This window comes from Oncorhynchus masou, chromosome 13, assembly GCF_036934945.1.
Source record: "Oncorhynchus masou masou isolate Uvic2021 chromosome 13, UVic_Omas_1.1, whole genome shotgun sequence".
Lineage (NCBI taxonomy): Eukaryota > Metazoa > Chordata > Actinopteri > Salmoniformes > Salmonidae > Oncorhynchus > Oncorhynchus masou.
In genome coordinates this window covers 51,503,118-51,564,065 of record NC_088224.1, presented here as the reverse complement: position 1 = coordinate 51,564,065, position 60,948 = coordinate 51,503,118, and the positions used below count along the sequence as shown (strand labels likewise).

At 42.9% G+C, this 60,948-nt stretch overlaps 2 protein-coding genes and 1 long non-coding RNA gene across 3 annotated transcripts; all 3 read right to left on the bottom strand.

Moving 5' to 3' along the window:
• Positions 1-3,942: 3,942 nt before the first annotated feature.
• On the bottom strand, positions 3,943-9,245 carry LOC135551481 (neurogranin-like). Its single transcript, XM_064982696.1, has 3 exons — positions 9,075-9,245; positions 7,384-7,591; positions 3,943-5,802 (listed from the first exon to the last, which is right to left on the bottom strand). The coding sequence occupies exons 1-3, from the start codon at positions 9,087-9,089 to the stop codon at positions 5,747-5,749; spliced, it is 279 nt and encodes a 92-aa protein (XP_064838768.1). The 5' UTR covers positions 9,090-9,245; the 3' UTR covers positions 3,943-5,746.
• A 12,199-nt stretch (positions 9,246-21,444) lies between these two features.
• Positions 21,445-22,428, bottom strand: LOC135551480 (uncharacterized). The gene is made up of 3 exons (XR_010457316.1): positions 22,354-22,428; positions 22,011-22,176; positions 21,445-21,917 (listed from the first exon to the last, which is right to left on the bottom strand). It is a non-coding gene; the product is annotated as an uncharacterized LOC135551480 (long non-coding RNA).
• A 107-nt stretch (positions 22,429-22,535) lies between these two features.
• LOC135551479 (uncharacterized) lies at positions 22,536-25,217 on the bottom strand. Its single transcript, XM_064982695.1, has 10 exons — positions 25,074-25,217; positions 24,630-24,953; positions 24,411-24,446; positions 24,129-24,179; positions 23,861-23,968; positions 23,694-23,718; positions 23,539-23,582; positions 23,381-23,431; positions 23,170-23,282; positions 22,536-22,853 (listed from the first exon to the last, which is right to left on the bottom strand). Exons 1-10 carry the CDS (start codon positions 25,120-25,122, stop codon positions 22,713-22,715), a joined length of 942 nt encoding a protein of 313 aa, XP_064838767.1. The 5' UTR covers positions 25,123-25,217; the 3' UTR covers positions 22,536-22,712.
• Positions 25,218-60,948: the final 35,731 nt, after the last annotated feature.

The window sequence follows — 60,948 nt, the reverse complement described above, 5'->3', positions numbered from 1 at the left end:
ATTCGCATAGAGCGACGGTTTGATCTTCGTCGCCGAGCTCGTGGAAAGGAGCTCACGTTCTCCGTTGCTCCCCTCTCCACATCACTGCCACCTGCCGCATCACTGCCACCCTCCCCGCCGGCTCGGATGCTGAGCCTATGCAGCTGGGGGTATTCGCATCTCGGCCAAGGAGAGGGAACGGAGAATCACCAATCGCCTCTGTCTCTACTGCGGCTCCGCTGGTCATTTTGTCACCTCATGTCCAGTAAAGGGCCAGAGCTCATCAGTAAGAGGAGGGCTACTGGTGAGCGCAACTACTCAGGCCTCTCCTTCTGGATCACGCACTACCTTTCCGGTCCATCTCCGCTGGCCCGGTTCATCTGCTTCCTGCAGTGCCTTGATAGACTCTGGGGCGGAGGGCTGTTTTATGGACGAGACCTGGGCTCGGGAACATGACATTCCTCTCAGACAGTTAGGGAGCCCAGGGCCTTGTTCGCTTTAGATGGTAGTTCTCTCCCCAAGATTCAGCGTGAGACGCTGCCTTTAACCCTCACTGTCTCTGGTAATCATAGCGAAACCATTTCTTTTTTAATTTTTCGTTCACCTTTTACACCTGTTGTTTTGGGTCATCCCTGGCTAGTGCGCCATAACCCTTCTATTAATTGGTCTAGTAATACTATCCTATCCTGGAATGTTTCTTGTCATGTAACCTGTTTAATGTCTGCTATCCCTCCTGTTTCCTCTGTCTCTTCTTCACAGGAGGAGCCTGGCGATTTGACAGGGGTGCCGGAGGAGTATCACGATCTGCGCACGGTGTTCAGTCGTTCCAAGGCCACTTCTCTCCCTCCACACCGGTCGTATGACTGTAGTATTGATCTCCTTCCGGGAACTACTCCCCCCCGGGGTAGATTATACTCTCTGTCGGCTCCCGAACGTAAGGCTCTCGAGGATTATTTGTCGGTTTCGCTCGACGCCGGTACCATAGTCTCCTCCTCCTCCCCCGCCGGCGCGGGGTTCTTTTTTGTTCAGAAGAAGGACGGGTCCCTGCGCCCATGCGTGGATTATCGAGGGCTGAATGACATAACAGTTAAGAATCGTTATCCACTTCCTCTTATGTCTTCAGCCTTCGAGATCCTGCAGGGAGCCAGGTTTTTCACCAAATTGGACCTTCGTAACGCCTACCATCTCGTGCGCATCAGGGAGGGGGACGAGTGGAAGACGGCGTTTAACACTCCGTTAGGGCACTTTGAATACCGGGTTCTTCCTTTCGGCCTCGTTAACGCTCCAGCTGTCTTTCAGGCACTAGTTAACGACGTCCTGAGACATGCTGAACATTTTTGTTTTCGTTTACATGGATGATATCCTGATTTTTTCACCGTCTCTCTCGATTCATGTTCAGCACGTGCGACGCGTCCTCCAGCGCCTTTTGGAGAACTGTCTTTATGTGAAGGCTGAGAAGTGCACTTTTCATGCCGCCTCTGTCCCTTTCTCGGTTCCGTTATTTCCGCTGAGGGCATTAAGATGGATCCCGCTAAGGTCCAGGCTGTCATTGATTGGCCCGTTCCTAAGTCACGCGTCGAGCTGCAGCGCTTTCTGGGCTTCGCTAATTTCTACCGTCGTTTCATCCGTAATTTCGGTCAGGTGGCAGCTCCTCTCACAGCCCTTACTTCTGTTAAGACGTGCTTTAAGTGGTCCGTTTCCGCCCAGGGAGCTTTTGATCTTCTTAAGAATCGTTTTACATCCGCACCTATTCTTGTTACACCTGACATCTCTAGACAGTTTGTTGTTGAGGTTGACGCGTCAGAGGTGGGCGTGGGAGCCATTCTTTCTCAGCGCTCTCTCTCTGACGGCAAGGTCCATCCTTGCGCGTTTTTCTCTCATCGCTTATCGCCGTCAGAACGTAACTATGATGTTGGTAATCGCGAACTGCTCGCCATCCGCTTAGCCCTAGGCGAATGGCGACAGTGGTTGGAGGGGGCGACCGTTCCTTTTGTCGTTTGGACTGACCATAGGAACCTTGAGTACATCCGTTCAGCCAAACGACTTAATGCGCGTCAGGCTCGTTGGGCTCTGTTTTTCGCTCGTTTCGAGTTTGTTATTTCTTATCGTCCGGGCTCAAAAACACCAAACCTGATGCTTTATCTCGTCTCTTCAGTTCTTCTGAGGTCTCCACCGACCCCGATGGGATTCTCCCTGAGGGGCGTGTTGTCGGGTTGACTGTCTGGGGAATTGAGAGGCAGGTAAAGCAAGCACTCGCTCACACTCCGTCGCCGCGAGCTTGCCCTAGGAACCTTCTGTTCGTTCCTGTTCCTACTCGTCCGGCCGTTCTTCAGTGGGCCCACTCTGCCAAGTTAGCCGGCCACCCCGGCCTTCGGGGTACGCTCGCTTCCATTCGCCAGCGTTTCTGGTGGCCCACTCGGGAACGTGACGCGCGTCGATTTGTCGCCGCTTGTCCCCTCCGCTCAGGCTTTTGTCCAGCGTTGCGAGCGCACCTGGAAGGGGGTCAGGTCGGCACTTTGCCGTAATAGGGCGCAGACTGTGAGGGCCGCTAATAAGCGTAGGACCAAGAGTCCTAGATATTGTTGCGGTCAGAGAGTATGGCTCTCCACTCAGAACCTTCCCCTTAAGACAGCTTCTCGCAAGTTGGCCCCGCGGTTCATTGGTCCGTTCCGTATTTCCCAGGTCATTAATCCTGTCGCAGTGCGACTTCTTCTCCCGCGCTATCTTCGTCGCGTTCACCCGGTCTTCCATGTCTCCTGTGTTAAGCCCGTTCTTCGCGCCCCCGCTCGTCCCTCCCCCCCCATCCTTGTCGAGGGCGCACCCATCTACAGGGTTCGTAAGATTTTGGACATGCGCCCTCGGGGCCGTGGTCATCAGTACCTAGTGGATTGGGAGGGGTACGGTCCTGAGGAGAGGAGTTGGGTTCCCTCTCGGGACGTGCTGGACCGTTCGCTGATCGATGATTTCCTCCGTTGCCGCCAGGTTTCCTCCTCGAGTGCGCCAGGAGGCGCTCGGTGAGTGGGGGGGTACTGTCATGTCTTGTTATGTCTGTTCCTGTCCTTTCTCTTCATTCTCTCTCTCTGCTGGTCTTTTTAGGTTACCTTCTCTGTCTCTCATCCCTCAGCTGTTCTACATTTCCCCTAACTAGCTCATTCTCTCTTTCCCCACCTGTTCTCTCTTCCCCCTCTGATTAGGTCTCTATTTCTTTCTCTGTTCCTGCTACTTTCAGTGTCTGATTCTTGTTTGTGTTTTTTGATGCCAGAAGCAAGCTGTCGTCTCGTTTGCTTCCACCTTGTCCTGTCCTGTCGGAGTCTGCATGGCAGGTGCAACCTGCATTATACTACGTTCTTTTGTTCCATTGACTACGTTGGAAGAGGATTTATGCCATTCCTGTTTTTTATTAAAGAACTCTGTTTTCTGTTAAAACCGCGTTTGGGTCTTCACTCAAGTTCATAACATGTTCTGTCTTGAGATTGCATTCCCTACACTACTTTTGGAATCCATTTAACTCTTAAAGGGGAAGTTCAGATTACAATTTTTCCTGGCCCATAGACTACTTTCAGGGTGAGTAACCATCTAACACCAAGTTGTAAAATCCTGAACTTTCCTTTTAAAACTAGGGTTGATGCATTCTATGAAACACCATTCAATATCGGGTGATCATGTTTTGTCATAATTTGTTGTCAGCGTGATCATGTTTGTAATCGTGTTGATAGAGCTTGAAGACTCTGCTGCTATTATTGATTCATTCCAGAATCCGAGCTCAATAACCTTAGATACAGTCATTTGCGGGTCAAGTGTTAATGACTGTTTCTACATATAAATGACTCATCTTTTTCGAACACCCATCACCATATCCATGAGTGGGTAAGGGTCAGGGTCAAGACTTGTTTTTGTTATGAATTATATATTACTCATGAAATATATATGGTGCTCTGAACAGCTGAAATGATGTCCTACACAAACATTTGATATGGATTTATTGATTTAACTGTTATTCCTTTACAATTATTTAATTCAATCTGTTCATGAAGCATGATGATAATCAGGGGTTGGAAGCGGTTCAGGGAACAGAACTGAAAACCAGAAAATAACAACAAATTTGAGGAACAGGATCAGAACTGTGAACGAAAGTGATCTATACTGTTCTGGAACAGGACAGTTCATTTAAAAGCATGGTGACTGGTTAATAACATTATTTTACATTCCAGGCATTTTTTTCATATTCCAGTGTCTGCCAGCTGAAAATCTTCACCAGTGTGTCTGCATGTGTAGGCAACCTGCCCCTCTCCCTTCAAAGCTTAGTCTACTGTCACCTACTGACGTTACAAGCGTGATTCAGAAATTCAGATTTATAATTAGAGAAGAATGAATTCACTTTTTCGATGCTAGTTAGAGATACTATCACGTTTCACAGTGGATTTATTAACTAAAAAAAGGTATGATGTTTTTTAAAATTCTGGTGCCACTCTGCACACACAAGCTTGTTAGAAAGCAAACTAGCTAGCTCTGGTCCAACTTTAAGCCAACACTCGGAAGTTCAACGACATTCAAAGTTCCTCCATAGAAACCGCTCCTCTGTAGGAATAATGATGTGTCCCTAATTCAGATAATGCATGTCATAATAATGCCCAACGCTTCAAGTCAAGCCTCCCCCTCCAGCATTTCTCGCTCTCTCCCCAGCTGCAAAATGTCAGTTGCATCTCATGCCCCTACACGTGACCGTCCGTCGTGCATGTTAACAACTGTAGCCTAGTCTAACGGCTGCCTAGGCTGCGTAATCTAAAACCATAGCTTGCCCGCTCCATAGCAAGCTGCTCTATCTGCACTAATTGGTGAAGTAATTTAATGTTGAGTAAATGTAAATATATATATATATATTTCAGAGGATTATAAAAGAACAGAAATGAAAGATATATACTGATACTTTTTGGGGGTAAGAACCGGTTCTGAACTTCATTTTTTAGGTCGGAACAGTGGAATGGAAATTTTGGTTCTGTTCAGAACGAAACGATTGGAAAATAATTTTGGTTCCAACCCCTGATGATAATACCACCTGATTTAGGTCAATAGTTTAGCAGAGGATATGACTCAATTTCTCTAAAGATAAAGCTTAATGTGAGTACTACTATCTGCAAATAAACTATAGTACTGCATGCTTACTGTGTTGGAAGATCTGATTTGGAGAAAATGTTGATGCTGACTAATATGTGAAAGTAATTCCATTATTCAATATTGTGCACAACACTTAAAGACTACAAATCTAAATAACAATACATTAATTATCAACTTAAATAGTATGCCTTCCAATAACCCATAAGGGTACCTACCTCCCTTTTAGTGACATTGTGTACACCAGAAATAATGAAATAGTAATTATACAAGCACCTGAAACAACGCAGAAACAAGCATTCCAGCGGTTGACGTGCATTCATAATGCATAATTGTACACAAACTTTATATTCGACTCAAATCAGCTCTGTTTAGCATGAGAAAAAATTGTTATCAGCCTCGCATATCTTCTTCTAGACAAGCACACTACCAGAAGTTTCACAAGTACATGCAGTGAGAGATGCAAATTTGGGTCAAAGACGCAGGAGTGTTAAAGAGTTCACAAATCAGATGACATCCCAAAATCTGGATAATACACTGCTTTTTTTGTGTTACATAGAAAGTTGCTCCCCTGGAAAAAAAGGTACAGCCACAGCCATGCCTCTTCTTTTTTTTAATCTTCTTCTTCTTCTTCTCTTCATCGAGGTCAGAGGCTTCACTGTTCCGGCACAGATGTGTCATCTCTCTCCACTCCCTCTGATCCTCCTGATACTAAAACAGACCGAAGAAGAAGCAGAATTTAGCACTGCAGATGGAATGAAGAATTCATTTTGCCATTACTCAGCAAGGCTATAATGACATGCGCAAGATTGAGGTGTCTCACAAAAGGTTGTGATAAACACAATAGTACTAAAAACATACGGCAATGATTCAATTGGTACTACTGATCCTGGTGAAACACTTCCTATGAATACCCTCCTTATAATGCATTATGCATAGCTCACGTGTTATTAATGAGCTTATAATGCATTATAAAGACCGTATTCATCGGATGTGTTACCAATAACCCAAGTGAAAAGCAGAGGCTACTCCAAGAGGGAGAGATTTAGCTGGCCCATGCCTCTACGACAAGGAACATTAATTCCACTGTGTCTCAGAGGTATAAGGCACCTGGTGTTAAAAATAACACTGCTACATAAAGATGCTTGGCAACCAAGAACTGGGTTGGGGGTTGGTGACGCTCAGAGAAGGTTTGAATTGGAAGGTTGTTTGTTGGTCATTTCTCAGGGATGGGGCTGTCCCATTTCTTTATTAAACAAAGGACGAACCAGTGAAGTGTTGCTGTACGATACAAAGAATAAGTCAAATGCATTTTGCATTTGGGATGGGTAACACACTAATACAGTATACTCTGCCCCTGGAATAGGAACATATGAAATAAGCTGCAATGTACACTTTTTGATTCCTGGAAGTATTCTCAAGGCTTTAGTCACCCGCTAAAGAACGTACATTTCAGTAGCTGATATGTTTAAAAAGAAAATGTCCTGGAGCTCAACTATGAAAATACTGTGGCAAACCACTTTCAACATTTATTTGCGCAAACTGTACAGTTTTGCCTTAAATATATTTTCACCACAAAACGTGTATGATTAGATAGAAAGGCATGTCATTCACTTTATAATTGAACACTATCGCAGAACATCTAGATAAGATTTGCCATGGTTCTGTGCACCGACACCCTCTCACAAGTCTGAGTTGTGATCAACATTTCTTATTAGAATGCATCCATCTATTTGACAATATAACTAATGGACTATTCATTAATAATCACCTCATAAAGACGTTCGTTGTAGATTTCAATCATTCACTGCAGCCTTTATGGAGTGTAAAATTGAAATAACTCATTAATGAGCTTTATTAGACCCCTGTTAATTATGCATGGCTTTTAAATTGCTCTCAAGCTGTGTTAAATGGCGGTCCTTCATGTGTCCCTGAATTATGCATACAATGTATGCATTTGATGTTGAAAACAGATCAATAAATGCATTTAATATTGTTATGGACACAAAATGGTCGTCCTGTTACTTTGCTAATAGTGTGCAAATCTGGATGTACATGATGTAGGGGATGTCAGGGACACAAGCATCAGAACCATCAGAACCGTAACCAATGTCCAAAGTGAAAGTGTACAAGCTGAAAACTACACTGCAATCATTTGTGTATAACTGTTACTGATGACATAGGCCTACACCAGACTAGTCCTGATAGTCCTGAGGGGGACATCAAGGCTAATACCAGTCTAAACCGGTTTGGGTGTGTGTGTGTGTGTCAGGGGACACTAGTGTCACTGACCTGTGTCCCCCTGGTTTCCGTTGAGGGCCTCACCACTGCTGCTCACTTCCTCATCCTCCCCCTCAGGCTTGTCAGAAGGCTTAATCTTCTTCCTGGTCATGTGACCACGGAAGCCAGCCTGGATCTTGGCAGCTGCCTTGTTGGCCTCGGGGTCATCCAGAGGTATGTCCATGATGTCCTCCTCCTCCTGGGGTTGGCTGCATTCTTCCTATAGGAGGACAAGTATATCTGAGAAGTTAGGTGATTTAGAGGGGGCTTGGTTGGGGTAATGTAGCATGAGTAGGGGCCCCAGATTAACTTCTGCCTAGGAGCCCAAAATGACTAAATCCACCTGAGGACAACAGCAGAGGAGATCAGCCTGTTTATGGTTGTCAACGATAGTGAAATATCCTCCTCAATTGCATCTTTAGGGTCCTAAAGGGTCCAAGGGCTTAAGTCTAGGAGGCCCTTAAATCACACTGTCACTCTATGGACAGAAGCTCTATCTTCTCTGTTGTTTTTCCTCACACCTATTGCCTTAACTTCTGCCATTGCTAAACTGGAATGGGGTAACTGCTATGTAAACAATGTTCCCAAACTGCTTAACCTGACACTCGAACAGTATGCACAGAAAGGAAATACGTTTCTCTGCTTCAAAGTGATCCCCGAGTTCAAAAGTGGCCAGTCAGTCAGACTGTCCATCAAGAGTGAGAAGAACATAAAGGGAATTCAACATTAGATCTCTCAGACTCTCTCTCTCTCTCTCTGACACTCTCATAACACAAAGACAGCCCCATTGTATACCTTGTAGCTTATCATTGGCAGAATACACCAAGCTGGGTTGGTGAGTGGTGGGTGGGTGGTTGACATAGAACTGTCCTTATTCACAAGTGGTTACCGAACAGTGACATGGTTGTCAGCAATCATCCACACACGTCCGCTGCACCCCACCAGTTGCTCATCCCCTCTTTAAAAAAAATGTGGTGCATAGGCAAAACAAAGAAAGCCCACTGCACTGTAAAGAGATGCATTTGAGAGTGTCCTCAGTGAAACCCCTTAGCGTGGGAGTGTGACCACCCACTATTACAGATAGCATTCATTAGAATCAGGTCTAACGGCTGAGTAGGATGCCAACATTCGCATATCTTACAGCAGCCAGGAGTGTTTTTCGTTCCATCGTGAGGTTTCTCTAACTCTTCAAGGGGTTAATCTACAGTACACTCTAAATGTGTCGTCTCAATGAGCTCAAATGACAAAGAAACATACTCATACTTTTAACAACCTATATACTCATTCTGGCTATCAATATCATTCTACCATAGATATTCATAAAGTATTCATTTAAATCATTTCAAACAATCCATAAGCAAATCATATAGGACAAATTGGGCAGAAAGTTGTCTTGTGAAGAAAGCTGAGGCAGGTGCAGTGGACACCAGGTAGATCAGAGCTGGAGTTTTCAGGGCTGATGAAACAAGCAAGCCAAAAGACCATAACAAGGAAACAAATGATTTTCTGACGGTTCCTAAAATATAAATCCCGTTCAACACATATATAAAAGCCTTTTAATGAATCCATCACCCAATTAGAATGATATAAAAAAGATGTAATGCTCTTAAAAAGCTGTAACGAAGGAATAGTTTTGTATAATTACTTGTTAGATATGGGTTCGGTATGTTAAGCAATACAATTCATTTCAAGCATGTACTCACAATGTGGCAGTCCATGATGAGCAATCTGAGAGATGAAAGTCTTCGGATGAACTGACCTAAAATGCCTTTTGCCTGTACTTGACCGAGAAAGATGTATCTCGTGTCTCAATAGAGACGTCTCGTTCCCACTAACAGACACTCCCTAGTATTAGCTTGCATAGAGTGTGTGAGAGAGAGGGTGGGAGAGAGAAAGAGAGAGTGTGAAACAACCCCCTGCAAGCACACAAACCATGTGGTCTATCCTCCCAGTCTCATTAAGGTTGATAACCTGCTCTGCTCCCACAGACCTACTGTACCCCTCACCTCAAAACTTACCTGACCTCAAAGTACAGTATATGACAAAGTCATCAACGAAGGGTCTCGCACATTGCAACAATCTTTTTAAGTGATAAATGTAAGTTATGTCCACTTTAACACATGGTGTCTGGCCATTTGGCACATGCCACATACTGTACCATTTGGCACAGACCAAGTAAAGTGTAACCGGGAAAACCTAAGAGAAACCACGCACACAATGTACAGACATGTACAGTACATGTCGTACTGGTTTTGTTGCTCAGTTGTACACACTTAAAGGGAGAACTAAAAACCTTTCCATCATTCAGATCCCAGATGCCACCCCCGCCCTCGCTCATTGCCTCTGAGACAGGGAGGAGAGCGGCAAACACATCCATGTGTCCGTGTTCCTCTCTTACATGACTGCCTCCCCCTGTTTCAACCCATTATGTCAATACGGCAGGGTAGCCTAGTGGTTGGGCTAGCCTGGGGTAGCCTAGGGCGGCAGGGTAGCCTAGTGGTTAGAGCGTTGGACTAGTAACTGAAAGGTTGCAAGTTCAAATCCCTGAGCTGACAAGGTAAAATCTGTCGTTCTGCCCCTGAACAGGCAGTTAACCCACTGTTCCTAGGCTGTCATTGAAAATAAGAATTTGTTCTTAACTGACTTGCCTAGTAAAATTAAGGTATAAAACATTATCTCTCAAAAAATCCACCTGGTCATGCTTTGCTTCAGCTTTGAGTTAAAAGGTCTGAAACGTACAATCAACATGTTTTCTTACGGTCTGTTCTCCTCACCAGATGTATGTTGGAAATGTACAATTCTGTTTGGTTTGGGTTGTGACGTGTGTTTGTGTGATATGCGTGTGTGTGTGTGTGTGTGTGTGTGTGACATGTGATGTGTATGTGTGAGTCATGAATTGTCACCTTGTTAATCTATCAAAGCCAATTTAAGGATGAGTACAGTACAGTGACTGAACTGCCCTTTGCCTACAGATATAGATCAGTCATAACGTCCCTGGGAATAAAGAACAGCGAAAAAAAAAGTGGACAAAGTCACTGGACAAGACATTTGGTGTAGGTCAGAGTAGACGGCCTACATTTAAAGGCGAAATAGAAAAGGGATGGATATGCCGCAGATACAGGTAAGTTCAGTTGCAAAATACAGTGATCCAATGAATAAAAACTAACCAGTCTCCCTTTTCTCAGTTTATTTTCCACCATCCATATTCACACATTCTCATTGTCTAGCAAACTATCTACAGGTAGTTCATCATGTGCATCTCCATCTTCCAGACCTTCCGTGATAAGACCAAGAAGGGAAAAGGATGGTGCAAGTTTCCATGGTAACATCCCTCCAAATCCTACTCTCCCTACCTCCCAGCCTAAGACCACCCTTTGGCCCATAATATATCAAATGGGTTATTGGTGACAACCCACTCGGCACACATTGGTGGAATCCACGTTGTTTCTATGTAATTTCAATGCAATTTAATTGAACCAAAGTGGAATAGATGTTGAATTGACGTCTGTGCCAAGTTGGAAGAGTCTAAATCATGCAATTCACATTAGCTCATAAATCTTGTTTTGGGCTCAATGATCATTTAGACTGGAATAACCAAGAACAAACAGAACATGGCACTGAAAATTCAGATCCAATATATTAGGCTATGCACAAACAAACACACGCACTAGGGTTGGATGATGTCAAACCACCGTTAGGCTAGAGACAGAAATCGCATGCTACAACTAGACGAAACATGGCAAAAGATGTTGTTGAAAGTCTGGGTTGAGGCTAAGTGCATGCAAATCTTTGCTAATATTCCTTGCTGGTGAAGCTTCAGCAAGGAACAGGTTTGTGTGTGTGTCTGTGTCTGTGTGGCGCCCACATGACTGAGCAAAGTGACAGCTGCAACTGATGAGGAACGGGCTGTCTTGCCATTAGGTTATAAATCATGGGCTGCATAGAAGCAAAGTCTACATTCTTTAGTACTGGACGATAATTGTTTTAATTGCCTCATCCTCCTCTCTTAATATTGTTTGTTCAATCTGTCAGAACGCTGTGACTGAGAATAGTCTACGTCTTGGCCTATAGACTCCGACTTTCATTCCTGTTCTTTCTGAAAGTGGCAACTTCAGGACAACACCTTCTTAGGCTATTATAATATTTGGAAAATAGGCTACTGTTATTCATTTTAACTGTCTTAAAAGCTTTTTTTGATAGGCCTAGAGGGATGATATTTTATTGGCAATTTGGTTTTCAACCTCGCATGATGGGATTTATCCACACTGCAAGGATAATTTCTTTCTTAATAAGCTTAAACTTGATTAAACTTGCCAACAATACTTACCACAACAAAAAAAAAAAAACATGGTAAAGCCCCAAAATTGCCCTCGATGGAGGCCTGTGTTTCAGACATAAGGATGTGGATGGCTGCAAATGTTCTACTTTTAAACTCGGACGAAACAGAGATGCTTGTTCTCGGTCCCAAGAAACAAAGAGATCTTCTGTTGAATCTGACAATTAATCTTGATGGTTGTACAGTCGTCTCAAATAAAACTGTGAAGGACCTCAACGTTATTCTGGACCCTGATCTCTCTTTTGACGAACATATCAAGACTGTTTCAAGGACAGCTTTTTTCGATCTACGTAACATTGCAAAAATCTGAAACTTTCTGTCTAAAAATTATGCAGAAAAATGTATCCATACTTTTGTCTCTTCGAGGCTAGACTACTGAAACGCTCTACTTTAAGGCTACACGGACAAAACACTAAATAAACTTCAGTTAGTGCTAAACACAGCTGCTAGAATCAAAACATTTGATAATATTACTCCAGTGCTAGCCTCTCTATACTGGCTTTCTGTTAAGGCAAGGGCTGATTTCAAGGTTTTACTGCTAACCTACAAAGCATTACATGGGCTTGCTCCTACCTATCTTTCTGATTTGGTCCTGCCGTACACACCTACACGTACGCTACGGTCACATGACGCAGGCTTCCTAACTGTCACTAGAATTTCTAAGCAAACAGTTGGAGGCAGGGCTTTCTCCAAAAGAGCTCCATTTTTATGGAATGGTCTGCCTACCCATGTGAGAGACGCAGACTCTGTCTCAACTTTTAAGTCTTTATTGAAGACCAGTAAGACCAGCACCTAGTATTTATGCTGCAGTAGTTTATGTGTCGGGGGGCTAGGGTCAGTCTGTTATATCTGGAGTATTTCTCCTGTCTTATCCGGTGTCCTGTGTGAATTTTAGTATGCTCTCTCTAATTATTTATTTCTCTCTCTCGGAGGACGATGCCTCAGGACTACCTGGCCTGATAACTCCTTGCTGTTCCCAGTCCACCTGGCCGTGCTGCTGCCCCAGTTTCAACTGTTCTGCCTGCGGCTATGGAACCCTGACCTATTCACCGGACGTGCTACCTGTCCCAGACCTGCTGTTGTCGAATCTCTAGAGACAGCAGGAGCGGTAGAGATACTCTGAATGATCAGCTATGAAAAGCCAACTGACATTTACTCCTGAGGTGCTGACCTGCTGCACCCTCGACAGCCACTGTGATTATTATTATTTGACCCTGCTGGTCACCTATGAACATTTGAACATCTTGGCCATGTTCTGTTATAATCTCCAGCCAGAACAATCAGAAGAGGACTCATAGCCTGGTTCCTCTCTAGGTTTCTTCATAGGTTCTGGCCTTTCTAGGGAGTTTTTCCTAGCCACTGTGCTTCTACACCTGCATCGCTTGCTGTTTGGGGTTTTAGGCTGGGTTTCTGTACAGCACTTTGAGATATCAGCTGATGTAAGAAGGGCTTTATAAATACATTTAATTTGATTTGATGTTTCTATAGGCTATTGATATTGTTTGTTCTCTCTCATTATTATTTTTATTTTATTTCACCTTTATTTAACCAGGTAGGCTAGTTGAGAACAAGTTCTCATTTGCAACTGTGACCTGGCCAAGATAAAGCATAGCAGTGTGAACAGACAACACAGAGTTACACATGGAGTAAACAATAAACAAGTCAATAATACAGTAAAAAAAAGAGTCTATATACATTGTGTGCAGAAGGCATGAGGAGGTAGGCGAATAATTACAATTTTGCAGATTAACACTGGAGTGATAAATGATCAGATGGTCATGTACAGGTAGAGATATTGGTGTGCAAAAGAGCAGAAAAGTAAATAAATAAAAACAGTATTGGGGATGAGGTAGGTAAAAATGGGTGAGCTATTTACCGATAGACTATGTACAGCTGCAGCGATCGGTTAGCTGCTCAGATAGCAGATGTTTGAATTTGGTGAGGGACCTAAAAGTCTCCAACTTCAGCGATTTTTGCAATTCGTTCCAGTCACAGGCAGCAGAGAACTGGAACGAAAGGCGGCCAAATGAGGTGTTGGCTTTAGGGATGATCAGTGAGATACACCTGCTGGAGCGCGTGCTACGGGTGGGTGTTGCCATCGTGACCAGTGAACTGAGATAAGGCGGAGCTTTACCTAGCATGGACTTGTAGATGACCTGGAGCCAGTGGGTCTGGTGACGAATATGTAGCGAGGGCCAGCCGACTTGAGCATACAGTTCGCAGTGGTGGGTGGTATAAGGTGCTTTAGTGACAAAACGGATGGCACTGTGATAAACTACATCCAGTTTGCTGAGTAGAGTGTTGGAAGCTATTTTGTAGATGACATCGCCGAAGTCGAGGATCGGTAGGATAGTCCTTTTTACTAGGGTAAGTTTGGAGGCGTGAGTGAAGGAGGCTTTGTTGCGGAATAGAAAGCCGACTCTAGATTTGATTTTCGATTGGAGATGCTTGATATGAGTCTGGAAGGAGAGTTTACAGTCTAGCCAGACACCTAGGTACTTATAGATGTCCACATATTCAAGGTCGGAACCATCCAGGGTGGTGATGCTAATCAGGCGTGCGGGTGCAGGCAGCGAACGGTTGAAAAGCATGCATTTGGTTTACTAGCATTTTAGAGCAGTTGGAGGCCACGGAAGGAGTGTTGTATGGCATTGAAGCTCGTTTGGAGGTTAGATAGCACAGTGTCCAAGGACGGGCCGGAAGTATATAGAATGGTGTCGTCTGCGTAGAGGTGGATCAGGGAATCGCCCGCAGCAAGAGCAACTTCATTTATATATACAACCCTGTGGCACCCCCATAGAGACTGCCAGAGGACCGGACAGGAGAACCTGGAGAGGCTTGGGCGAGTAGCTGCGGGGGGGTCAGGTCTGGAGTGAACCAAGGGCTATATCTGTTCTTCGTTCTGCATTTTTTGAACGGAGCATGCTTATCTAAAATGGTGAGGAAGTTACTTTTAAAGAATGACCAGGCATCCTCAACTGACGGGATGAGGTCAATGTCCTTCCAGGACACCCGGGCCAGGTCGATTAGAAAGGCCTGCTCACAGAAGTGTTTCAGGGAGCGTCTGACAGTGATGAGGGGTGGTCGTTTGACTGCGGCTCCGTAGCGGATACAGGCAATGAGGCAGTGATCGCTGAGATCCTGGTTGAAGACAGCGGAGGTGTATTTGGAGGGCCAGTTGGTCAGGATGACGTCTATGAGGGTGCCCTTGTTTACAGATTTAGGGTTGTACCTGGTGGGTTCCTTGATGATTTGTGTGAGATTGAGGGCATCTAGCTTAGATTGTAGGACTGCCGGGGTGTTAAGCATATCCCAGTTTAGGTCACCTAACAGAACAAACTCTGAAGCTAGATGGGGGCGATCAATTCACAAATGGTGTCCAGGGCACAGCTGGGTGCTGAGGGGGGTCGGTAGCAGGCGGCAACAGTGAGAGACTTATTTCTGGAGAGAGTAATTTTTAAAATTAGTAGTTCGAACTGTTTGGGTATGGACCTGGAAAGTATGACATTACTTTGCAGGCTATCTCTGCAGTAGACTGCAACTCCTCCCCCTTTGGCAGTTCTATCTTGATGGAAAATGTTATAGTTGGGTATGGAAATCTCAGAATTCTTGGTGGCCTTCCTGAGCCAGGATACCTTATATTTTTTTTAGATGGAACTCCGTTAGTTTAATTTGTTGTTTGATCTAGAGAAAGCCAAACATGCATAAAATGATGAAAGCATAGTCTAGCCCAAATTCATGTTCATAGCCTATCAAACGGAAAGAGAAGGGAATATAGCCTGTTTAAAAAAAAAGCTAGACAGAAGATAGTTAAGGCGTGTCCGTGATATACACCGAGTGTACAAACATTAGGACATCAGCCTGGTCTCCTACACGACATAAGATAATACATGTAAATCAGGGTGCCATGCGCACCGGTTTGAGTTTGTAAAGAACTGCAACGCTGCTGGGTTTTTCATACTCAACAGTTTCCCGTGTGTATCAAGAATGGTCCACCACCCAAAGGACATCCAGCCAACTTGACACAACAGTGGGAAGCATTGGATTCAACATCCCTGTGGAACGCTTTTGACACCTTGTAGAGTCCATGACCCAACAAATGGAGGCTGTTCTGAGGGCAAAAGGGTGTGCAAAAAATGACTGCTACTCGAAATGTGTCTGCTTAAGGCGAACGGATGACATTCAAAGTCCCTACATGTCATCATGAGGAAGCGGAACTATTTTTGGGGCATTTACAATCACCTCTCATTGGAGACCCCGAGTGGAGAGGTACAGAGCGATGTTGTTGAGCAGAGATGTCCTTGTAGGGGTTATTTTTAATACAGCTACTTGGGACAGGAATGGGAGCAGTCTGGAAAGGACACATTTCATTAGAGTTCATTAGAGTGTCTGAACCAGGTGAATAGCCTGCATAAGCTGCTACTGCTAGCATACTGCCAATACTGTCTGTTAGGGAAGATGTTTCCATTAAAGGTGTGGTTATACTGTAGACCAAACTTATACGTACACTGTATAACCAAAGTGATATATTTTGCAACAATAAAATGTCTGCTTGCTACATGGATTTTCCCAATGACAATCTAACCGTTATGACCAATCCAAACTGACCTGTGCCAATATATAAAACCTGCAATGGATAAATGAAATACTGAATGACAGTGGGTAAATGACTTTACTGTACATAAAAATTCCTCCCACAAATCAGCAAAACATTTATCTTTTCCTGGTCATAAGTCTTGTCCACAATGTCCTTTATTTGTCCTTCTGGCATGTGCTCTGGGTTGTCATCAGCTCGGTCTGTATCCCATTTTCCAAGTCCTTTTAGTTCAGTTTTCCTGTACTCCACTGCGTCCTCCTGTTGCTCAGTTGTGTCACGTCTCCTTCTCACCGTCCTCTTGCTGGAGCTCTACAGGTCTAACCTTGTTCTCCTGGCCAGCTTCTCCTTGTATCTTTGAAGGATCTTATCAATATCATCTCCAACAAGGCCTCTTCCTCAGCATCCTCAGACACAACATCTGGTCATTTTGATTAACTTTGTGAAGCCTCGACCGAACCTTCCTCCTCTGGCTGTTGTTCATACATGTTGACCTCAAGGGTTTTAGGCAGCTCCTCGGTGCTGATCTGAACAAGACGTTCCTCCTTTTGCTCTTTATCATCACCTAAAACACTTCCATTATCTGACAAGATTCTGGAGGCATCATCAATGGAGGGTGCAACTTCATGCGTTTCCCCAGTATATGTTGTGGAAACAATTAGATTCTCTATTACTTCCTCCTCTGGAACACCCCCTGAATTGTCCGTTGTTTCCTGTAGGATAGGTTCAGGGGATTCAGTTTGGGGTGGTGATAATCGTCCACTGATTTCAACCATGAGCGATATTGAACTCTCCTGAGCATCAGCAAGATCTTTGAAGCCTTCACTGAGGCCATCCTCTGCAGTGCCTTGTTCCTCACACTCTTTTGTCCCTCTCAGTTTTTCAGCACATACAGTGCTTGCTTGCGAAAGTATTCACCCCCTTGTCATTTTTTCCTATTTCATTGCCTTACAACCTGGAATTAAAATAGATTTGGGGGGGTTTGTATCATTTGATTTACACAACATGTTGATTTACACAAAATGCCTACCACTTTAAAGATGCAAAATATTTTTTATTGTGAAACAAACAAGAAATAAGACAAAAACAACTGCAAACTTCAGCGTGCATAACTATTCACCCTCCTCAAAGTCAATATTTTGTAGAGCCACCTTTTGCAGCAATTACTGATGCAGGTCTCTTGGGGTATGGCTTTATAAGCTTGGCACATCGAGCCACTAGAATTTTTGCCCATTCTTCAAGGCAAAACTGCTCCAGCTCCTTCAAGATGGAAGGGATCCGCTGGCGTACAGCAATCTTTAAGTCATACCACAGATTCTCAATCGGATTGAGGTCTGGGCATTGACAAGGCCATTCCAAGACATTTAAACCACTCGAGTGTTGCTTTAGAGAGTATGCTTAGGGTCATCGTCCTGCTGGAAGGTGAACCTCCGTCCCAGTCTCAAATCTCTGGAAGACTGAAACAGGTTTCCCTCAAGAAATCCCCTGTATTTAGCGCCAACCACCATTCCTTCAATTCTGACCAGTTACCCAGTCCCTGCCGATGAAAAACATCCCCAGAGCATGATGCTGCCACCACCATGCTTGACTGTGGGGATGGTATTCTCGGGGTGATGAGAGGTGTTGGGTTTGCACCAGACATAGCTTTTTTTTATGGACAAAATCTCAATTTAGTCTCATCTTACCAGCGTCTTCCAAATACCTTTTGGTGAACACAATGTTTGCAAATTTTTCCTTTAAGCAATGGCTTTTTTTCTGGCCACTCTTCCGTAATGCCCAGCTTTGTGGAGTGTACAGCTTAAAGTGGTCCTATGGACAGATACTCCAATCTCCGCTGTGGAGCTTTGCAGCTCCTTCAGGATTATCTTTGCTTTCTTTGTTGCCTCTCTGATTAATGCCCTCCTTGCCTGGTCCGTGAGTTTTGGTGTGCGGCCCTCTCTTGGTAGGTTTGTTGTGGTGCCATATTCTTTCCATTTTTTAATAGTGGATTTAATTGTGCTCCGTGGGATGTTCAAAGTTTCTGATATTTTTTTATAACCCAACCTTGATCTGTACTTCTCCACAACTTTGTCACTGACCTGCTTGGAGAGCTCCTTGGTCTTCATGGTGCCGCTTGCTTGGTGGTGCCCCTTGCTTAGGGGTGTTGCAGACACTGGGGTCTTTCAGAACAGGTGTATATATACTGAGATCATATGACAGATCATGTGACACTTCGATTGCACACAGGTGGAGTTTATTTAACTTAATTATGTGACTTCTGAAAGTAATTGGTTGCACCAGATCTAATTTAGGGGCTTCATAGCAAAGGGGATGAAATCATATGCAAGGCACTGTACATCTACATTGAAAAGTTCAGTGAATGAGAATTCCTGAGTAAGTTCAAATTCACTACTGTGGTTCTCTTTTTTTGAGCTTCCAAGAATTGAATCATCACCAGTGCTGATTTCCTGATAAGTTTGTTCCTCTCCCACTTCAGTCTTTCTCAGTTCTTCAGCACTGACATCCACATTTGAAAGTCCACCGAGTGAAACCTCCTCACTGGGCTCCAACTTACAGATAAAATCAGATTTGCATACCACTTTGTCAGCTCTCTTGTCTCTTCCTTTACTTCCTCTGTTTTACTGTTCTTCAGTGTCTGCATCCATATCTGTGAGTTTATTGTATGACACCTCTGAGGAGGGATCTATTTGCATCGAAATTACATCTTTATCTGTGACATTGTCCATTTAATCTTTTCCTTGCCTTTCAGTTCCCTGCACGTCTCCAGAGACATCAAGGTTTGAGTTTGTGGGAGATGGAATCTCAACTGTCTCAATATTACCAGTTTCATCTTTTGTTTGAGATTCAGTCAGCTTACCATTTTTTTTTTGAGAATTCATAAATAATTATACAAATTATGGGTATAATAAAATAAGTATTCAAATGTACTGAATGTCAATGTTCTCTCTAATAATCTACATCGCAGGTCCTTATACATTTTGACTCCTTTGACATCTTCTGACTCAGACTGGTCTCTTACTGCGGTTGTGCACATGGTGGCTCCCTTACTCATTTAGTAGAATATCAGGGTGCAGACTTTTCCCAAAGCTAATGAATGTACCTCAACCTTCCTCATTTGCAGCAAATGCTGTGGGGAGGTGACTGATGTAGATTTTGGGAGTGATGATTTAATGTCAGTCTTTTCCTTTCAGGAATTGAGAGGATTATTTTAGGCCTATAATACTTGTGTTGTTCCACCAATTTGGTGCCTTTTAGAGAAGTGTAATTTGGCCTGTGTGCAACAGGGAGTAGCAATTGAATGCAAGCTTTACAAAAACATTTTACATTTCAAAAAATGTCTTGCCTGTCAATCTGTGGGTAACAGGGTTGACGTGTTATGCCCGACCCGCTCAGTTTTCAACCACAAAATGCCCCAAAACAGTAGAACCAGCGCACCTGCTTTTACACTATGATTACATGCATGTTTAAATGTTTCTTTAAAAATACATTTTAAAAGGAATGGTTTCACCATATTAAAACAAGAGTTCAGTTCACATAACAGGGTTGACTTTAAAAGTAGGGACAAATGTAAATGAATCATTAACCACATGAAATAAATAATAATCTTCAGAAATTACTGTCAAAGAAACACAATAACAATAACTTACTATTTACAATGATGGCTAAAACTTCGAGACATTTTGGGATTAAGTAGGTTAAAACTGTATAACAGGCGTTTAAAATTAAATATTAGTGCACAATTTGTATTTCTACTTAAAATTGGGATGCAAAAAGCACTATTTTCGTGGACCAACACATTGGTGTCCCGTCAGGCTTTCCTTATCTATATTTTCCACAAGGTTTTTGTATGTCTTTGCTAACCAAAAGCAACATATGAACCTGTTCATTCATCATGAAAAAAATGTCACTATGGCAAATACCCTTATGGTAACTGGAATAATCATTCATGAGTGTCACGTTCTGACCTTAGTTCTGTTATTATATCTTTGTTTTAGAATGGTCAGGGCGTGAGTTGGGTGGGCAGTCTGTTTGTTTTTCTATGTTGGTTTTTGAGTTCGGCAAAGTATAGCTCTCAATCAGAGGCAGCTGTCAATTGTTGTCCCTGATTGAGAATCATACTTAGGTAGCCTGGGTTTCACTTTTGGGTTGTGGGTGTTTGTCTTCCGTGTCAGTGTTTGTCGCCACACGGGACTGTTTCGTTGATGCACGTTATTTTGTTTTGTTCCAGTGTTCTGTTGTTTAATATTAAACATTATGGACACTTACCACGCTGCGTTTTGGTCCTCCGATCCTTCTCGTTATTCCTCTTCGGGAGAGGAGGACAAGATCCATTACAATGAGCAATAAAACAACACGCCAATTGAGCCACATTTATTTTCTCCATAAGACTTGGTCTCTCTTGTTCTATTCTTTCAATTTAATATGTGGGAAAAAGGCGGTCTGATGCTGTCCCTCTCCTTGGGTGTAGATAATGTGCTGAGATGAGACTCACTCAGAAATCTTCAGAGATGCATCAGCTGGATTGGTGTTGACTTGATTCGGTGAGTTCTCTCTTGAGCAGAATATAGACCATTTAGCATGTTAAATTGATATTGCAAGAAAATATTTCACATTCAAGGCCCGTCAGTATCATATTTCGGTATACTTGCAACGCAAAGAACAACTCTAGATATATTACATACTCATTATTATTTGATTGATTTAGCCTGCTCAAGAGCTTAAACGATTTAAGCTATTAACACAAAACCAACTTCCAAATGTCCAGACTGCCCCAAGTTGGATTGCTTGAGATAATATTTTTGATAGCATTTATACTTTTTGGACTACAAAAATATTTAAATGAGAATCCAATGCATTTTAATGGCAAAAAAGGCCCATAGACTTGAATGGTAAAACAATTATAAAAATCTAGACCTGTCTCCTATACCGTTTAAGCTATCAACACCAAATCAATGTTGAGATGTTCAGACTGGCCCCACTTAGATTGCTTGCCAAAGATATTCGACACTATGTAACTTTTGGAACTATAACCTTTAAACTTTGCATAAATTTTAATGAGAACCAAAGGAATACATTGGTTGATATTCACAATGGTCCAGCTCCTATGTTATTAAGTTACAAAACCAACTTTAAAACGTTCAGGCTATCCTAACTTCAAATGATCTGAAATCTTTATTAACTATAAGTACATAAAATGGCATACATTAGCATAAAATAACTCACCAACATAAACTCCTGAACCGTTCAAGCTAGACACCAAACCAACTCTCATGTTCAGGCTATCCTAACCTAAAATTCAACTATGACTATAGAAATTCTCTTGAACCATTCAAGCTAGAGGTACCAATCCAACTTTTACACGTTTAAGCTATCCTATAGAATACATTTATCAATCAGCCAAATAATCTTACCTAACACCTACTTTTTTCCCCTTCAACTATAACCAGTCACTGCCACTACTATTAATTATTTCAAAACCACAAATACTTTAAAACAAGCACAACCACATTTTCTTCAGGAAATGTACTTTTCTAGTTTGATACAGTATGTTTACATTGAATACATGATTGTTGGAGAATCTGTCCTCTAGCCTGGCACACCACTCCAGGCCACTCTCTGAAGAGAAAATGACATAAGTTAACATCAAAGTACAGTTTCATTCTGTCTGTCCATTCATTATTGGTATAATATATACAAAAATATAGCTACCTTCTCGTTCTTTGAGAAGAGCGGGGAAGTAAAATGCCGCAAACGTGGGGATGACCTCTCGAAACAACCCCTCCAATATACTGCCAAACCCACGTGGAAGCCGAAGGTGAGTGTTTGAGAAAGGCAGACATCTTCTTTGGTTAAACACAGGTCTGCTAACGCGTTACTGGAATTTGGACAGATAAAGAATATCTGCGTTACTTGCTTTGATATTACTCTTAACTTTATCGAACTAATGTTGTGAGATTAATGTTAGCTAAAGTTCTGCAGTGTAAGATTGGATGCAACGCTAGCAGGAGGCTGCTGCATGGAGACATAAAGATATCATTGAACGTGACGTTACCTTTAGCTAATGTTTTTGGCCTCAAACAGTTTCGAAAAATGTTTGTTTTGCATCAGCAACAGTTAATGCCAGAGTGTTGATGCTTGTTGCTAGGAAACAAGGCTCTAACTACGGCAACGAAAGAGGTTCAAACTGAGTGAGTGAGATACCAAATAACACATGAAACCACATCATGACACAAAAGCAAGACTTTATTGGATGATACTCACAGTTAATTGTTTTCTAAAGTTATAGAAACAACTTGCAACAATTAAAAACATGCAAACAAAACAGCCAAGGATTAATAATATGAGTACAGTGACAGTCAGTTCTCACTTGCTCTCTCTTATTCCCTCTTTTACCATCTCCAGCCTCACTGGTTAAGAGTAGGTGATGACAGCGTACTCAGAGTTTGTGCTCATCTTCCTGGAGACCTCTCGGGGCTGGACATGCAGTCTATCAGCTGAGCGGGAGGCCTGCAGGGTGGACCTAGCTTTAGGGCCTGCCTCTTCTCTCCACCTCTGCAGGGGGGACATGAAACACACAGGATTCCATTTCAGGTGAGATTCAAATAAAGTCTCAACCTGTGACTGGTGCTGCATTAGCCAATAATAGCCATTACGCAACCTCCACTGACATATTACGTTGAATATGGTGAATGTCAGTAATATGGTCACATATGGCGATGTATGGTGTTGTTGATGTAAAATAATGTGGTGTGCTGTTGTAGAAGTTCTAATAATAATAATATACATATAATATACATACATACATTTTATTTGTAGAGCGCTTTCCATTTAACACAGAACTCACAAAGCAATAGTTTCCAATCCTCACCTCTCTATGGTCCCCCGGTGCCAGGTAGGAGATCTGTGTGAGTTCAGGTGTGCTGGCCCCTCGCATAGTAATCATTATGTCAGCATAAGGAACCTCATGATCACTCTGGCAATCTGGGTCAAAACAGGAAATGCAATGTTTTGTACAGTAGATTTTCTTAGTATACAAACAGCTTAGCAACTCAAATGAATGGTACATTCCATTATCTTACCAGCTGGAGTTATTCTCAGTGCCACCCTCTCACAATTAGTTAAGCATGCACCTATAAGATAAGTAAGTATCTTATATTATATTAAGTAATCTATTCGAATTATGACATTGTGTGAACTGGTTGTTTCAGAAATGTTGTAATATTAAACAAACATTTACCTGTTGTCGACCTTCCAACACTAGATCCTTCTCTTGATGTTGTGCTGATAAAAGACCAATAAACAAATTCCACATAGGAAGTCCACATAATAATTGCCAATGAAAAGTATGTTAAAATGCCTTAGCAAACATGCCACATTGCAAAAAAACCATACCCTGTACAGATAACAGCAGGTTTTCCTGAAATACACAGGAAATTGCATTAATTAAATATACTGTAATTATTAATTAATAACAACTTTGGAAAATAGGAATCATATTTTACAACATTCAGATTCAGAAACTGGGCATTCATAATTGAATTTACAACGTGTATACGCACCTTTGCAATATCGATTGCGGCTCATACATAAGAAGACAGCCACAGCTGCCAACACAGCAGCCACAATAACTGTCACTGTTGCCAACACTTTGACAACTGTGAATTCCTCTGTATTGAAGACAGCACAGAGACAAAATTATTATTGAATCTCAGTTTGCAACTCATTCGTCATTGCCTCAAACAGGGGGTCACTTTTGTTGTTTGCAATACATTTAAACATGTTTCACAATTTATTTTTAAGGAGTAGAATAGCAGCATTTTGTATCACCATTATCTATTATTGAGTCTTCGTGGTTACTCAACGCTGTCACCGATACATCTAAAACACAGAAAATAGTAGACATCAGGATCAAGTAAGCTAGTGAAATTGGATGGTTTTATAATATTTTGTGCCTATGTCATTCAACAGCCTCAGAGCAATTCAATTAGACTATTACAGAAAATGAGATTTAGGTTGCGTCTCATATGGCACCCTATTCCCTATATAGTGAACTTCTTTTGACCAGAGCCTTATAAAGTCTCAGTAACAGATCTCTCCAGTGAGACTTACCAGTAGTGTCCGTTGTGGCCGGGGCACTATGTCGACCTGGCAAAAGAAAAGACAATATAATTTAAAACAATTATCCAGTAATTACCGATGTATAAATGTATTAACGTTTTAACAGGATTAAGATAATTCATTTGAACACAATTTGTTTTTAGAGGTAACATGCACATGCTGTAAGAACTACAGTGTACAGTAGGTCATTTCAACCAGTTTTTTTCCCACCTTGTGCCTGCAGTGATACCAAAACCTCTATCTTGTGTGAGAAATGTTTGCTTTCGTGATCTTCAGAAAAGCAGGTATAGTTGTACCGAAAATCTTCTGTGGACAGATGTGGAAAATACAATGGTAGTCTGCAGAGGTCACCATTCTTTGTGACATTTGTTGTTTCTCTTGGCCTAGGACAATGAGGACAGTCTGAGACTTTGATCCAGTGGCCACGGACAAATCCAGATGAGCAGTTGTAGGTGCAGTTCAATACTAGAGGTTCTCCAACTACTGCATAGATGACTTCATGCTGTTTCTCCAGGTCGATACAGGTTACTGAATCTGTAATGAAAAAGGCATAAATTGAGGCAACGATTCTTCAGTCAGTAGGCCTTGGATATAAATATATAGCTTGAGGACATTTGATTATCATCAAGTAAAAAGTAGAGGAATTTATTTTACCTTGGTTTCCCAGAAGAAGCAGCAATGGCAATTGGGCAAAGATTAGCATCCTGACCAAATTTGTCCAGATCCCCTATGTTTCAACTATATGATAGGTTAGCTCTCAGAATTTGCTTGATTAAAAAAGACACTTGCACCACTGGTGTCACAGTGGGTTGTGCCATCATATTGCAGTATGCACCAGGTAGAAGGTACAGGAAGTGGTGTTCAACAGGATGCCTGATAAAAGTGTTCTTAACTTTCCATTCAAACATCTGCTTTTGTAGATTTGGGTAATGGAAAGATCCATAGGAAACATGAAACAAGATGACATTTTAATATGCATACTGAAATACAATTGCATTCGTGTGGTGTTTTAGAGTATACCCATGTTTTTTATTTTAATTTTAATGGTAATTTGTTGCTAGAGATCTTTTACAACTATTTCTTTGAATAAAGTACTTATTAATGTAATGTTAATGTATACATTCCACATTATATCTAATTACAGTTTTGTTTGGATACTTGATGTACTGTATGTAGCTGTCAACACAGATATTTAAATGTAAAGTACATGTACAAAATGGTTAAATATCTAAAGTATTTTTGTGAGCTTTTTTATACCACCTAAAACATGACAAAACTAGACAATTTAAAAAAAAAATCATTAATGTGCCCTTGTAGTACTGTGACTTAACAATGTCTACTTCTTGATACTAACAAACAATAGCAGGCTTTGTGTTAACGCCTGCATTGCACAACTGCAGCTATAGATTTGCACAGCAATTCACCCTCTGCTGAGGAGTGAGGCAAACAGGAAACATCCTACATTCATTTACCACAAGAAAAAGAAGAATGCTTCATGTAACAAAATGTTGAATAATTATATTTTGTCAGTCTAACGTTGTTGTCTTCTGACTTAATGTTTGGTACTTTGCACATATTGTAAGTTATACAGGATACTGTAAACCTATGAGAGGTATTTAGGGTTGTTCTGTTGTAACGCAAACTCAACTCAAATCACCTATCAAAGGTACACCAGCAATGTATCAGAAAGCTCAAACTGAAGCGTACCGTATTTTAACAGTGTTTTATTGAGTGTGTCGGGGACAAAATACAAAAAACTCTAGACACACTACATTTGCTGCAGCATTAGGCTGATAGTAACACTCAAATGTCTATTTAAATTTTCAGCCCACAACTGAATCGATCCTTTCATTTAAGTGTTGCTGTGTAGGTTGTATTTTGGCTGTCTGTTTGTTTGTGCTGTTAGAAAGTAGGGATAGTGAAAACAAATCTTTTCGAAGCACCAAAACAAATAACACATTGTGCCCAAGTCGCCCGGCTTGGTGCATCAACTATTGATAAACCTCTTGCAGTTTTTTCACTGCATTTGTTCCAAAGCCTGGCGAGGAAGTGGGTGATTGCATGTCTGAGTCTGACCTGCATTAATAAACAGTCATTCATTACCCACTTTTTCACCTCACCTTTACACTTAAGCTGTGGTTCATTTTTAGGAACGTCCTGGGCGTGTAGGATACGGAGGTGTCACGGATGACATTCCACACTGTGACAGCTGTGGCATAATACCAGAAAGAAACCTGTGCATACAGAACTTAATTTGATTGATTATTGGCATCGGCTTTCTTGAAACGGCTTTTTAGTTTTCATATACTGTCATCAGGAATCCTTGATTCCCTCCTCAAGAAGAAACAGTCCAGATCGAAAAAGAGGCCTTGACTGGCATAGCTTACTAGATGCATTGCATTCACTTTGGACGTGCAAGGTAACAGGAGAGCACATTGAATACCATTATATGACTGACCAGGAGGCTTCTTGGAATCAGGTTGCATCATGGTTCACATTTCACTTTCAATGACTGAGGTCTCAGTTTCATCCTTTGGTTCAAACGACCTCATTCCGATTGACTACACTGGGCAAACAGAGATACAGGTTAACGGGACAATGTGGAATTTATTTGACATTTTCTAAGAATGTATAAGTGGTACAGTGTTGGGTCTCTTCTGTTGGGTCTCTCAGCATTATGGATCAATCCTCTACTGAAACAACCTGCCCTTGCTTCAGGTATTTTCTCAAGTTGTTTTATATATTGTAGTACTTGACATGTAATACTTGTGTTCACTAAAACGCTCCCTCACTTGACATGCATGTATCACTATAATAATACAGTAACATAACTTTGTAAAGAGACAAACTTATGAGTGAATTATGTTTGACCTCTTTTTGTCCCTGACATTCATTCATGTAGGTCTCGTGGAAGTGAATCCTGATCTGGCCTTCAGTTTTGAGCAACACCGTAGCCCATGTCCTGAGGGAACCTACTTTTCAGCAGAACTCTGTGTGGAGTGTCCCTCAGGATATTTGTGAGTAGCAGACAATCTTTATTCTTTCAGTAACTCAATGTGTCAGCTTCCATTGTACTGTTCTGTTCATAAGACATAAGCAGATAGGTATCATTTAAGTGTCAAAAAAGTCAATAAGTTAAGTAAAAGGTTAGAAAATGCTATATGATTTTCGTTATAGCTGTCTTGGAAATGTGTCTGCACCAAGGAGATGCCCAGCAGGACAGTACAACCACTACACAGGAAGAGGTAGCATTGAAGACTGCAAGGTATTATATGAATTTGTCCTATTCATCCATCCTATGTAATATGCACTGTACAAATACTCATACTATATCTATGATATGTCTCTGTCTGCTGTAGCCCTGTTTGCTAGGATTAGTTAGCACAGAGGACAGAGTAGACTGCAGACTTTGTCCTGCCGGGTTCCGTTGTGATCCAGCCACTGGGACGCTAGATCCATGCCCGCCGGGACAGCACTCTCCAGAGGGACTCCTTCAGTGCCTACCCTGTCCCTTTGGGTCTGTCTGCCCCAGTGGATACCCTCAACAGGTATAGGTTGTGGTATTTCTTTATTCACTGCAATTGAGAATCTAACCATCACGTACAGCATATGTGTGTGTGTTTTTCGAAATAGTTTATATATGTTATAAATGAATATATTCATAGGTTGATCAGTGTGATGCAATCTTTAATGCACAAGGATGAGTAGGGTAAAGAGAAATCTGTGATTCTGTTTTCTTATCACTTTAGTGTGGACCTGGAGAGGAGCCCAACCCGAGCCAGACGGAATGCACATACTGCCCAGCAGGATTCTTCTCCACTCTGTGCAGTGCCCAGTGTCATCCATGTCCAGCAGGCAAGTCACCAACACTCTCCATTATGGAAAAATAATGAAGTTATAAGTAGAAGCACAGAGTTTTCCCTGGTCAGGTCAGGAAAAACTCCTGGCCCTGTTCAAAAGTGTATACGGGTGCAATCCTCTGCCTTTCCCTCAATGAAACTGTTTTGTCACGACTTCCGCCAAAGTCTGCTCCTCTCTGTTTTCGGGTGGCGTTCGGCGGTTGACGTCACCGGCCTTTCTAGCCATCGCCGCTCCATTTTTCATTTATTATTATTTTTTTGTCTTGTTCCCTGCACACCTGGTTTTCATTCCCCAATCACACTACATGTATTTATTCCTCTGTTCCCCCTCATGTCTTTGTGTGTGATTGTTTCGTGTTACGTGTCATTTTTGATGCGCTCTTTCTGGTGTGCGTTTATTCCGTGTTTTATATCACGAGGTATGTTTATTCGTTTGTATTTTACTATTGTGACTGTTTGCGTGTTTTTGCACTTTGGCATATTGGATGGAGGTTTCGACGCAGTGGCGCCCGTCTGTTGGTTTCTCCTGCCTAAATAAAGTGTGCGACCGTTCACAACTCTCTGCTCTACTGCACCTGACTCCGCTCCCAGTACGCACCCCATTGACAGGTTTCAATACAGACACCGGATTAGAGATCCAGTTATTACCTTCTGGGCTAAGTTTTTCAAAAGATTTAATCCAGATGTGGTCCCTCCTTTCTAAATGAAGGGGGAACAAATTCAGATGGGGTGGAACAGGATTCAGACAACACAGGATCACGTTGATCTGGATTAAAAATAAATAAATAAATAAATGGCCCCATATATTTTAGTGGAAGGATTGTACAAAGCCGGATGGAACATTTTCTATGAGATCAACTGAAAGTCATTTCTCACCACTCCAGGGAGCTACTGCCCACAGAAAAGGACCTCCCAACCTTTGGCCTGTCTTCTTGGACAGTGCTCCATGCCTGGCCAAACACAGTGCAGGAGCTGCAATGGGACCTCTCTATGTGGAGGCACTATGGTACCTCGCTGGAGTAGGACAGGGGCACAGCTAGCTCAGCGGTCAAGACAGCCTGCTTCCAACTGCCCTCCTGGGACACACAGGGACAGTGAGGAGGGAGCAGCCTGCATCGTTTGTCCTTTAGGTGACGTCATTAGATTTCTGTATAATTCTAGAGTAAAATACATCACAGTTAGACTCCACTAATAGACTTTGAGTTTAATATTTTGATTGACAGCGAGCGGTATAAATGTAAATCTATAAATTGTATTCCCACAGGTCATTACTGTGTTGGAGGTGTTGCTTTGCCATGCCCAGCAGGAACCTATGGACCCAAAGAGGGCCTACAGAGGGTGTGGGACTGCCCCCCTTGTCCAGCAGGTAAGCCTCAGGTCATCTCCACAGTGGGGATTCACTAAAGTTACGATACCAACATAAATGTATAGTCGTTGTACCAGAGGCTGACTTAAAAAAAAAAAAGTTGAAAAATGTATGTTTCCTGCGTCTTGTTTGATCTGCAGATATCTGCAGCGTTTGTGGTTTATGTTATCTTATGTGACGCTATGCCCATGGTATGATATGTATAGTGATGTTGTGTGTGTGCTCTGCTCTGCTATGCTTAGTTATGTCACGTCATCTTATGTTATTTCTATCGGCTGGAATGGATGAGTAATTGTAACACTTATAATAATACTCTTCATCAGGGTTTTACTGTCTGGAAGGCAGCTCCCGGAGACCGGGCTCCCTATTCATGTGTCCACAAGGGTATTACTGTGAGGAGGGCACAGAGACACCCCACGGGTCACCTTGCCCTGCTGGCACTGCCGGAGAACAACTGGGCCAGACAAGTAGGACAGCCTGCCGGAGATGTTCAGAGGGACGATTCTGTCCTGCAGGTAAGGCACAGTACAAACACACTGCACTTAGCTACTGGAAAGGAACATTAGATACAGCACCAGTCAAAGGTTTGGACACACCTATTCATCCAAGGGAAATTTGTTATTTTGACTCTTTTATACATTGTAGAATAACCCTGGTTTGAATCCAGGCTGGATCTCAACCGGCCGTGATTGGGGGTCCCATAGGGCACCGCACAATTGGCCGAGCGTCGTCCAGGTTTGGTCAGTTTAGGCCGTCATTGTAAATAAGAATTTGTTCTTAACTGACTTGCCTGGTTAGATGAATTAATATAAATAAAAAACTATGAAATAACACATATGGAATTATGTCGTAAGCAAAAAAGTGTTAAACAAATCAAATATATTTTATATTTTTCAAAGTAGCCACCCTCTTCCTTGATGACAGCTTTGCACACTCTTGGCATTCTCTCAACCAGCTTCATGAGGAATGCTTTTCCAACAGTCTTGAAGGAGTTCCCACATATGCTGATCACTTGTTGGCTGCTTTTCCTTCATCATAGCATTTGATGGGTTTTGCTACTGCACTTGAAGAAACGTTCTGTTCTTGAAATGTTCTGTATTGACTGACCCACATGTCTTAACTTCTTCGATATAGGGGGCGCTCTTTTAATTTTTGGATAAAAAAACGTTCCCGTTTTAAACAAGATATTTTGTCACGAAAAGATGCTCGACTATGCATATAATTGACAGCTTTGGAAAGAAAACACTCTGACGTTTCCAAAACTGCAAAGATATTATCTGTGAGTGCCACAGAACTGATGCTACAGGCGAAACCAAGATGAAATTTCAAACAGGAAATGGCCCAGATTCTGAAGGCGCTGTGTTCCAATGTCTCCTTATATGGCTGTGAATGCGCCAGGAATGAGCCTACACTTTGTCGTTTCCCCAAGGTGTCTGCAGCATTGTGACATATTTGTAGGCATATCATTGGAAGATTGACCATAAGAGACGACATTTACCAGGTGCCCGCTTGGTGTCCTCCGTCGAAATTATTGCGTAATCTCCAGCTGCGTGCATTTTTCCATTTTCTTCAGAGGAGAAACACAACTGCCACGAATTATTTATCATCAAATAGATATGTGAAAAACACCTTGAGGATTGATTCTAAACAACGTTTGCCATGTTTCTGTCGATATTATGGAGTTAATTTGGAAAAAAGTTTGGCGTTTTAATGACTGAATTTTCGGTTTTCTTTCTTAGCCAAACGTGATGAACAAAACGGAGCGATTTCTCCTACACAAATAATCTTTTTGGAAAAACTGAACATTTGCTATCTAACAGAGTCTCCTCATTGAAAACATGCGAAGTTCTTCAAAGGTAAATGATTTTATTTGAATGCTTTTCTTGTTTTTGTGAAAATGTTGCCTGCTGAATGCTAGGCTAATGCTATGCTAGCTATCAATACAATTCATTTGCGATTTTCATGAATAGTTAACGTTGCGTTATGCTAATGAGCTTGAGGCTATGATTACGCTCCCGGATACGGGATTGCTCGACGCTAGAGGTTAAAGTAATGATGGACTGTCGTTTCTCTTCTTGCCATAATATGGACTTTGTATTTTACCAAATAGGGCTATTTTCTGTATACCACCCCTACCTTGTCAAAACACATCTGATTGGCTCAAATGCATTAAGAAGGAAAGAAATTCCATAAATTAACTTTTAACAAGCACACCTGTTAATTGAATAGTAAAGAATAGTAAAGCCCCCTTTACTGACTCAAATAGCCGACCAATCGGCCTGTTACCAACCCTTAGTAAAGTTCTGGAAAAAATTGTGTTTGACCAGATACAATGCTATTTTACAGTAAGAAATTGACAACAGATTTTCAGCATGCTTATAGGGATCGACACTCTACAAGCACAGGGCAACACAAATGACTGATGATTGGCTGAGAGAAATTGATGATAAAATGATTGTGGGGGCTGTGTTGTTAGACTTCAGTGCAGCTTTTGACATAATTGATTGTACTCTGCTGCTTGAAAAACGTATGTGTTATGGCTTTACACCCCCTGCTATAATGTGGATAAAGAGTTGCTTGTCTAACAGAACACAGAGGGTGTGCTTTAATGAAAGCCTATCAAATATAATCCAGTTAGAATCAGGAATTCCCCAGGGTAGCTGTTTAGGCCCCTTGCTTTTTCAATTTTTACTAACGACATGCCACTGACTTTGAGCAAAGCCAGAGATTCTATGTATGCGGATGACTCAACACTATACACGCCAGCTACTACGGAGACTGAAATAACTGCAACAGAGTGGGAGGCAAAGAATATGTTAGCCCTAAATACTTCTGAAACTTAAAGATTTGTATTTGGAACAAAACACTCACTAAACCCTAAACCTCAACTAAATCTTGTAATTAATAATGTGGAAATTGAGCAAATTGAGATGACTAAACTGCTTGGAGTAACACCAGATTCTAAACTGTCATGGTCAAAACATATTGATGCAGTAGTAGCTAATATGGGGAGAAGTCTGTCTATAATAAAGCGATGCTCTGCCTTTTTAACAGCACTATCAACAAGGCAGGTCCTACAGGCCTTAGTTTTGTCGCACCTTGACTACTGTTCAGTCGTGTGGTCAGATGCCACAAACCTTTTGCAATTGGCTCAGAACAGGTCAGCACAGCTGGCCCTTGGATATACACAGATATATTAATAGTATACATGTCAATATCTCCTGGCTGAAAGTGGAGGAGATATTGACTACATCACTACTTTTATTTATGAGAGGTATTGACATGTTGAATGCACTGAGCTGTCTGTCTAAACTACTGGCACACAGCTCAGACACCCATGCATACCCCACAAGACATGCCACAAGAAGTCTCTTCACATTCCCCAAGTCCAGAACAGACTATGTGAGGCACACAGTACTACATAGAGCCATGACTACATGGAACACTATTCCACATCAAGTAACTGACGCAAGCAGTAAAGGTTTATTTTAAAAATGATTAAAAAAACACCTAATGGAACAGAGGGGACTGTGAAGCAACACAAACATTGGCACAGACACACGCGCACACACACACACACACACACACACACACACACACACACACACACACACACACACACACACACACACACACACACACACACACACACACACACACACACACACACACACACACATATGATACATACGCACTATACATACACTTGATTTAATATTGTAGATATTTGGTAGTGGTGGAGTAGCAGCTAATGGGGATCCATAATAAATACAAATACAAATACAAATTGAAATGCATTTCAGGTGACTACCTCATGAAGCTGGAAGGCAAAGGGTGGCTTCTTTGAAGAATCTAAAATATATTTGTTTAACACTTTTTTGTTTACTGTTTACTATTCCATATGTGTTATTTCATAGTGTTGATGTCTTCACTATTATTCCACAATGTAGAAAATAGTACAAATAAAGAAAAACCCTGGAATGAGTAGGTATGTCCCAACTTTTGACTGGTACTGTATATTGCAGAAATATATCTATCTATCTATTACAAATATATTTGAGAAATTATAAAACGTAGTGCACTGTACCGAAGTGCACTACTGTTTTACTTAAACAGTACATAAAACTATGTTGTCAGCTGTTCTTTAAGGGTTGTTACCATCCTTTTGTTTTTTTGTGGCAGGCTCTGCAGGCCATGGCTTGCCCTGTGCCCGTGGGAGGTTCTGCCCAGCTGGCACACTGGAGGAAGTGATGTGCCCAAGGGGTACCTTTACTCCTCACCAAGGGGCTCTAAGTAAGACATCACTTGCTTCATCTCTTTAACTATACTGAACAAAAACATTTACACAACTTGTAAAGTGTTGTTCCCATGTTTCAGAAATGTTCCATTCGCACAAAAAGCTTATTTACATCCCTGTTAGTGAGCATTTCCTTTGTCAATATAATACATCCACCTGACAGGTGTGGCATATCAAGAAGCTAAACAGAATGATAATTACACAGGTGCACCTTGTGCTGGGGGCAATAATTGGCCACTCTCAAACGTGCAGTTATGTCACACAACACAATACCACAGATGACTCAAGTTTTGAGGGAGCGTGCAATTGGCATGCTGACTGCAGGAATGTCCACCAGAGCTTTTGCCAGAGAATAAAATGTTAATTTATCTACCATAAGCCGCCTCCAAAATCGTATTAGAGAATTTGCCAGTACGTCCAACCGGCCTTACAACCGCAGACAACGTGTAACCACGTCAGCCAATTTCTGCGCAAACTGTCAGTAACCGTTTCAGGGAAGCTCATCTGCGTGCTCTTCATCCTCACCAGGGTCTTGACCTGACTGCATTTTGGCATCCTAACCAACTTCAGTGGGCAAATGCTCACCTTCGATGGCCACTGGTACGCTGGAGAAGTGTGCTCTTCATGGATGAATCCCGGTTTCAATGGTACCAGTCAGATGGCAAACAGCTTGTATGGCATCGTGTGGGAGAGTGGTTTGCTAATGTCAATGTTGTGACATTATGGTGGCGTTGGGGTTATGGTATGGGCAAGCTTACGCTACGGACAACGAACACTGCATTTTATCGATGGCAATTATGAATGCACAGAGATACAGAGAAGAGATCCTGAGGCCAATTATCATACCATTCATCCACCACCATCATCTCATGTTTCAGCATGATATGTCGCAAGGATCTGTACACAATTTCTGGAAGCTGAAAATGTCCCAGTTCTTCCATGGCCATTCGCACAGCCATTGAAGAGGAGTGGGACAACATTCCACAGTCCACAATCAACAGCCTGATCAACTCTATGCGAAGGAGATGTGTCGCCCTGCATGAGTCAAATGGTCATCACACCAGAAACTGACAGATTCTTTGATCCACGCCCCTACCTTTTTAAAGGTATCCGTGACCAACAGATGCATATCTGTATTCACAGTCATGTGAAATCCATAGATTAGGGTCAAATTAATTTATTCAATTGACTGATTTCCATTTGAACTGTAACTCAATAAAATCTTTGAAATTGTTGCATGTTGTGTTCATATTTTTGTTCAGTATATAACTACAACACAATTATAGATGATAACAGGTATTTATTATGATTCTTCAAAGAATTATGTGATGCCCTGCTCATGACAACATGATCAGGAAAAACTCAGTTCCCTAGAACAACAGGTCTTTAACATCTTTAGGTGTGAAGGACTGTTTAAGATGTCCAGCTGGCTTCTACTGCCCAGAGGGTACCCGTGACCCCATGCCTTGTCAGCCGGGCACATTTAACCCCCTGGAAGGGCAGGATGAGGCTACTGACTGCAGGGAGTGCTACCCGGGCAAGGCCTGCACACAAGTAGCCCTGAAGGCTCCGGATGTAGACTGCATGCAAGGGTAACTCTTTCTGACAGACTCATACAGGCTGAAAATATCATGTTTTAGCTATACTTCTGACAATACTGTACATCTGTTCTTACTTAGGTTCTGTTTCTTATCTTTTTGCAATCCTGGTAGATTTGTTTTTGGAATGTGAATCCATTGAATTGTATAAAATAGTAATATGACTATAATATATTATAATTCTCAACATACTAGCCCAACTTACTTTAATGTCTCTTTTAGATTTGTATGTCCTCCTGGATCTTCCAGACCCAATGCTCTGACAAATGCCTGTCCACCTGGGACCCTTAGCAACCGCACTGACCTAACTGACCCTGCTCAGTGCCAGCGCTGCCCTGCGCGATATGCCTGTCTACGAGGTGCAACTCTATCTGCTAGTTAGCTAGCTTGTTAGCTTGCATGTTTCTTTGCTCCGGCTTATGCTAATAACAGTACATTGAGCCATGGCTACATTTGATAGTACAAAATGTGTCACCAACTGTATACTTTTGTATTGTCCTACACAGGTACAGGAGGTTCACAGAGGCCTCCTCTCTCCTGCTTTCCCGGGCATTACTGCCCACCTGGAACCATGTTCCCTACCCAGCACAAGTGCCCAGTGGGCACGTGGAGTGAACGCAGTGGGCTGGAGGCAGAGGGTGAGTGCCGCCCATGTCCACGTGGCTGGTACTGCCTGGCTGGGGTGTGGGGGCCGACTGGGAGGTGCAGCTCTGGACATTACTGCCCTGAAGGTAAGGACTGAAACACACTTTAGTAGAATAGAAACCCCTATTCTGAGTAGATATTTTCAATAGAAATATACAGTGTATATCAATAATGAGGAAGCCATGTCTTTTATATATACTGTATATATATATATATACATATATACAGTACCAGTTAAAAGTTTACATACTCTACATTGTAGAATAATAGTGAAGACATCACAACTATGTAATAACACATGGAATAATGTAGTAACCAAAAAAGTGTTAAACAAATCAAAATATGTTTTATATTTGAGATTCTTCAAAGTAGCCACCCTTTGCCTTGATGACAGCTTTGCACACTCTTGGCATTCTCTCAACCAGCTTCAACTGGAATGCTTTTCCGACAGTCTTGAAGGACTTCAAACATATGCTGAGCACTTGTTGGCTTCTTTCCCTTTGCTCTGCGGTCTATCTCATCCCAAACCATCTCAATTGGTTTGAGGTTGGGTGATTGTGAAGGCCAGATTATCTGATGCAGCACTCCATCACTTTCTTTCTTGATAAAATAGCCCTTACACAGCCTGGAGGCGTGTTGGATCATTGTTCTGTTGAAAAGCAAATGATAGTCCCACTAAGAGCAAACCAGCTGTGGTGATGTATCACTGCAGACTGCTGTGGTAGCCATGCTGGTTAAGTGTGCCTCAAATTCTAAATAGATCACAGACAATGTCACCAGCAAAGCACCATCACACCTCCTCCTCCATGCTTCACGGTGGGAACCACGCATGCAGAGATCATCCGTTTACCTACTCTCCGTCTCACAAAGACACAATGGTTGGAACCAAAAATCTCAAATCTGGACTCATCAGACCAAAACACAGATTTCCACCTGTCTAATGTCCATTGCTCGTGTTTCTTGGCCCAAGCAAGTCTCTTCTTTTTATTGGTGTCCTTTAGTAGTGATTTCTTTGCAGCAATTTGACCATAAAGGCGTGATTCACACAGTCTTCTCCGAACAGTTGATGTTGAGATGTGTCTGTTACTTGAACTCTGTGAAACATTTATTTGGGCTTTAATTTCTGAGGTTGTTAACTCTAATGACCTTATCGTCTGCAGCAGAGGTAACTCTGGGTCTTCCATTCCTGTGGCGGTTCTCATGAGAGCCAGTTTCATCATAGCGCTTGATTGATTTTGCAACTGCACTTGAAGAAACTTTCAGTTCTTCAAATGTTCTGTATTGACTGACCTACATGTCGAAAGTAATGATGGACTGTCGTTTCTCTTTGCTTATTTAGTAGTGGAATTGGTCTTTTACCAAATAGGGCTATATTCTGTATACCACCCCTACTTTGTCATAACACAACTGTTTGGCTCAAACCCATTATGAAGGACATATATTTCACAAATTAACTTTTAAGAAGGCACACCTGTTAATTGAAATTCATTCCAGGTGATTACCTCATGACGCTGGTTGAGAGAATGCCAAGAGTGTGCAAAGCTGTCATCAAGGCAAAGTGTGGCTATTTGAAGAATTTTAAATATAAAATATATATTCATTTATTTAACACTTTTTTGGTTACTACATGATTCCATAATGTAGTATTTCATATTTTTTAGCCAGGTAAATATCGATAGTCTTTTCTTATTATCTGGTAAGCCATTACAATTATACAATGCCTTGCAAGAGTATTCATCCCCCTTGGCGTTTTCCTATTTTGTTGCATTACAACCTGTAATTTAAATTGATTTGATTTGGATTTCACGTAATGGACATACACAAAATAGTCCAAATTGGTGAAGTGAAATGAAAAAAAATACTTGTTTCAAAAAATTCGAAAAAATGTAAAAATGAAAAAGTGGTGCGTGCATATGTATTCACCCCATTTTCTATGAAGCCCTTAAATAAGATCTGGTGCAACCAATACCTTCAGAAGTCACATAATTAGTTAAATAAAATCTAAGTGTCACATGATCTATCATACGATCTCAGTATATATACACATGTTCTGAAAGACCCCAGAGTCTGCAACACCCCTAAGCAAGGGGCACCACCAAGCAAGAGGCACCATGAAGACCAAGGAGCTCTCCAAGCAGGTCAGGGACAAGGTTGTGGAGAAGTACAGATAAGAGTTGGGTTATAAAAAAATATCCGAAACTTTGAACATCCCACGGAGCACCATTAAATCCACTATTAAAAAATGGAAAGAAAGGGCTGCCCACCAAAACCCACGGACCAGGCAAGGAAGGCATTAATCAGAGAGGCAACAAAGAGACCCAAGATAACCCTGAAGGAGCTGCAAAGCTCCACGGTGGAGATTATCTGAGTATCTGTCCATAGGACCACTTTTAGCCGTACACTCCACAGAGCTGGGCTTTATGGAAGAGTGGACAGAAAAAAGCCATTGTTTAAAATAAAAAATTTGCAAACACGTTTGGTGTTTGCCAAAAAGCATGTGAGAGACTCCCAAAACATATGGAAGAAGCTACTCTGGTCAGATGAGACTTAAATTGAGCTTTTTGGCCATCAAGGAAAACACCTGGTGCAAAGCCAACACTTCTCATCACCCCGAGAAAAGCATCCCCACAGTGAAGCATGGTGGTTGCAGCATCATGCTGTGGGGATGTTTTTCATCGGCAGGGACTGGGAAACTGATCAGAATTGAAGGAATGATGGATGGCGCTAAATACAGGAAATTCTTGAGGGAAACCTGTTTCAGTCTTCCAGAGATTTGAGAGATTTGGGACGGAGGTTCACCTTCCAGCAGGACAATGACCCTAAGCATACTGCTAAAGCAACACTCGAGTGGTTTAAGGGGAAACATTTAAATGTCTTGGAAAGGCCTTGTCAATGCCCAGACCTCAATCATATGAGAATCTGTGGTATGACTTAAAGATTGCTGTACACCAGCGGATCCCATCCATCTTGAAGGAGCTGGAGCAGTTTTGCCTTGAAGAATGGGCAAAAGTATAGTGGCTAGATGTGCCAAGCTTATAAGGACATACCCCAAGAGACTTGCAGCTGTAATTGCTGCCAAAGGTGGCTCTACATTGACTTTGGGGGGTGAAGTGTTCTGTTTTTTGTCTTATTTCTTGTTTGTTTCACATTAAAAAATATTTTGTGTCTTCAAGATGGTAGGCATGTTGTGTAAATCAAATGAGACAAACCCCCCAAAATCTATTTTAATTCCAAGTTGTAAAGCAAGAAAATAGGAACAATGCCAAGGGGGGTGAATACTTTCGCAAGCCACTGTAAATGGCTATACTTATTTCACTATTTACCATAATGACATACAAGATTCAATTATATTTATCATAATATACTGTATGTTTTGTAAACTTACCGTTAAAAATAACCATAATGAATGAGTGTTCATATAGCTGTACCATGATATTTGCACTTACTAAGTAAGCCTCCAATTGTTCTCCACTATTCCACCCGCTAAAACCTCCCCCCATCCCAAGTTGGGTTGTCGTCCAAGTGACTGGCATGCCACCCCTGTCCACCTGGATCCTAGGGCCTTTGAGAGATTGGGACCCATCCTTGAAGAAGAGCACACAATGCCACCCACAGAACTGAAGCAGATTAACTGCCAAAAGCATTTGCAATGCCATCACCTCAATTGTGTTGTATACATTTATTTAAAACAGTTCTATATATTAAAAAATCTTGCATATCTTTATTTATTTTCACAATTAACAAATAATATGCGAATAATGTAGACACTTCATATGAAGGATTGTTACCTATAAACAGGATTGTTACCTATAAACAGGATTGTAACCTATAACCAGGATTGTTACCTATAACCAGGATTGTTACCTATAACCAGGATTGTTACCTATAACCAGGATTGTTACCTATAACCAGGATTGTTACCTATAACCAGGATTGTTACCTATAACCAGGATTGTTACCTATAAACAGGATTGTTACCTATAACCAGGATTGTTACCTATAAACAGGATTGTTACCTATAACCAGGATTGTTACCTATAACCAGGATTGTTACCTATAACCAGGATTGTTACCTATAACCAGGATTGTTACCTATAACCAGGATTGTTACCTATAACCAGGATTGTTACCTATAAACAGGATTGTAACCTATAACCAGGATTGTTACCTATAACCAGGATTGTTACCTATAAACAGGATTGTTACCTATAACCAGGATTGTTACCTATAAACAGGATTGTTACCTATAACCAGGATTGTTACCTATAAACAGGATTGTTACCTATAACCAGGATTGTTACCTATAAACAGGATTGTAACCTATAACCAGGGATTGTTACCTATAACCAGGATTGCCATTACAAAAATTAAATTTTTGGCAAGCAATTATTATTTTGGCAAACAATTATTGTGATTCATCCTAGATTGTCCCGAACATCATTACCCTATAGCAACAGATGTGTGATACACACACACACACACACACACACACACACACACACACACACACACACACACACACACACACACACACACACACACACACACACACACACACACACACACACACACACACACACACGCACCACAAGCTCGGATGTTCAACAGTTGTTGCATCCCCAAGCCCAACTCAAGAGAGTTATGAATGCATATACAATTGTAGCTGTTTGAGAAGGCATGCAGAATTTAGCAAGAATGGGGAGATTTGATTAACCAATGTTAAGTCTTAGCTGATGGAGCTCAGATACACCCCTTTCCCCTGAAACACACACATGCTGGTTCCCGTTTGTAACCATTTTCCCAAGCATCTCTGTGCAGTCAGAACTTTTGATTATTTTGTGCCACCAGGGCCACGATCATTTGTTTATCCGAGTGTGATCCCCTCCCCATGGGTTAGAGCAACTAGTGTTGGAAGCCATGTCTTGCATCTGTACTCTTGTCCCCAGGAACGACGTATGGCGCACAGTTTCCCTGCCCCCCTGGCACCTACAGCACCAAGATGGGCAACGGACAAAGAGAGGACTGCCGCTTCTGTCCTGGAGGGTCGTACTGTCCGGAGGGCACCTCCAAGCCTACACCCTGCCCACCGTAAGAGATGATGATGATGATGATGAATACATGATGGTGAAGATTAATGATTTGAAGGACAAGAAGGAAGATAATGGGAATGATGCTACAAGTCATTTACTGCTGTTTCCGGTTACTTCTAGCTCTACATTTCGCAGTCTGAAAGGAGGGCAGAGCCTGGAGGATTGCTCTGTGTGCCCAGCAGGCTATTTTTGTCCCCTCCCAGCCACCGTCAGCCCCAGAGTGTGTGGAGCTGGCAGTTACTCTGTAAGGCCCAGTTCACAACATGACATCCACTTTGAGTGGTGGACAGACTGCAAGACAAACAGAAATAAACCACTCTGATTGCCCTATTTCAATACAAAGGTCGACATGTTCCTTTTCTAATTGCTTGGGCACCGAGTATCTTTTCAAAAAGTATCAGTAAAACAATATATTTTTACGTTTTGGTTCATTCGTAAGGGCAAGCGATATCTGATCTTTCACTTTCATTAACTCATTAAGGTTACTGTGTGAATTCTATGATCCAAGGTTACAAATGTGTATAACCCTAGAGTACTGTACCTGCCGCCACCCAGACTCAACCCTGAATATGCTTAACGTATACATTTCCCCTTTTCTTTCTTTTCTTTTATTCAGGACGAGGGCTCGGTGGAGTGCTTCCCCTGTCTGCAGGGCCACTACTGCAGCAATGAGACGACCAGCGAGGAGGCCATGCTGAGTGTCATGGTCTGCCCTCCAGGCTTCCTGTGTTCCCAGGGCCTGGCCAGAGAGCCCCAGAGATCTGCCATCCTTTGCCCCCGAGGCTACTACTGCCCGGGGGGAGGCATCGTGAGTCGGTCTCTGTCAGATTCAGGTTTAGAAGATCTTTATTGTCACATTAATGGGCAATTTGGTTACAACAGAATAAAAACATGTAACATAATTAAAAACAGCAAACACAGGGAACATAACACATCAATACAGATAAGACTAAAAAAGGTGCAAAAGGGCTTAAGGCAAGTCAAAAGTGTTTTTATTTTTTTTATTTTTTTTTCACCTTTATTTAACCAGGTAGGCTAGTTGAGAACAAGTTCTCATTTACAACTGTGACCTGGCCAAGATAAAGCATAGCAGTGTGAACAGACAACACAGAGTTACACATGGAGTAAACAATTAACAAGTCAATAACACAGTAGAAAAAAAGAGAGTCTATATACATTGTGTGCAAAAGGCATGAGGAGGTAGGCGAATAATTACAATTTTGCAGATTAACACTGGAGTGATAAATGATCAGATGGTCATGTACAGGTAGAGATACTGGTTTTCAAAAGAGCAGAAAAGTAAATAAATATAAACAGTATGGGGATGAGGTAGGTAAAAATGGGTGAGCTAATTGCAGATAGACTATGTACAGCTCCAGCGATCGGTTAGCTGCTCAGATAGCAGATGTTTGAAGTTGGTGAGGGAGATAAAAGTCTCCAACTTCAGTGATTTTTGCAATTCGTTCCAGTCACAGGCAGCAGAGAACTGGAACGAAAGGCGGCCAAATGAGGTGTTGGCTTTAGGGATGATCAGTGAGATACACCTGCTGGAGCGCGTGCTACGGGTGGGTGTTGCCATTGTGACCAGTGAACTGAGATAAGGCAGAGCTTTACCTAGCATGGACTTGTAGATTACCTGGAGCCAGTGGGTCTGGCGAAGAATATGTAGCGAGGGCCAGCCGACTAGAGCATACAGGTCGCAGTGGTGGGTGGTATAAGGTGCTTTAGTAACAAAACGGATGGCACAGTGATAAACTACATCCAGTTTGCTGAGTAGAGTATTGGAAGCTATTTTGTAGATGACATCGCCAAAGTCGAGGATCGGTAGGATAGTCAGTTTTACTAGGGTAAGTTTGGCGGCGTGAGTGAAGGAGGCTTTGTTGCGGAATAGAAAGCCGACTCTAGATTTGATTTTAGATTGGAGATGTTTGATATGAGTCTGGAAGGAGAGTTTACAGTCTAGGCAGACACCTAGGTATTTATAGATGTCCACATATTCTAGGTCGGAACCATCCAGGGTAGTGATGCTAGTCGGGCGTGCGGGTGCAGGCAGCGAACGGTTGAAAAGCATGCATTTGGTTTTACTAGCGTTTAAGAGCAGTTGGAGGCCACGGAAGGAGTGTTGTATGGCATTGAAGCTTGTTTGGAGGTTAGATAGCACAGTGTCCAAGGAAGGGCCGGAAGTATACAGAATGGTGTCATCGGCTTAGAGGTGGATCAGGGAATCGCCCGCAGCAAGAGCAACATCATTGATATATACAGAGAAAAGAGTCGGCCCGAGAATTGAACCCTGTGGCACCCCCATAGAGACTGCCAGAGGACCGGACAACATGCCCTCCGATTTGACACACTGAACTCTGTCTGCAAAGTAGTTGGTGAACCAGGCAAGGCAGTCATTAGAAAAACCGAGGCTACTGAGTCTACCGATAAGAATATGATGATTGACAGAGTCGAATGCCTTGGCCAGGTCGTTGAAGACGGCTGCACAGTATCGATGGCTTTTTTCGATGGCGGTTATGATATCGTTTAGTACCTTGAGCGTGGCTGAGGTGGCTGAGTCAATTAAAGTGTTTTTACAGGTAGAATACAAGGTCATGGTCATTCAACGTTTGTACAGATTTTGACATTTGCCCTCTGTGTTATTGAAGGACCCAAATCCCATTCCGTGTCCAAACGGAACCTTCAGCAGGGAGCCTGGGCTGCGTGACCTCACAGAGTGCACAGGGTGTCCCGTGGGAAAATTCTGCTACACCCAGCAGCCACAGGAGCAGCCTATAATTGAGCCAGTGAGTTGTTGTTATGTCCATATACAATTCTTCCCTTATTGGCCCTCCCTCCTCACAATGCCCATCTCTTGTTGAGACTTGTACTGTATGTGACCCAAGGCACCAAAAGGAAAAAGTATAAGTAATTATTCACTTCTTTTTCCTGTTTTTTTTTTTGCCACCCTTTCATTCAACATGGTTGTGTTTCAGACAGGGAGCTGCCCTAACGGCCATTACTGCCCTCTGGGTACTGGGTATCCATACACGTCCCCCTGCCAGTCTGGCTTCTACAGGAACAACTCTCACGGTCACCATGGGGACGTGTGTGTACCATGTCCAGCCAGGTACTACTGTGCCAGTCAAGGAACATCCACACCCACTGTCTGCCCACAGGTAGGACTATGACTCACTATATTCGTTCATCATTTAAACCAAACACTTTTTAGATTGACAGAACTGGCAACATTGACAGTGACACATATACTTCATTGTAAGCCGTCAGTGTGAATAATTGCCTAGTTAATTAAATTAAGATAAAAAAAAACATTTTTTTTAAATGCAATTGTACAATATGTTATATTTCTACATTTTATATGACAAAATGTAAAATATATATTTTGATATTTTATATTATTATAGGGTTTCTATTGTTCTGAGGGAAGCACTGTTCCAGAGCCTTGTGTAAAGGGCACGTACAGTTCCCGTCCTGCCCTCAGTGATGTGTCAGAGTGCGCTCCCTGTGGCGGGGGTCGGTACTGCAGTGGAGTAGGAATGACTGAGCCCTCAGGAGACTGTGGAGAGGGCTTCTACTGCAGGGAGAGAGCCACGTCAGCCGTAGGAAAATGTTTTCTATCGTTAACGTGGCTTCACTGGCCTTACACGTAACTCGTCCTACTGTAAAGACAAGGATCTAAAGATGAAGAAATCCTTGAAAAAAGAAGATTCTGAAAATATCCTTTACCAGAAATTATGCATTGAGAAGATGTACGTTAAATGATCTTCTGTGTCTTGCTGTGTTTTCTGTCTTCCGCAGACCCCAACTGATGGGCCAACTGGAGGCTTGTGTCCAGCAGGAAGTTACTGCCCCCCAGGCTCTCCCTACGCCTCCCCCTGCCCCGCAGGCACCTTTAGCAACAGCACAGGCCTCCGCAACTCCCAGCAGTGTGTTGACTGCCCACCCGGGTAAGAACTCATAGTTAGGGCCTGGAGTTTATCCCGGTCAGGTCACATGGCCAGAAAAACTCCTAGCCCCATCTATTATCGAGATTTGATTCAGCTATACTTTTTAATGTTGTCATATGAAATGTGTAGAAAAGCACCCACTGTCTATATCATCATTAATGTGTTTCTTTTTGTTAGGTCCTATTGTTTAGGTTCAAATAACACCTCTCCAACTGGCCTGTGCTCTGCTGGTTACTACTGTACGGGTGGCTCTGCATCGCCTGCTCAGAATGAGGTTGAGGAGGGTCACTATACCCTGGAGGGGGCAGTGAGACCTGAGCCCTGTCCCCTTGGCACCTTCCAACCGGTACAGTACATATAAAACCATGTATTGCACGATGTAGGGAATGCGTGCTCTTTAAGATGCCACGCAGTCTACTGACAAAGAAGGAAATGTACTATTTCGTATGTACAGTATTTCCATTTGATTTCTCCTTCAGGGCAGAGGCTATTCATCATGTTTGGAGTGCCAGAGAGGCAGGCTGTGTAGCCAGACTGGCATGTCCCAGCCTGGACTCTGTCCCACAGGACACTACTGTCCCCCTGGATCTGCTGGGGCTCATCCCTGTCCTCCAGTGAGTAGCCTAGGACTTGACCTCTGGTGCTGCTACCATGTTGTGTTGCTACCATGTTGTTATCATGTTGTGTTGCAACCATTCTGTTTTGGCATGTGTTGCTATCTTGCTATGTTGTTGTCTTAAGTATCTCTTTATGTAGTGTTTTGTTGTCTCTCTTGTCGTGATGTGTGTTTTGTCCTATATATATATATATATATATATATATATATATATATATTAATATTTGCCCCGTCCCCACAGGAGGCCTTTTGATAGGCCGTCATTGTAAATAAGAATTTGTTCTTAACTGACTTGCCTAGTTAAATAAAGTTTTAATAAAATACAAAAATAAAATGTTAATCCGTTTTAATAGATTTTATTTCGGTGTGTGTGTATTTGCGTGTGTGTGTGTATACATTCGTGTATGTGTGGTGTGCGTGTGTGTGTAGGGCTCCTATGCAGATCAACCAGGAAGAGAGGAGGTGCAGCACTGCAGCCCCTGTGATGCAGGCTGGTTCTGCAGGAGGACTGGTCTGTCTGCCCCTCAGGGTCTCTGTGATCCTGGTTTCTACTGTACCTCAAGGGCCACCACCGCCACCCCGGTAACTAGTATACATATCTAATACACGTCCCCCAGTTGGATGTCATTTGAATGTCATCAACAGTTCAGTTGGCTTTTCATAGCCAAGCATTCAGGGGTTGAGACAGTGAATGTGGTACAGAGAGAGGGAGATAAGGGGGGAGCACCCCTTTAGGAACGGCATGGAAGAGCACTAGTAAGCCAGTGACTCAGACCCCATAATAGGGTCAGAGGCGGAGAATCCCAGTGGAGTGAGGGGAGCCTGCCAGGCAGAGACAGCGAGGGCGGTTTGTCACTCCAGTGCCTTTCCGTTCACCTTCGCACCCCTGGGCCAGACTGCACTCAATCATAGGACATACTGAAGAGATGAGTCTTCATTCTAGACTTACAAGTCGAGACCGGGTCTGCATCTCTCACATTGATAGGCAGACCATTCCATAAAAATGGAACTCTTTAGGAGAAAGCCCTGCCTCCAGCTGTTTGCTTATAATTCCTAGGGACAACAAGGAGGCCTGCGTCTTGTAACCGTATCGTACGTGTAGGTATGTATGGTAGAACCAAATTGGAAAGATGAGTAGGAGCAAGTCCATGTAATGCTTTGTAGGTTAGCTGTAAAACCTTGAAATCAGCCCTAGACTTAACAGGAAGCCAGTGTAGAGAGGCTAGCACTGGAGTAACATGATCGAATTTGGTTCTAGTCAAGATTGTAGCAGCCATATTTAGCACTAACTGAAGTATATTTAGTGCTTTATCCGGTTAGCCAGAGTGTAGAGCATTGCAGTAGTTTAATCTAGAAGTAACAAAGCATGGATGAGATTTTCTGCTTCATTTTTGGACCAAAAGTTTCAGATTTTTGCAATGTTATGAAGATGGAAAAAGCTTCCCTTGAAATATTTGTGATATGTTTAGCAAAAGAGAGATCAGGGTCCAGAGTAGGGCTGAGGACCTTCACAGTTTTATTTTAAACGACTGTATGTTACGACTTCTAGGAGTAGTGGGTGCGGAGTCAGGCGCAGAGAGACTTCTAGGAGTAGTGGGTGCGGAGTCAGGCGCAGAGAGACCTCTAGGAGTAGTGGGTGCGGAGTCAGGCGCAGAGAGACTTCTAGGAGTAGTGGGTGCGGAGTCAGGCGCAGAGAGACTTCTAGGAGTAGTGGGTGCGGAGTCAGGCGCAGAGAGACTTCTAGGAGTAGTGGGTGCGGAGTCAGGCGCAGAGAGACTTCTAGGAGTAGTGGGGGCGGAGTCAGGCGCGGAGAGCAGAGGGTAAAGGACAACTGTATTTATTCCGGAGAAAAGTAGGTCACGCCAAAACACCAGGCGCATACAATGACCGGCCCAACAACAGGACACAGTCCGGAGAAATACAGAAAATATCACATCCACAAAACGAACAGAGAAACAAGCCCGCAAGCCTGCTGGGTTTAAATAGCCCACAATCAAAACCTAAACACAAAACATGTGCACTAATCAGACACAACTAAATGAAACAGAAAAGGGGATCGGTGGCAGCTAGTAGGCTGGCGACGACGACCGCCGTGCGCCGCCGTGCGCCGCCTGAACAGAAAGAGGCATCATCTTCGGCGGGATTCGTGACACTGTACAACCATCAATATTAATTGTCAGATAAAACAACAGATCTATTTGTTTCTTGTGACCTAGAATAAGCATCTCTTTTTATCTGAGTTTAAAAGTATAGCATATGCCGCCATCCACTTCCTTGTTTCTGAAATACAGGCTTCCAGGGTAGTCAATTTTGGGGCTTCACCATGTTTCATCGAAATGTATAGCAGTGAAAGTTGGCATTGTGTTTCCGAATGACATCACCAAGAGGTAGAAAATATGGTGAAAACAATAGGGGTCCTAAAATGGAACCTTGAGGAACACTTAAACGTACAATCGATTTGTCAGAGGACAAACCATCTACAGATAGAAACGTATTTTTTCTGACAGAAAACCAGGCAGGAACTTATCCGTGTAGAAAAATTGGGGTTTCCAATCTCTCCAAAAGAATGTGGTTATCGATGGTGTCAAAAGTGGCACTAAGGTCTTGGAGCACGAGGACAGATGCAGAGCCTTGGTCTGATGCCATTAAAAGGTAATTTACCATCTTCACAGGTGCAGTCTAAAACCAAATTGGAGAGTTTCGTATGCATAATTTGTCTTCAGGAAGGCAGTGTGTTGCTGTGCAACAGATTTTCTACATTTTTTTGAGAGGAGTGGGAGATTCGAAATAGGCTGATTGTTTTTTACATTTTCAATGTTTGGCTTTTTCAGGAGAGGCTTTATTACTGCCATTTTTGGTGAGTTTGGTACACACCCAGAGGATAGGGAGCCGTTTATTATGTTTAACATAGGAGGGCCAAGCACAGGAAGTAGCTCTTTCAGTAGTTTAGTTGGAATAGGGTCCAGTAGGGAGCTGGAAGGTTTCGAAGCCATGACTATTTTCGTGAATGTGTCGAGAGATACAGGACTAAAATACTTGTGTCTTCATTGATCCTAGGTCCTGGTAGTTCTGTTCAGACTGAGTTTTGGCGAAATAGGCAGATTCAAAAAGGAGTCCGTAAATTTGCTTTCTAATGATCATGATCTTTTCATCGAAGAGGTTCAAGAATTCATCACTGCTGAAGTGAAGGCCACCCTCTCTTGGGGAATGCTGCTTTTTCTTAACTTTACAACAGTATCATTTTGAAATGATTATTATTATCACAATATCTTTCAATAATGACAGGAATGGAGGAGGTCTTTATTCCAGTGAGATTGCTAAGGCGATCACCGCCATGTTTAGTAATGCCTGACCTATATCGAGGCACTGACACTGTCTCAATGGGGAAAGCTGAGCTGACTACACTGACTGTGCTATTGGCAGACTCCACTAAGCTGGCAGGCTGACTAACAGCCTGCTGCCCGGCCTACACCCTATCTCATTGTGGAGCTGGAGGAGGTTGAACCCTGTCTATGTTGATAGATAAGATGAGGGCACCCCTCCAGCTCGGAGCGTGAGTTCCAGAAAGAGGGCCAGTTACTGTATCTACAAATTCCATTTTTTGGGAGGTGCAGAAAACAGTTTTCAACCGGTGATTGAGTTGTGTGAGTCTGCTGTAGAGCTCATCACTCCCCCTAACTGTGAGGGGGCCAAAAACAATTACTAGACGCCAACACATCTTTCTAGCTTGGTTACACGCTTAAGTTATGTTGCGCTTGGTGACCTTTGACAGTTTCATCCTAACATCGTTGGTGCCGACGTGGATAACAATATCCCTATATCATCTACACTCACCGGTTTTAGCCTCAACCAGCACCATCTTCAAATTAGCCTTAACGTTGGTAGCCCTGCCCCCTGTATGATCGCTGCATGATTCTTTTTAAGTCTAATATTGTGAGTAAATGAGTCGCCAATGACTAGGGTTTTCAATCTGTCCGAGCTAATGGTGGGAGGTTTTGGTGGCTCAGACCCCGTAACGGGTGGAGGAGAGAAGGCTCGGGCTCTGACTCCAACTCGTTGCTTAGTAGGGTAAACCGGTTGAAATTTTATATCAGCGAGTGATATAGTGACACCAGTGAGTGACACCAGCTGAGCATGGCAAAATCATTTCTTTCCAGAAGCCATGAGAAAATTGTCTGGATACGGGGACTGTGCAAGGGTGGTGTATACTATTATCTGTACTTACTGGTAGCACAGATGCTGTTTCATCCTTTCCTACACTAAAATTGCCCTTGCCTAACGATTTCGTCTTAAGCCAAGCTTCCAACTCGGCTATCCTCACCGTAAAGCAATAGTTCTTATATTAAGAGTACAGCGACTACAATGAGAAGGCATGATGTGGCGTAGCGTATCGTTTTAGGCCAGAGGAGGTCATGCAGATCTACAGTTGAAGTCAGAAGTTTACATACACTTAGGTTGGAGTCATTAAAATTTGTTTTTTTCAACCACTCCACAAATTTCTTGATAACAAACTATAGTTTTGGCAAATCGGTTAGGACATCTACTTTGTGCATGACACAAGTCATTTTTCCAACAATTGTTTACAGACAGATTATTTCACTGTATCACAATTCCAGTGGGTCAGAAGTTTACATACACTAAATTGACTGTGTTTTTAAACAGCTTGGAACAGCTTTTTCACATTTATTTAACCAGGTAGGCTAGTTGCAACTGCGACCTGGCCAAGATAAAGCATAGCAATTCGACACATACAACAACACAGAGTTACACAAGGAATAAATAAAACATAGTCAATAATACAGTAGAACAAAAGAAAACAAAAAGTCTATATACAGTGAGTGCAAATGAGGTAAGGTAAGGGAGTTAAGGCAAAAAATAGGCCATGGTGGCGATGTAATTACAGTATAGCAATTAAACACTGGAATGGTAGATGTGCAGAAGATGAATGTGCAAGCAGAGATATTGGGGTGCAAAGGAGCAAGATAAATAAATAAATACGGTATGGGGATGAGGTAGGTAGATAGATCGGCTTTAGAAGCTTCTGATTGACATCATTTGAGTCAATTGGAGGTGTACCTGTGGATGTATTTCAAGGCCTACCTACAAACGCCGTGCCTCTTTGCTTGACATGGAAAATTAAAAGAAATCAGCCAAGACAATTGTAGCCCTCCACAAGCCCTCCACAAGTCTGGTTGATCCTTGGGAGCAATTTCCAAACACCTGAAGGTACCATGCTCATCTGTACAAACAATAACACGCAAGTATAAACACCATTGGACCACACAGCCATCATACCACTCAGGAAGGAGACGCGTTCTGTCTCCTAGAGATGAACGTACTTTGGTGCGAAAAGTGCAAATCAATCCCAGATCAACAGCAAAGGACCTTGTGAAGATGCTGGAGGAAACAGGTACAAAAGTATCTATATCCACAGTAAAACGAGTCCTATATCGACATAACCTGAAAGGCCCCTCAGCAAGGAAGAAGCCACTGCTCCAAAACCACCATAAAAAAGCCAGACTACGGTTTGCAACTGCACATGGGGACAAAGATCGTACTTTTTGGAGAAATGTCCTCTGGTCTGATTAATCAAAAATAGCCATAATGACCATCGTTATGTTTGGAGGATAAAGGGGGAGGCTTGCAAGCCGAAGATCACCATCCCAACTGTGAAGCACGGGTGTGGCAGCATCATGTTGTGGGGGTGCTTTGCTGCAGGAGGGTCTGGTGCACTTCAAAAATAGATTGCATCATGAGAAGGAAAATTGCGTGGATATATTGAAGCAACAACTCAAGACATCAGTCAGAAAGTTAAAGCTTGGTCGCAAATGGGTCTTCCAAATGGACAATGACCCCAAGCATACTTCTAAAGTTGTGGCAAAAAGGACAACAAAGTCAAGGTATTGGAGTGGCATTTACAAAGCCCTGACCTCAATCCCATAGATCATTTGTGGGCAGAACTGAAAAAGCGTGTGCGAGCAAGGAGGCCTACAAACCTGACTCAGTTGCACCTGCTCTGTCAGGAGGAATGGGCCAGAATTCACCCAACTTATAGTGAGAAACTTGTGGAAGGCTACCCGATATGTTTGACCCAAGTTAAACCATTTAAAGGCAATGTTATCAAATACCTATTGAATGTAAGTAAACTTCTGACCCACTGGGAATGTGGGTCAGTGAATGTGGGTCAGTGAATAAAAGCTGAAATAAATAATTCTCTCTACTATTATTCTGACATTTCACATTCTCACAATAAAGTGGTGATCCTAACTGACCTAAGACATGGAATTTTTACTCAGATTAAATGTCAGGAATTGTGACATACTGAGTTTAAATGTATTTGGCTAAGGTGTATGTAAACTTCCAACTTCAACTGTATGTCCAGATAAAGCGTCCAGAGTGAGAACTTGGTAAACTTGTTAAATACATAGTTTGATTAAATAGGTATTTTCAATTTTACAAGAGTAAAATTGAAAAAGTTTGACAGGTAGCCGAGTCACGCGCGCACACACACGCACGCACGCACGCACGCACGCACACACACACACACACATCATTTTAAATTGTAGTCTGACATAATGAGCGGTTGTTCTTTGAACAGACTGTGTTAGGTAAACGTGTTATGTAAATGTAAACGTGAATGTGTATTATCTGATCTCTCCAGGTGGGTGTAGAATCTGGTGATGTGTGTCCAGCGGGCTATGTCTGCCCACTAGGCACCAGGTTTCACCATGAACACCCATGTCCTGCTGGGACCTGGAGTAATGCAGTGGGGGCCCGGGACCTGTCCTCCTGCTGGCCCTGTCCTCCAGGTCTCTACTGTAACATCACAGCCCTCACTCAGCCCTCTGGGATTTGTGCTGCAGGTATATATTTTTATGATGGACATTTTCAAGCAATGCCGTGGGACAAGATTTTATCACGTCATCAGAGTACTTTAGAGGTCTGAAATATCAGACAGATGTTTATTTATAGATGAAATGTCCATTTAACCAATGTCTTAACTGCACTGTATTTAGTATGTTTATAGAATACAGAATGTGTTTAGCTCTCAGTGTTCCATGAACTATAACACTCTGTGATTTACAGGGTTTTACTGTTCAGGTGCAGCAAAATCCCCAAAGCCGATAGATGGAGTGACAGGGGACACGTGTCCTATTGGATTTTACTGTCCTAAGGGCTCAACGTCCCCCTTACACTGCCCTGATGGTTCCTACTCAAACACTACAGGTATAGTATTTTTCACATTTCATGGTATCCCTTCCATACTGTATACATGCACTTGACCCCCTTTTTCTGTTTCTGGTTTAATCTGAACAATATCTGTCACCCTACCAAACCTCCCCCTTGTGATATCAATACCCTTTTGAAGGTGCTACAGAATGTATTGAGTGCCCTCCTGGGAGATACTGCCTAGAGGGGAAAGGTGTTCAGCTCTGCCCCAAGGGTTACTACTGTCTGGGGGGCACGGTGGAAGACGTAGTGCCCTGTCCACCAGGCACATACAGCCAACAACCAGGACAGAGCCAAGTGGAGCAGTGCCTGCTTTGCCCAGCAGGTGAGAGCATTGTCTATTGAATTCAATGAAAACCCTTCCTCAGCTACTGTCACTATTTCTACTGCAGTTACTCTTTCAGCTGTCACTATCCCACTAACGGCTACTATCCCACAAACTATTTATAATACAGTCACTACAGTCACTACACTAGCAGTCACACAATACAGTCACACAATACAGTCACTACACTAGCCTCTAAAACACTTCAAAACTTCTTCCACAACCATAAGGCCAATCTCGTGTCATATGCCACTTCTCCCTTTTTGTTTGTTTCTCTCCACTACAGGAATGTACTGTGAGGACTGGGGGTTGGCTGAACCAACTGGGCCCTGTCAGGCTGGTTACTTCTGTTTAGCAGGTAACGTACCCTACCACTAACACTGCTACAGTGCAAGGTATCCCTTTAAGGACAGCATACCGTGTATTGTTTTAATACGTTTCAATAATACATTTAACGGTGTACTACGTTTCACTCAGTACTCATAAAATAACTTGTCCCCAGGTCTAAACTTCAGGAACCCAGATGGGAACATCAGTACAGGAGTGGGTGGAGCCTGTCCAAAGGGTCGTTACTGTCCAGAGGGCACCAGTCTACCTCTACCCTGCCCTCTGGGCACCTATTCTAACAGGTAAAGTGAACTGTTTATTTATGATATTTGGATAGGGACATATTGGCATATTGAGTAAGCAATTGCCAGATGTGTTGTACCGTAATGTTAATTGTTTATGCTAATTTCCAACATGCCTAGTTGGGCTTGAACGCTACGTAAACCATTCGTATAATGTATATTAATGAATAGATAGATGTATGTGCCTAGGGTTTAATCTAGCTCGCGCGTGCACGCGTGTGTGTGTGCGTGCGTGTGTGTGTGTATGCGTGCGTGCGTGTGTGTCTGCGTGTTCGTGTCTGTGTCTGCGTGTGTGTCTGCGTGTGTTTGCGTGTGTCTGCGTGTGTCTGCGTGTGTGTGCGTGTGTGTGTGTGTGTGTGTGTGTGTAACTGACTGAAACTAAATGGACTTGACCCCAGCCCTGTAACATAGTGTCCGTTTGGAGCTTACACAGTAACTCCAGCTGTCTACAGTTGATAAGCGTTGCTCAGTCGAGGAGATTTAGAATTCCTCGGTAAATAGTCCATGTGTCTGTGTTTAGTCTCCATGTGACAGAGGTCTCAGGCTGCAGCCCGTGTCCTCCTGGACAGTTCTGTGGCTCTGAGGGGTTAACCCGTCCATCTGGAGCCTGCCAGGAGGGATTCTACTGCCCAGGGGGGGACCGCTTGGCCACGGGTACGTTATAATCAGAGCACATTCATTATCACAGGCCATGCGATACACTAGTGTCCTGTCCAGGGGTGTACGTAGGCATCAAGCTGCCTCACGCTACAGAATCAAGAGATAGACTCCTGTCCCGTGGGCCATTCTGGTTCAGACAAGGCTGACTTGTCCAAGGCTTACTTACTTACCCTCATTATCACGTTCATTATCATAGTGTTAAGAATTCACTCCAGTCTCTTCCCGCATACTCTGTAGCTAGACCCAAGAGTTTGGCAAAGCGAGACTACAGTCAAAGACATGGTCAGATCAGTTAGGGTTTTAGATGGTAGCCAATGAATATATCGCAATTACACATTCATTTGATCAGTATTAGAAGCTCTAATCCCTGTTTCTAATTGATATAGCCTGTGCAGGGTTTGAGGGAAGAGGAGGAAGAGAGGGAGGAGGAAGATGGGGAGGGCTCTGCCCCCCAGCCCATTACTGCTCCCCTGGCAGTGCCATTCCAGTGCCCTGCCCAGCTGGCACGTATGCCAGCCTGACAGGCCAGACACAGTGCCCCCGCTGCCACGCTGGTTACTACTGCCCTGAGAGGACCAGTAACTACACCCAGTTCCCCTGTCCCCCTGGCTTCTACTGTCCTGATGGTAGGAAACCATCCTCCTGTCTTATTAAGGTTTTCCAGCACATGGTTGTTTGAAAAGGTTTGGGTCCTAAGCAATCTGACCAGTGGGTGAGTCCATGTTGTTTGAAGTGATTACCGACCCAGTAACAGTACAGTACTTTATTTTTGTATGAGGGACTGACAAGCTATACTACATGACCAAAAGTATGTGACCACCTGCTCGTCGAACATCTCATTCCAAAATCATGGGCATTAATATGGAATTGCCCCCACCCCCCCCTTTACTACTATAACGGCATCCACTCTTCTGGGAAGGCTTTCCACTAGATTTTGGAACATTGCTACGGGGATTTGCTTCCATTCAGCCACAAGAGCATTAGTGAGGTCGGGGATTGATTTTGGGCGATTAGGCCTGGCTGGCAGTCGGCGTTCCAATTCATCCCAAAGGTGTTCGATGGGGTTGAGGTATTCTTCCACACCAATCTCGACAAACCATTTTTGTGTGGGCCTCACTTTGTACATGGGAGCATTGTCATGCTGAAACAGGAAAGGGCCTTCCCCAAACTGTTGCCACAAGTTGGAAGCACAGAATCGTTTAGAATGTCATTGTATGCTGTAGCGTTAAAATTTCCCTTCACTGGAACTAGTCCGAACCATTAAAAACAACCCCAGACAATTATTCCTCCTCCACCAAACTTTACAGTTGGTACTATGCATTGGGGCAGGTAGCGTTCTCCTGGCATCCACCAAACCCAGATTCGCCCGTTGGACTGATAGATGGTGAAGCGTGATTCATCACTCCAGAGAATGTGTTTCACTGCTCCAGAGTCCAATGACAGTGCCATGTTGAAAGTTACTGGGCTCTTAAGGCCATTCTACTGCCAATGATTGTCTATGGAGATTGCATGGCTGTGTGATTGATTTTATACACCTCTCAGCAATGGGTGTGGCTGATTAAAATTGGGCAGAAACAAAGAACTGAAACTCGTCAGTCTATTCTTGTTCTTAGAAATAAAGGCTATTCCATGTGAGAAATTGCCAAGAAACTGAAGATCCCGCAAAACACCAGTCTTTAACGTCAACAGTGAAGAGGCGACTCCAGGATGCTGGCCTTCTAGGCCATATCTCAGACTGGCCAATAAAAATAAAAGATTAAGATGGGCAAAGGAACACAGGCGCTGGACAGAGGAAGATTGGAAAAAAGTGTTATGGACCGACAAATCTAAGTTTGAGGTGTTCGGATCACAAAGAAGAACATTTGTGAGACACAGAAACAATTAAAAGATGCTGCAGGAGTACTTGACGCCATCTGTCAAGGATGGTGGTGACAATGTGATGGTCTGGGGGTGCTTTGGTGGTGGCAAAGTGGGAGATTTGTACAGGGTAAAAGGGATCTTGAAGAAGGAAGGCTATCACTCCATTTGCAATGCCTATGGACGGGGCTTAATTGGAGCTACAACAGGACAACAGGACAATGACCCAAAGCACAGCTCCAAACTATGCAAGATCTATTTGGGGAAGATGCAGTCAGCTGGTATTCTGTCTATAATGGAGTGGCCAGCACAGTAACATCTCAACCCTATTGAGCTGTTGTGGGAGCAGCTTGACCGTATAGTACGTAAGAAGTGCCCATCAAGCCAATCCAATTTGTGGGAGGTGCTTCAGGTAGCATGGGGCGAAATCTCTTCAGATTACCTCAACAAATTGAAAACTAGAATGCCAAAGGTCTGCAAGGCTGTAATTGCTGCAAATGGAAGATTCTTTGACGAAAGCGAAGTCTGAAGGGCACAAATCTTATTTCAATTAAAAATCATTAATTATAACCTTTTCAACGTCTTGACTATATTTCCTATTCATTTTGGAACTCATTTCATGTATGTTTTCATGGAAAACAAGGACATTTCTAAGTGGCCCCAAACTTTTGAACAGTAGTGTGCATTATGTCAGGATTAAGGTTGTGGTGCTTATTTGGGGGATTTCATGAAATAACTGCAAAATCTGTCTATTCCACACAGGATGGTCATTATCAGTGGTGTTGTGTGTTACAGTATGTTGTGTGTTTTCCAGGCACGCAGCATGCCACCCAGTTCCCCTGTCCCCGTGGCTACTACAACCCCGAACCCATGACCCAGAGCCTGGACAGCTGTCTGCCCTGTCCCCCTGGACACTACTGTGAGAAGGAGAGACTGACCGCTGTCTCAGGGAAATGCAAAGCCGGTCAGTTGATAGGCCTCTATTATCTGAAATACTCTCTCTAGGGCCATGAGTTCTCCCATACCATGTGATCTGACCAGGAATAACTCAGAGCTGTGTTGGTAAATATAACTAGGGCTAAACCTGCTGGCCTTATGCCCTTCATATGAGCGATTCAGGACACTGTGTGTTGTATGGTCATAAGGAGCATTCTCTCGCGCTCTATCTCTCTCGCTCGCTCGCTCTCTCTCTCTCTCTCACTCTCCTGCCCCTTTCTCTCTCTCTCTCTCTCTCTCTCTCTCTCTCTCTCTCTCTCTCTCTCTCTCTCTCTCTCTCTCTCTCTCTCTCTCCTGCCCCCCTCTCTATCTCTCTCGCTCTCTCTCCTGCCCCTTTCTCCATCTCTCCCAGGTTGGTTCTGCGTGTCTGCTGCTTGGAACTCCCAGCCCTTTGACTTGGACAACTACACTAACGCCAACTGTCTGTGTCCTGCCACCTCCACCGGGGGCCGCTGTCAAGAGGGCTTCTACTGCCCCCAAGGAAGCCCTGAGCCTCTGCCCTGCCCTCCCGGGGCCTTTTGCAACCTATCTGGTACTGTGTGTCACACCCTATTGTGTCACCCCAATCAAGACTCCTTTTTCAGCTTGTTACTCATTCGCGTGGAATACCACCCACGGGCCATATGTTTGACACCCCCTGCGGGTGGTTTGAGTACATTTTATTCTGAGAGAAAAGATCTCAGTCGACATTGACATGACTAAAACCAAATTGAAACTGTGTAGAAATGATAATGGACCTACATTTATAGTCCCTTCACTCTGTACAGCTTGGTAACAGTCATCAAAACGAACGCTGGAGAGTCAGCAAGTAAGCATTTTTGCTAATTTTGACAGCAGGAAATATAACAAATAGTTTGACACCGCTGGCGTAGAATTTAAAATACCATACTGTAGCAGACTGAAAACCCTGGGGAGTCAATTTGGAGCTGAAACAATAACTCAGTATTCGATTCTTCAGTAAATATTGATGATTTTAATCTGAGGAAGCAGAGCTTTCAATTGCATACACACTCATACAGTTAATTATATCCTCATTTCTCAACATGTTGTCCAATAGGTCTGGCCCTGCCCATGGGACCCTGCTCCCCTGGCTTTTACTGCACAGAGGGAGCCACTCAGGCCAAACCCACTGACGGAGAGACTGGCAACATCTGCCCTCCTGGAACTTTCTGTGGTACTTGATACAGCAGCACTCACCCTGCTTCTTAATTAGTCAAAAACAAATCTGTGATCTTACTGGACACTTTAAGGTAGTAACCCCACATTTCGCATTTTCCAACTACTGAAGTGTGGTGAGCTTGATGTGCGGTGAGCTTTCTGGCACAAAATGTCTGCTACTCGATGGCAATGGAAGGATTTTGTCTCTCTCCCTACCACTGCAAAGGGCTTCGAACACCTGGAAAAGTCCTTTTACAAATCAAATCTATTATCCTTTTTTCATTGCCCCAGTCCACTCCAACTGTCTCCGTCTTAATGACAACTGTGAATCGCGCTGATAGCTATTATACGTCTTTGCTAGCGGTGGAGTAAAGTTGTCTTTTCCTCTCAGGTGAAGGTTCTGGGGAGCCAGAGCTGTGTCCCGCTGGTACTTTCTCCCCAGCCTCAGGCCTCTCCAATGTCTCTCAGTGTCAGGCTTGCACTGCAGGGTTTTACTGCGCTGCTGCAGGCCTGAGGGATGCTACTGGTTTATGTAGCGAGGGTGAGTTCATTTTGGCTTAATTGTAAATCGCTCCATTTGCTCACTGATAGGCCAGGTGGAGGTTTTGTCATATTGCTTACAAATCAAATCCTCTCGGATCGCCACAAGTGCATGTGGTCTAGGGGTAAATTTGGAATTGGGCCATAAACCTTACTTGTGGGTTAACTCTGTCCTCCTAGCTGGACGTGCCTTCAGGTCTCCCATCAATGTTAGAAATGCTTTCACTCTACTTCCTCTTGTTACGTTATATTTCATTGATCTTTTATACCAGCTTATTTTCATGCCTTGTTGCTTACTTATTTATCCATGTGAGTTCATTGAGATGGTTACGGTATCTCTAGCCAAGAGGTAGTGTCACAATGGAAAGGCAATCACTGTAACCAGAGGAACGAGAGACTGTCGGTATTGTAGCTCTGTCTCTATCGCGGTGTTCCAGGTTACTGGTGCCCTCCAGGTCAGAGGGTGGCCACAGCTCTGGCTTGCCCTGCAGCCCACTACTGTCCCCAGGGAAGTGCAGTTCCTGAGCCCTGCCCCTCTGGAACCTTACAGGACAGAGAGAAACAGGCCACCTGCCATATCTGTGAAGCGGGTAGGTACTGTAATTGTATGAGCTCTCTCTCTCTCTCTCTCTCTCTCTCTCTCTCTCTCTCTCTGTTAAAGTACACTGTTCTGTGTTCTGGATCATTCCACATACTTTGGGTACTTTAATTGTATGAGCTCTCTCTCTCTCTCTGTTAACAGTACACTGTTCTGTGTTCTGGATCATTCCACATACTTAGGGCCCAGAGTTTTTCCTTACTATGTGACCTGACCAGGAAAAACTCTGGACCCTAGTTATAACCTGTACAACTCTGGACCCTAGTTGTAGCCAATTACAAGGACCCACAGTCAGGTCACATGGTCAGAAATGACACAGGACAGATATTGGCAAGCTAATTGTTTATGCATTTTAGAAATAAAATGCATAAACAACACACTGTATTTTTCCTTCTAGGTTATTACTGTGACCTAAGGTTGGGCCTGGCGAATGTCTCGGTGCTTCGGCCCTGCCCTAAAGGACATTACTGCCCCCAGGCACTGCCTTGGCCACCCAGAACCCCTGCCCCCCAGGCTCATTCAACCCCAGAGAGCGAATAGACCGCTTGACAGGCTGCATGCTCTGTCCTCCAGGACGGTTCTGTCCTGCCATGGGACTCGCTGAACCTGCAGGTGAGATAGATCTGCTTTCTCCTGAAGCGTGCACTCGTTCACTACTTCCCACAAATCTGAAAAACATTGGATTGGTGGAGCCATGGGCTAGTGGGAGGTTTCACTATATTTCTTATACCAGTCATTTCCTGGTATAATCAGTAAAGGGAAGTGGACATGTGCGCATTTTGGGAGGGAGGAGAGATAATTGGGATATGGGTTATTGATGTATCACCTGTTTTTCTGACACTTCTCTTTTTCCTCACCCAATTTCACGTCAACTATACAGTCAGGTCCATAATTATTGTCACCCTCGATAATGATTAGCAAATAAGACTATATAAAATAACTAATAAAAATACTGGGCTATATTGTATGCTAAAAATATAATAAAACATATACGTATATATATTATTTTATGGGAGCTATAAATACAGTATATATATGATTTTATGGGAGCTATATATACAGAGTATATATATATATATATATATATATATATATATATATATATATATATATATAT

Bases quoted from the DNA above. Each gene is read 5' to 3' on its own strand.
- LOC135551479 (XM_064982695.1), bottom strand. From the start codon at position 25,122: ATGCTAATCTTTGCCCAATTGCCATTGCTGCTTCTTCTGGGAAACCAA. The intron at 24,447-24,629 runs GTGGGAAAAAAA...TTCTTTTGCCAG, and splicing joins GGTATCACTGCAGGCACAAG to GTCGACATAGTGCCCCGGCC. The intron at 23,583-23,693 runs GTATGGTTTTTT...GTCTTTTATCAG, and splicing joins CCTGCTGTTATCTGTACAGG to CACAACATCAAGAGAAGGAT.
- LOC135551481 (XM_064982696.1), bottom strand. The intron at 5,803-7,383 runs GTCAGTGACACT...GGTCTGTTTTAG, and splicing joins CGGAAACCAGGGGGACACAG to TATCAGGAGGATCAGAGGGA.